General features: G+C 34.2%; 7 protein-coding genes and 2 long non-coding RNA genes across 14 annotated transcripts in view; 6 read left to right on the top strand and 3 right to left on the bottom strand.

The window, feature by feature from the left end:
- Positions 1-10871: 10871 nt before the first annotated feature.
- Positions 10872-12905, bottom strand: LOC149987514 (uncharacterized). Of its 2 annotated transcripts, none has more exons than XR_016498125.1 (4): positions 12351-12905; positions 11793-12154; positions 11615-11692; positions 10872-11371 (listed from the first exon to the last, which is right to left on the bottom strand). It is a non-coding gene; the product is annotated as an uncharacterized LOC149987514 (long non-coding RNA). The 2 variants fall into 2 exon arrangements; XR_016498126.1 differs by having other exon boundaries at positions 11162-11371; positions 11615-11697.
- A 221-nt stretch (positions 12906-13126) lies between these two features.
- LOC112294859 (uncharacterized) lies at positions 13127-15352 on the top strand. 3 transcript variants are annotated; one of them, XM_024545791.3, is made up of 3 exons: positions 13127-13326; positions 13543-13639; positions 13917-15352. In XM_024545791.3, the coding sequence occupies exon 3, from the start codon at positions 14019-14021 to the stop codon at positions 14523-14525; it is 507 nt and encodes a 168-aa protein (XP_024401559.1). In that variant the 5' UTR covers positions 13127-13326; positions 13543-13639; positions 13917-14018; the 3' UTR covers positions 14526-15352. The 3 variants fall into 3 exon arrangements, with proteins under 3 accessions (XP_024401559.1, XP_090100218.1, XP_024401560.1); XM_090244092.1 differs by having other exon boundaries at positions 13184-13326; positions 13479-13639; positions 13917-15319; XM_024545792.3 differs by lacking the exon at positions 13127-13326 and adding an exon at positions 13356-13433 and having other exon boundaries at positions 13917-15319.
- An 8560-nt stretch (positions 15353-23912) lies between these two features.
- Positions 23913-25145, bottom strand: LOC112294262 (pathogenesis-related protein R minor form). Its single transcript, XM_024544555.3, has 3 exons — positions 24992-25145; positions 24528-24799; positions 23913-24445 (listed from the first exon to the last, which is right to left on the bottom strand). The coding sequence occupies exons 1-3, from the start codon at positions 25056-25058 to the stop codon at positions 24086-24088; spliced, it is 699 nt and encodes a 232-aa protein (XP_024400323.1). The 5' UTR covers positions 25059-25145; the 3' UTR covers positions 23913-24085.
- Positions 25146-26990: 1845 nt separating this feature from the next.
- On the top strand, positions 26991-28719 carry LOC112294363 (glucan endo-1,3-beta-glucosidase). Its single transcript, XM_024544688.3, has one exon. The coding sequence runs from the start codon at positions 27383-27385 to the stop codon at positions 28529-28531; it is 1149 nt and encodes a 382-aa protein (XP_024400456.1). The 5' UTR covers positions 26991-27382; the 3' UTR covers positions 28532-28719.
- Positions 28720-32766: 4047 nt separating this feature from the next.
- Positions 32767-34253, top strand: LOC112294224 (glucan endo-1,3-beta-glucosidase). Its single transcript, XM_024544483.2, has one exon. It carries the CDS (start codon positions 32981-32983, stop codon positions 34016-34018), a length of 1038 nt encoding a protein of 345 aa, XP_024400251.1. The 5' UTR covers positions 32767-32980; the 3' UTR covers positions 34019-34253.
- Positions 34254-34390: 137 nt separating this feature from the next.
- On the top strand, positions 34391-36774 carry LOC149987513 (uncharacterized). 3 transcript variants are annotated; one of them, XR_016498123.1, is made up of 4 exons: positions 34391-35516; positions 35763-35900; positions 36040-36230; positions 36336-36774. It is a non-coding gene; the product is annotated as an uncharacterized LOC149987513 (long non-coding RNA). The 3 variants fall into 2 exon arrangements; XR_016498122.1 differs by having other exon boundaries at positions 34391-35900.
- LOC112294032 (uncharacterized) lies at positions 36752-37664 on the bottom strand. Its single transcript, XM_024544124.3, has one exon. It carries the CDS (start codon positions 37662-37664, stop codon positions 36864-36866), a length of 801 nt encoding a protein of 266 aa, XP_024399892.1. The 3' UTR covers positions 36752-36863.
- A 9633-nt stretch (positions 37665-47297) lies between these two features.
- LOC112294844 (kinesin-like protein KIN-12A) lies at positions 47298-55149 on the top strand. The gene is made up of 19 exons (XM_024545758.3): positions 47298-47709; positions 48182-48460; positions 48634-48777; positions 48933-49016; positions 49194-49313; positions 49415-49474; positions 49577-49630; positions 49793-49885; positions 49998-50093; positions 50252-50397; positions 50511-50660; positions 50795-50924; positions 51121-51842; positions 52011-52362; positions 52585-52683; positions 52856-53008; positions 53164-53609; positions 53839-54211; positions 54308-55149. Exons 1-19 carry the CDS (start codon positions 47542-47544, stop codon positions 54710-54712), a joined length of 4074 nt encoding a protein of 1357 aa, XP_024401526.1. The 5' UTR covers positions 47298-47541; the 3' UTR covers positions 54713-55149.
- A 14711-nt stretch (positions 55150-69860) lies between these two features.
- Positions 69861-71783, top strand: part of LOC112294812 (uncharacterized) — a 3256-nt gene continuing 1333 nt past the window's right edge. The window contains exons 1-3 of the mRNA XM_024545682.3: positions 69861-70008; positions 70108-70577; positions 71152-71758. Coding sequence (XP_024401450.1) covers positions 69871-70008; positions 70108-70577; positions 71152-71758 — 1215 coding nt within the window. The 5' untranslated portion in view covers positions 69861-69870. The remainder of the gene's footprint in view (positions 70009-70107; positions 70578-71151; positions 71759-71783) is intronic.

Here is a 71783-nt window from a genome sequence, read left to right as displayed (position 1 = left end):
GTAGAAGAAGTCTTAGATTCAAGGCGGTGCCAAAATAAATTAAAAGACATTCAAGTTGGCACGGATATGATATTAATGAATGTACATGGGAGCTAGTAAAGAATCTTGTAAATGTAGCAAAGATGGTAGAGGCTTTTCATCAATGACATCCATCAAAATCAAGATGAAAACCTTCTTTATAAAAAAAACTAGATCTAAGGAAGATATCATTCTACTTTCAATCTTTGTTTATAGCTTCTTTGTAGTTGTGACGTTGAAAAGATGAAGAACCAATTCCTAGTGGATTCGACTCAAGAGCCTTCGTTCGATGACTTGCCAGACAAGATATTATAATTATCACCACCTTCAAGACGATGCAATCAAGATGAAGATCTTCAAGAATGACATGTTCTTCTTTGAATAGATGGCGAGATATAATGCGTTTGGTATCATGACCTTGGAAGGGACTCCCGATGTTTGGTAATTTTATTAGAGGTAGGAACAACTCCTGATGGTGTTTCAAATATTTTATTTGAAGGAAGTTATGAAGGCCTCAACAATGATCAAATAACTAGGTGGTCTTCTTACCCTAGTATGGGACACTACCGATGGTTGACAGGCCCTATCAATCATCTTTGAAGAGATCAAAGATCAGAGTATGTGGCAAATACAATTCATCGCATCATAGATTTTCTCAACATATGATGACCACTTCTTGTAGAACTCGTCCCTAGAAGGGAAAATAATGTCACGAACATACGCATGTAAGCTAGTAATTACATGCATAAATAGGTAGAAATAAATAAAAATAGATTAATTCTATAGTATTTGCTATGATAGCTTCTTAGAAGCTTCATAGACGCTGCTTTGACCTTATAAGTATCTTTAATTGACTTTTTGGAGAAGAAACGTGGTCAACAAATTAGCCATATACCACACATATTGTTAGCTTGAAGATGAAGCTAATTATGTGGTCCACACATAGAAAAACTTGCCTTGTAAGTCAAGGCATATGTTCTACAAAGTCAACACATATTAGAGGTCCTATAGAACATTGCCATGTAGTCCCTAGTTAGATAGTATATATAGAAACAAGAGTGAAGTCTTCTTCACTCTTGTCAACTCTTTTCTTGCTTCTAGTCTAATTTCAAGGGTCTCTAGTTTTCTTGGCTTTTGACAATAGCCATTCCGGTTTCTTTCTTATTATACATATCAAGTTATTTCTATTTTTTCATCTTTCTTAGAGAAAAGTCTCACTTGTTCATTTATTTTTATCATATTCTTGTCCTTGACAGAAACATATAATGTTACTAATTGATTGGCTTGTTGCAACATATGGATCTTGTTGATTGCAATACAAATTGCATCATATTTTCTATATATGGATCAAAATTCTATCAAAAAAGCCTCCATATTATGCAATATTAGATCTTGTTATTCAAGAAAAAAAAAATAAAACAAAACAATACAAAACAAAAAAAAATAAACAAACAAATAAACAAACCTTGATATTGTTGAACTTAAAAGAAGTATATCAATGAATCTAACTTGCAATCTTGGAATTAGATAGCATTGAATTTGAAGTTGAACTATAAGTTCTACTTAATTGATAAATCCTCAAAATTTAAATCTTGTGCTATAAAACTTCTTAAATAATACAATTCTTATTTTTCTAACAATGGAAGTCTGTTCCACCTTAGGAGAAGGGATATGATTTGGTCTAGATGTTAAAGTAGCTCCAATCATTTTTCTATCTTTATTCTTTGTCATTCTTATTGTTGCTTATAGTGGTAAATTGAGTTGATGCATCACAAGCATTAATTTGTTCAATTGCTTTTATATTTGTGCCATTTTACTTTGTATTTTAAAAAAAATCTACTGTGATAACACTTAGAGAAAAAAAAATATCTAATATTTTTCAAGACAAATAGAAGAGAGGACTTGAAAATAAAGAAAATATTAAAGAAAATATCAATTTAAAAGAGGGTAATTTATAACTTCTAATACACTTATATCTTATCAAGAAAATAAAATAATCCACTCTTAATTAAAAAAGACAAAGCTATGATATTATAAGTATACTCTTATGAATTTGTCAATAACAAGAACTTGATGAAAGCAAATAACCAAGTGATATTTTTTTAAAAGAAATATAATAAAATAAATATAAAGAAACATGTATATTAATAAAATATTAGAATGGCTATTGCCAAAAGACAAAAAAACTAAAGACTCTTGAATCTAGACTTGAGCAAAAAAAGAATTGATAAGAGTTAAAAAGGCTTTATTTTTGTCCCTACATATATTATCTACCTAAGAGCTACATGGCAACATTCAATAGGACCTCAAACATGTGTTGACTTTGTAAGTCACATGTCTTAACGTGCAAGGTAAGTTTTTTATGTTTCTATGCAAACTCTACATAATTAGCTTGTTTCACAAGCTATCTACATATGTAATACATGGCTAACTTATTAATCAAGTTTCTAATTTAAAAGTCAACTATAAATATGTATAAAGTCAAAATAATATCTATAAAGATTTTAAGAAGCTTTTATAGAAGATATTATAAAATTAATATATTTTTATTTACTTTTATTTACTTCTACTTAATCATATTGATAAATACTAGAGTAAGTATATATGTCTGAGATAAGAAGTTTATTCCAAATAATAAGCAAATTTTGGCAAATAAATTCAATATTATCAAAATTCTTAATAATTGAATAAAAAAAGTCTTTATTACAATCTACTCGAACCTTGAATGTAGAATGGACGATTCTTCTTCCTTCAAGTAGTAATAAGGTAATTTCTAATGTGACAATCTTTTGCATCAATCAAAATTTAGTTGTAAAAGTATTATAGATAAATGTCTTATCAATTTTTGTAGGTTTGTTTGAAAAAAACATGCATCCATATTCTTTCATTATAGAGGCTACAATATCATCATATGCCTTTTTTTGTTGAAGATTTAATTATAAAATATACTATTTTAAATTTACTTCTAATTACATGGACCAATCTCAAGGATTTGTACAACAAGGCAAAGAATATCTTGTATGCAAGTTGAAGAAATCCTTCTATGGATTGAAACAATCACCAAGAGCATAGTACCAACGTATTGACATATTTTTTTTATCAATAAGGGATTTGTAAGGAATGAAGCTAATCATTTACTATATGTAATGTAATCTAAAGAGTATTTGTTGATTGTGATCCTTTATATTGATGATTTGATCATCTTAATTAATAATATGAAAAAGATAAATTGGATGAAGACCATATTAAAAAAAAACATAGATGAGTGATTTGAAAGAGCTCTACTATTCCTTAGGAGTAGAATTTATAAAAGATTGTAATAACAAGACTATTACAATGAGCAAAATCAAGTACATTGAAGAAGTATTGAAATGATTCAATGTAAAAGAATGTAAGTCCACTAGAACACTTTTAGAGGCCAATTTGAAATTGATGAAACTTACAAATGAAGAATATACACAAGTAAAAAATACAATATAAAGTATTTCATACAAATCAATAATAAATTTATTTATATATGTAATAGTAGCCATAAGAGTGGATCTTACATTTACTGTGAGTGTTGTAAGCTAACACATGTCTAAGGTAAGACCTTTATATTAAGCAATGATAAAAAAAGATATAGAGGTACTTAAAAGGTACAAAAGACTTCAAATTATGCTCTAGTCATAAGAACATTAATTTATAAGGTTATTATAATGCAAATTAGATTGAAGATATAAATGATAGAAGATCCACAATGGTATATATATATTCTTTATTGGAGTAGGAGCCATTTCATGGAATTGTAAGAGATAACCTACCTTTACAAGATCAACCATAGAGGCTGAGTATATGGCAGCAAGTGATTATGCAATAGAAGCATGTTGGATAAGACAACTTTCAAAAGACATTGAAATAAAAAAACTAAAAGAAACTTCAATAATATGTGATAATTAAGGTTGTCTTGTATTTTTCAAGAATCCAAAATACTATTCAAGATCCAAGCACATTGATATTCAACATCATTTCATATGAGAAAAAATTGAAGATGGAATAATAGATATGAAGTATTATGCTATAAAAGACATGTTTGTTGATGTGCTTACAAAAAAATTGGTAAAGGCTAGACACCATAAGTTGATAGAAGCATTAGATTTAAAATCCTTTTTATAATTAATAAAGTGACAATATTGAAGATCAACAAGATCTTGCATAGTTGCTACTGTATGGAATTAAATCATAATAAGTTGCTAATAGTCAAAAGATAACAAAAGTTTAAAACAAGTTACTATGGCAGTAGTTAGGTTAAGAAGAATTTAGGATTTAATTGGATATAACAAGGAAAGATGAATATAGTTATAGATGAAGATTTCAACTATAATTATAGAATGTTGGAAGTCAAAGTCATCTTATTCCACACTTCTCTTAGATGCAACCTTGGTAATGCTAAGTATTGGTGCTTCTAACTTCTCTTTCTTTAATAAATTCAAAGTTGATTTTTTTTTTCTTTAGAAATACTATCATATATCATAAGTATAATATTTCATCAATAAATATAATTGATTTGATATTTGGATATTTATTAATATTATTTTTAATTTATTTAATATAATTAAATTTTATTTAATTTACTCAATTTTATTTTTCAAGGCCAAAAAAAATAAATTTGATATTTTTACATGACTAATCAAATTTTTCTTTCTTTCTTTCTTTCTCTTTCTTTCTTTCTTTCTTTCTTTCTTTCTCTCTCTCTCTTTATATATATATATATATATAAATTTAATATGCTTATATTAAGTTAATATTCAATTGAATATTATTACATAAAGACTTAGATATGGTCTTAATATCTGCACCAAGGATGCAAAGTTTTTCATGTTTAAGCTTAACCTACATACCAAGGCTTCAACTCAATAGCTTAAGATAAATTAGTGTTTCATTGATTATATTTTTTCTTGTGATATATTTGAATAGTTTGATATAATAAAATCAATATTAGTCATTGAAGTAATTTTATTAATTTTTTTTGCATTGATTATAAATAAAATATTTAACATATATATATATATATATATATATATATATTTTTTTTTATATTTTATTTTTAAAATCCTTAAGCAAAGTTATAAAAAAAAACTTTAGATAGTTATAAAAGAGGCTTAAAATAAGAATTGATTGAAATAGTTATAGTATTCTATTATAAAAAATGATGCTTTCATAGTTATTGAAATTGTGATGAATTTTGGAAAAATTAAAATAAGTTTGGCTAGAGAATAAACTATAAGCATGATTAACTTTGGTACTATATTTGATTATTTTAACAATAATTTATAAAATATTATAGACCTCAATATATACCTTTGATAATAATACAATAAAATCAACTAAAATTTAATCATTTTTTACATATAATTTGATAAAAATATATATATTGAAAATTCTAATTATATTTTTTCTTTTTTAGTAAAAGATATTAATATTCAATCCTTTATCAAGTAAAATATTATAAAGGTTGTAATTTTCAATTCAAAAAAAAATAAGTTGTAAGTCTTTATTAATAATAATTGCTTTAGTTAAGATAATGTTATATTTTTAAGTAATTTGATGCAATAAGAATGTTTTTAATAAGAATTTAATACATGATTTGTAATTGCAAGTTTAGTATGTATTAATTATCATATAAAGTAGTAATTAAATGATTTAAAAATTAATTCCAACTTTCTAGATTTTAGTGTTAATAATATTTATACTGTTGATTAAATATTAGTAAATAAAAAACTTACAAAATTGTAGATGTTTTTTTAATCTTTATAAAATAATTCATTAAATGGTGAAAAAATAGACTAAAGGTAGATATGTTCTTCAACTTCTTATTTTTGATATTTATATCTTAGAATTATGGAGTTGTAATTTTATTCTTTTTTTTGTTAATCTTTTTTGGTCATTAGTTGTTTCTTTTTTAATTCCAAAAGTACTATATCTTTATAAATATTTTATTTAGGAGTAGTAATAAGCTCTACTATAATAAGTTTTATATTAAATTTCTACATCTTAGGAATTCAAACTAATATAATACCAAGTTTTATTGTATTCTTGGTCTCTAATATTATTAATAATTAAAAAATACCTTGATATGTATGATTTTTGTACCTAAAGTCTTTTTTTATTGTAGAAATAGAAAATAATTTTTTTCTTTATAATATGCTTAAAATAAAAATGATCGGTATTAAAAAAATACCTTTTTTAAAAAAAAAAAAAAAATCTTAAAATATGAATGCAAAAGTGGTCATAAATTTATTTATTTATTATTTTCATAATATTTCAAGTGATTTTAATACATTCAAATGTTAAAACAAGTATTTAGTACATCAAAATTCTTTTTGATATCTAAAACTTGTAGAATTTAGTCAAACCAAAAAAAAAAAAAAAATTATCTACCTATGATATAATATAGACTTCTATTTGCAATTAAAAAATATAGTTAGTTGTGGGCATGAAATAACTAAAGGTGCTAGAGGTTTCTTATTTAAAATATAATATTAATTAATTAGTGATATGATATAACAACCTTGGTTATTACTATTTTACAATCTAAAGATGTATAAATTATAAAACCTATTGTTTTTTCATCAAGGCCCATATAAATTCCAAGTTTGATTCTAAATTCTTATTTTTTTTTCTTTGATTTTTTCTTATATGTATGTATAAGAAACAACCAAAGATGCAAAATTGAAAAAAACTGGTTTTTAAAAGGGAGAACCTTTCTTTTAATGTTTGTCTAAAATTTGCTTCTATAAAAGAGTAATTGATGATGCAAATGGCCTTTTGTGCTACTTTGGTTGAAAGGATTTTTGGTACTTACCTTCCTATAATATACTTTTGATTTTGTTTAAGATATATCTATTTTTTCTTTTGGATACACCATTTGGGCGTGGTTTGTGAACATTGATTAGTTGCATAGGTAATTGCTAAATTATATGGATAAAAATTCTTTCTTACATACTAAGCATATAATTTAGATTTTAAATTATATAAAACTACTAAATTTTTAGTCTTGGATTTGTGGAAAATAAATCCATATTTTTTGGAAGTAGTCATCTATGAGCATCATGAAGTAGTTCAAGTCTCCTAAAGAAGTAATTGGAAGTACTCTACACATGTTTGAGTAGATTAGATCAAGACATTTGGTGGCCTCGTGAGTAGCATTTTTGGATGTATTCTTCTTTGATAGTTTTGCATGCATGCAAATAGGACAAATAATTTTTTAGCAAATTTTAACAAACCTCTAGCTAAAGTTTTTAGCAAATAGGACAAATAATTTTTTCTTATAGCTAGAGGTTTGTTGTTAAGATCAAATAAGTTTTTTATTGAGATTGACCCTAAGTAGCTAATTTGTCTCATTTTATAATACCAAAGATATGATAATTTAATTTTTTATTTATTTTTTAACAATAAAAATTCTAATTTATCTTGGAGACGGTTTAAACTTGGTTTTGTGATTTTACTTAAATAGGATAGGAGTAGTTGAAAAGATATTTGAAAAATTCTAATTTGTATAATTTATTTGAATTATCTCTGGTATTAGTTAATATTATCTCATATGATTTTTTATTAGATAAAACCACAAATTTTTGTTTTATAAGCAAGATCATGTTGTGAAAGTCTAAAAGTTGGCCAACAAAAAAAAAAAAAAAAAAAAAAAAAAAAATTGTAGATACTAAATACATTTTTGACATAATATATATATATATATATATATATATATATATTAAATTTCATTTGAGGATGTGTGAAAATCAAAAATCTAATGACATAGAATGACATGAAACTAACTTCCTACAAAAGTGATAGTCCTAATTTTTTAGAATAATTTTAGACAAAGATTTTAGACTAAGATTAAGTCACTAAATATTTGAACATCTCTTATGAAATATCTAGATGCTCTCAAGTCAAAGAATCAGCTTTTATCCTTAAAGAATTTCAAATACAACAATACTACTAAAGCTTAATTGATATCCTTATTACTTCATATGATGTTAGATTTAGATGGGTGAAAAATCTCACTATTATGTGTTAATATATGATGGTTTTTTTTAAATATATTTGCTCTATAACAACTTGCTATTGAGTTTGGCATATCTTGTGGTAATTGCATTGATATTAGTGTCATGAAAAAAATTATAATATACTTTATTTTCTACATCTCTAACTTGTTATTGTTTTTTAAGTTAAATTTTCTAATAATCCTCTTTGATTAGATTGTAAGGACATTCTAAGATTTTGATTTTTGTAGCCTCTTGTTTAGTATGTTTAGACTATTGGATGTAGAAGAGTATGCATTCTTGATCCACCAAAGTTCTTTTTTTAAAATCAATTTTAATTAATCGTAGATTGAATACACATCACGAAGGCTTTGTTGTTTTTTGATAAGGTACATAATTTTTCATTTGGTTCTTCCATTTGTACTATACTTGCTATTTCATTCAAAATAGGAAATGTCTTTTTATTTTGAAGCATTTGAAAGAAATTAGCAAAATAAGAGAGCAGACAATTTAGTATCTTTTGTACTATGATAATATTACTTTTTAGGTATCCTATATCTTTTAATTATCTAATAATGCTTTAAATTAAAAAAATAAAAGATGAAAAATCTTAATTTTTATGCATTCTAATAGAATTTTATTTGTTTAGTACTACCATTGTGTCTAAGACAATGTTTATTTGAAATACTCCTTGTAGATGTATCCATGTAAGTTTGAGATCTTCTATGTATTTAGTGCATAGCAATATCTTGTGAGTAACAAAAAAAACAAAGATAAGGCATTATCTTAGTGCTTCTTTTGAATTGCGGGACATATGTAGCTAATGTGAAGATCAAATTTTGTTGAGTTGGTTGCTTATTTATTTTTCAACTCCTTAAATAATGATGTTACCTCATGTATAGATAATATATATATATATATATATATATATATATATATTACATCCTATAGGTCATCTCTTTGTAGTATACTCTATATTAAAGTTTTTCATTCTTAGTAATCGAGGTTGTTTAAGAGATTTTTTTCTACTATCATGTAATAAAGTGTGTTTGCTATACTGAAGTAGTGTTATTTTACTAATTCTTACAAATGATATTTGTAAATATTTTGAATGAAGGATAGTGGAGTGAATGTAGAAGGAGTGAGAAGTTTGAAAAGTTTATGATTATGCAAGTAATAAAAATAAAATAAAATAAAATAAAAAATAGAGAGTATAAAAACAGATGGTGCATTAACTCAATTCAAAACCTTCTTTAATACTATGAAAATGTAATAGAATAAAGAAGTAATATAATAAAGAAGTTATACAATATACATAAAAGAATTATTTATAATATCAATGTAATCACACTACTTACTTTATTCATTAAATTTTTTTTTTTTGTAATACGACCATATGGTGAAAGATAAAAATATAGATTCTATAATAAAAGAGCCTAGTTAAAAGATATAGTAACAAAATATGGATAAAAGATAGAAAGATAATAAAAAAAAATAGTATTAATTTTTTCTTTTTATAAAAAATACTTTTATTAATTTAATATGACCATAAGTAAGTTAAAATAAAATAAATTAGAAAATTTTATAATTTAAGCATCTTTTAAAAGAAATTAAGAATAATTTATAGGAAAAATTTTCTTAAGAAATAAAGAATTGATACCAAGAATAGACTACTTGTGAACTAAGATCAAAACCAAATGCCAAGGCACAAAATCATGCACCTTTGGCAATTCTGGATTCTTTTATAGATTAGAGAGCAAGATTTAAAAAAGACTTTAAGAAGGTTTTTTTAGCATTAGTTTCAAGTGATTTGGAGACATATTGATTTTTTGAAAGCTTTTCAAAGTAAAAAATGTATTCAAAGGTTTTGGATTTTGAGAAGTAAAAAGAAGCTTACATATTTGAAGAATTTGTAGATATTGTAGCAAATTTATAGGTGAAATTTTGCAAGTTTTTTTTTGTGCTTGTCATATTTATTTTTTTTGCAGATTTGAAGTCAATCAAATGGTTAGATTAAAGGATATAAAAGTTTTATTGAATTGGAGTCTCAGATATTTGAATTTTAGAATTACTAAGGTTTTTTGAAATCTTAAGAAATCTGTTAGTTTGATTGATGTAAAACTTTTTGAGAGCATTATAGATTTAAGTATGTACAATTTTGCTAATTTAGAGAGCAATTGAATAATTAAAAAATAATTAATTTTTGCATAAAGATCAATATTCAAGTTGGAGAAGAAAAATAGCTCTTATTTAAGGATATTATGAATTCTTGCTTTTAATTGGTATATTTGATTTTTCTCAAATTTTGTAAGCTTGTTATTTGCTCAAAGTTTGAAATGTAAAAAAATTGAATTCAAATCAGTGATTCAACTATTTGCTATTAGAGTTTCAAATCAACTATGATATTTGGTTATGATTTATTTAGGATTTATTTAGCATTTATTTAGAATTTTATTAGAATTTGATTAAGATTTAATTAAATTTTATTTAAAGTTTGTTTAGGATTTCATTATGATTTTTTTAAGATTTGTTTAGAAACACATTTGAATTTGATTAAGATTTTTTTAGGATTTACTTAAAATTTCTATTTATAATATTTTAAAAATATTTACTCATATTTATTGTTTTTCTTTAAGGTTAATTTTTAAATTTTTTATATATTTTCTTAATTTATTTAAGACCTCTTTTAGATTTAATAAAGATTTTATTGTAATTTTTAAGGTTTAATTAGAGATAATTAAAGATCATATTAGGATTATTAGGATTTTACTGTTGCAATTTCCAATTCACCTTCTACAACCAAGTGTTTGATACATTTTCAAGCAAAAATTCATGTAATACAACAACAGTATTATTTATATTGTTTTACAACCATAGTTACCTAAATCTAATTTGGTGATTAGATTTAGGTCTTTATTTCTAATCTTGTAGGAACAAAGTCTAAAATAGTTCAACCAACAAATTTTGATGGTCACTGCTGAGTTTGAAAAGAAGCTCCACGCTCTTATCTGATTTCTTATTCTATTGAATGCTCTTATTTGTATCTATATACCATCTTCACAAGAATAAAGATCTTTTGGTAGTCCGTAGATCTTGAGCTTGTAGAGTTGCCTGTGTAAAACAATCTACCATCCTCTTTCACTTCTTTAATCCTTTCTCAAATTTCATCTCCTTCACTATGCTAAGGTGAAGGAATATTTCTACGAGGCTCCACCGAATTGCGCTGGCCATCAACAATGGTGAGGAATGTCGTCTAATCTTACCTTGACAGTGAGGTATTATCCAGCTCCAAAGCTTTCTCACAATCTTGTTCGACACCTTCCCATTCGCTGTCACAAAATCAGACATACACCAATCAGTAAAGGATCCCAGAGCTACCCATGATTCTCTCCGCATCTCCTACACTATACCTCTATTTCAAACAAATTCAAGAACATGCTTTCAGAGCCATTATCTTTATATCAGTAATACATGAATGGAAAACATACGAGAAAAGACACAATTCTGAATGAAAGAATTGAACACAGAATTAACATATCAGGGGGAAAACATTCATGACAAAAAAATTGTACCTTGCATTCGCCATGGGAGACTCCACAATTGGTTCAAAGCACCGATACCTTAGAACGTAGAGTGATAGCCCGCCCATTCTACACTTCCAACTCAAACAAATCACATCAAAGAAGAAATTTAACGAGTAAAGAACATGGTTACATGACTCAATATCAACTGCCAGAAGAGGATGAGTACCTCAGATGAAGGATCCATCTGCTGCGGCGATTTGGTCCTTCTCAAGTGCACTTTGTCCTGGTCCTTCAAGACTCTCTTTTCAGCGGACTAGCTACTTCGTTCCCATGTCTCCTTCACTCACCAGATTAAGACCTTAAGAGGGTGTTTTGGCACTGAGATTACAGTGAGTACAAGCAGTGCAATTCGTTCACTGAATCCAATGCTGCAGAGAGCAAGCGACACAAGCCAGAGTCCGAGGAACAGAAGCGCAACAGCAATCTCCGGTTCGTCGTCTCCATTTTATGCTTTCAGAAACCGACTCAGACGGTGGTACTTCATCACCACCTTCGCTTGAAAGCCAATTTCCTTCGTGATTTTTCACCCTACATAAAAATAATAAAAACACAGGGTTATTCCCTTAGCTGGTACAAGATGGCAAATAGGAAACCTCGTGTCCCATCCTTTCTGTTAGAACTAATCGCATGCAACCGACATAAGCCTCGATGCAATGAGATGCTGAAGCAGGTTTGAATTCAATTCCTATTATTGATAGAGCAGAAATTGAAAGGCGAACGTTACCAGCTGATTGATATTTTAACAAAGTTTATTTCGGGCAAGGAAGATGATTTCCAACTGAGCTCAAAACGATTCGGTGACCGTGAGGTTGCATAGAACCACAGGTCTGGGGTGATTAGCATCTCCAAAAAGAATTCAACAAACAAATGGCAAACACACTGATTAGCAGCAGTTTCTCATGATTCCAAATTGCAGCTTCATCTTCTCAACTGTCACTCAATGTTACCCTAATCACAAACTACAATGTGCCCGCATTCGCCAACATGCCCTCGAATAAACCAATGTCAGACAAAAAGGTTAAAGTCGTCCGGAGATTCAAAACCTGCAGAAAGTAATGCAACGCAAGCGCTTTGAATTCTCAGAGCCTCTAATTAACATCATAATGTAACAATGTGCGACTATACTACAGAGAACTCTACCGGATCTGCATACAACTACAAGAAAGCAAACTAAAGTCATGTGCAAAACGGATTCTTCGAACAGCAACCTCTCTGATAAGATCGCACCTCAAGTCTTGAGTCAGTTTTGATGCCATGGCCTCACACTTCGTGTAAACCCCTCAATCTATGGACTAATGTGAGGCAGGTTGTGCGACAAGATATCATTGCAAAATTTGGAGAAATGGGGCGGCAGTGTGATTGGTGAAAAGTTAAAAAAATTGTCCCATGAATTTACACCAGGGTAGAAAATCAAAATTAAAAAATTCGAAAAACGGGTAATGAAAAGACATGCTTCTTTGCGCAACAGAAGATTTCGTAAAGTCATCTTGTGCTCATTTTTTCGTAAAGCTGCTATTAAGACCCAAGAGCTTATCCATAGTACAAACCCACTTTCTTAAAAGGCATTCCCAACTTATTGTCATAGTATCTGAAACCCTATGCTTAGTCTGGAATACTCATGAATTCTGAGCTCTGACTTTTAAGTTTGATTTGTTGCTTGTTTGGTTTGTCGTGATTCGTCCCATGTGCGGCAGGAAAAGGTATAAACTTATCCTTTTTACTCGCACGCAAACCTTGGCTGCATTAGTTTGGGTCTTGTTGGTTCTGAGAAGGGCCTCTACCGGACATTTTGAATGTTTTGCAATTGGTTAGTTGGACACCTTATCAATTGCATCTCCTTTCTGTTTCGCAGAGAGCTGAATTGAGACCATTCTGAATTGAGAATTGAAGTGAATTGAAACCATTCTGTTTCGCAGAGAACAGTGGAGAGTTCGAAATGCTTAGAGCATTGGACAGAAAATGGTGATTCTCGAAGGAGGTGCTTCTCTTGTGGCTTTCAATCAACGCCGCCGGGTTCGTGCAACCAATTCTATGCAATTTCTAGGAGCTCTTGCATCCATTTGTCTCATAGCTGGGTTTTAGGACGGGAAATTGATGTGATACAAATAGTCTGGTCTTTTGTTAGTCACTGAATCTCCAGCTTGTCATATCGGGATAGTTTCCTACATTCTGTATTCCAAACCTTCTTTCCTCTTGTTCTCACTTATAAACGTGAAACTTGTGAGAGCGTCGTGATTTCAATCACCTTAATATCCTGCTCAAATTTGTACTGTGGTTTTAAAACTACCAGGATGAAGATTCGACTCTCCGCAACTGCAATTCGAAGGGTTGATTATTAGGGTTGTTGGTTACCTTCCTTACTCACTTAGGGTTGTAGCTCTTCATCGAAATCATGTCGATTCCGCAAGCAATCATGACTCAGGTTTATGATTTCGCCTCTAACTCCTCTCCTTTTCTGACGTCTACGAAACTTTCACAAGGCGTTCATAAATCAGGGTCGTGCTGCGGATACTCCCGACCTGGTAGAGCCGTGGCGGCCCACGAGGGATTCAATCTTATGGGAGGTGCATGGCTCCGGCCCTCCAGAACTATGAAAGTGAAATCCGAGGAGAATGTGCGGCTTGAACCACGGGTGATCCCCGACCCTCCATGTATCGTATGCAAAGGCTCGGGCAAGGTCAAGTGCAACCGATGCACTGGACGAGGGCGCCTCAACTTCCAGAAGCTCGCCATGTTGCCCAAGGGAGAGTGGCCGCAGTGGTGCTGGGACTGCAGAGGGTGTGGAATGAGCTACTGCCGACGGTGTCTCGGCACCGGAGAGAAACGAGGCGTTATTGGATTTCACTTCCCAGATGACGACGAATCCTCAAAAGGCATCTCAGACGGTACCCAAAACTGACGCGCTGAGTAGTCACTTATCAGTTATTTGCTCACGAGGATTTTACCGCAGGAGAAACGACTGGCCTCACCCAAATCTCGGCCATGGTGGACTTCCAGGAACTACTGTATCTCAACGAATTCAGGTCATGTAACTTGAGGTCATGTAACTTGAGGTCATGTAACTTGAGGTCATGTTTGTTGCATTCTCGAATTCTATGCTCATCAGTGTCCCTAGAGTTTCCCTTAGTATTGCCCAAGCTAGGGTTTCAAGATCAGCTTGGCTTTCGTAGCAGATGGCTTCTCACAGACGGAAGCTATTTCAAGCACGACGTAGCAGCTGTGTGATATCAAAGTCTAGCTCTTGTAGCCATTGTGTAGGACCCATTTGCCATCGATCACGAGGGATTCAACTCCTGAGCTTGTGTCATTTCGTTCTGCACTGATACGCTTTTACAACAGAGAAGACTTGCTTCCTCTTTTGTGATCTCTCCGGGGTTTTGGTGTGCAGTTTTCTCGTTCCTTGGTGTGGAGATCTCATTGCTTCAATCCCTTCCGTCTTGCAGTCTCGACTCATAGCAAGCCCCAGTTTTCCGAAGCCTCACCTAATGTAGGCATTGTGTTATATTTTTGTGTATTAGCAATAAGATTGGAAATTTAGAAGCTAGATTTATAGTTGGTTGGAACATAAGCTGTAAACATTGGTCAAAATTTTGATAGACTTTGAAGAAGCAATGAAGACTATCTTGTGTAAAAGGGTAGGAAAAGCCCTACATATTATAGATTTAAATCTACAATGATTGATTAGATATATAATGATGTCAATAAAACTTAAGGATTGGGACAATAGGGATTTGACTTTGAATAAGCTTTAGTTTTTAGACACAAATAGAAAGTAGGGTCTAAAAAATAGAATAGAATTGGCAAATATTAGACCTAAATAATCAAATTCCTTCATCATGACATTCCAAGTCTTTTTTGTAAGAAAATTTAATATTGAACCATTTGTTAAAGTATGGTGAAACAATGAGAAAAGTTATTAGATATAAATTAGATAGACAACCAAAGAACATAATATTATGCTTAAATGCTAGAATAATACTTAGATAGTTAACAATATACTAAAAAGTAAGAGTAATATGAAAATAGGGTGGCATATATAAATTTCTTTATGTACTATCATAGAACATGAAAAAATATTTGACTAAATAAGAGTATTTTGATGTATTCTAGACTTCAAAGTCCTTTAAATATTGTTCTTTCATCAAAATAGAAAGACTTAAGCAACAATGTTCTATTTTTTCCTTTGATTAAATCAATATATTTTGATAAATTTTATTTTAATTTGATAAAAAATAAAAAAATAAAAACTTATTAGATATATTGTATTATATAAGGAGGATTATTAAATAGATCCATTGTTTTACTAAATCAATCTATCTTATCTTAACCATCATTAGAAAAATAGATCATCTCTAGAAAACATTATTATAATCTGTCATGGACATACATTGGAAGATTCTTCGAATATTCTTCTAGAATATTCTCTAAAGATTCTCTAAAGATTCCTTTAGAAGGTTCTAGAAGATTCTTAGAATATTCCCTAAAGATTCCCTTAGAAGGTTCTAGAATATTCTGATAGATTCTAGAAAGTTGCTCGAGAAGTTTCCTAATTAATAGAAGTTGTTGGAGAAGCGTCCTAGTTAGCGGAAGTAGCTCGAGAAGCTTCCTATTCAATAGTATATATAGGAGTCGAGGCTGAAGGGTTCTTCAGTCTCGACAACACATCTCTTGGAGTTCTAGCTCACCTTTCTGGTGTTGTTCTTATACTCATCTGTTTAATCTAGTTCTGCCACTTCTTCTTGAACTTCTTGTTAGATTTCAAGTCTGTATTTTGTGTCCGTGACAGTTTGTCGAGACTACATTTTCACTGGTATTAGAGCTAGTTCTTTCTTGTTAGAGAGTGGATTACCCCTCTTCTTGAAGGTGTGCTAGTGTTTTAGAGGTTGCGGATTACCCTCCTCTAAACTGATATCTCTTCTTTCTCAATATTGGAGCCTTATTCTTCTTGGAGAGAGTGGATTACCCCTCATCTTGGAGTCTTAAGGCGTTTTAGAGGTTGCGGAGTACTCTCCTCTGAACCAATATTGTCCTCTTGTCAAAACTCTTTTTTCTTCTTTCTGAAGGTTAGCCGAAGGTTAAGACGTTAAAATGGCTGAAAGTTTGGAATCCAAACTAGACGCCATCATAAATGCTCTTGCCTCGTTGTCACATAGGACAACAGAGATCGAAGGAGTCATGGTAGGACTCCATAACAATGGAGCATCTGGGATAGCGCCATCTAAAGCATATCAGCCTCAAACTTCTGCGCCAGAAGAAGCAGTTCTACTTCCATTTCAACAAGATCGAGTAGTCCTACAACGAAAGGAGCCTCGAGTTAGTCTTCCGGATAAGTTTGATAGAACTCGTTCCAAGTTTCGAGGTTTTGTCAACCAAATCAGGTTGATAACAATTTTACAGCCCGAACGTTATCCGACGGAGGAAGCGCGTGTTGGGCTTGTTGGAACCTTGCTTACAGCACAAGCTCTGTCTTGGTTTACTCCCTTGTTCGAGAAGCGATCGCCAATCCTGAGCAACTTTGAAACGTTCTTGGAGGCGTTTGCAGAAGCATTTGGCGAGCATGATAAAGTTCGATGGGCTACAACAAAGATCCGATCGCTACGACAAGGAACACGCTCTGCATTAGTCTATGCCTCGGATTTCAGACAATTGGCAAGTGACATTAATTGAGGTGAAGAGGCATTGGTGAGTCAGTTTTATTAGGGCTTGAAGGATGATGTGAAGGACTTGCTGTTATCTCTTCCTGATCCTCAAACGCTCAACGAAGCTATTAGCCAAGCTGTAAAGTGTGACAACCGCCTATTCCAGCGTCGCCACGACCAACGTCCAAGACACCAAATGACTTGTTACGACGTGACTATGTCTGCAAATAGCTTAAACTCACATTCGGAGGCAACAGACATGCAAATCGACACGGCGCGTGTCCGATCTCTTACTCCAACAGAGAAGAAACGGCGTATGGAGGAAGGGTTATGTTTGTATTGTGGACAAGAAGGTCACAAGGTTGGAAATTGCCCCAAGAAGCAAAATTGGCACCCTGTCAAGACTAGAAGTGCGATGATTCCGGAAAACGACGACGCCCAGCCACAGTAGGAACCGTGCGGCTGGACAATCTAATATCACGACAACAATCAAGTTCCTCCTTCTCTGTCCAACCTGCCCGTTGTTTTACAATTCCTTTGTTTTTAGGCCCTCAAAAACAAAAAACTTTAGCTTTATTGGATTCGGGGGCATCTACTTGTTTTTTAGATGAAGAGTTTGCTAAACGCCACAAGATCCGTTTAGTACAGAAGTCCAAACCTGTTCACGTAGAGGTGATAGATGGACGACCCTTATTGTCAGGCAACGTTACCCACGAATCAGAACCTATAGAAGTGGTGTTTAACGACCATAGTAGTCATGTTATTTTTAATATTATTAGAACCCCATCAAGCCCTGTTATCCTTGGTCTTTCTTGGTTAGAAGATCATAATCCGTCCATTGATTGGAGGCTACGAAGGATAATATTTCCTGAAAAAAATAATAATAAACCTATTGGTAGAACCTACATGAAGAAATCCATGTTTATTGGAGCGAGAGCGTTCCTAAGATCGTCCAAGGAAGGCGCACCATTTGTCATTTATGCAGCTCCAACTAGCGGCGAGAATATCTCAACATCGAATATACCAGAGTAATATAGGGATTTTGAAGACGTGTTTCAGAAGAAGAACGCCGATATACTGCCGGAACATCGACCATATGATTGCGCCATAAACTTAGAGGAAGGAGCGCAACCACCTTTTGGTCCAATATACAACCTATCGCAGACGGAGTTGGCAGAATTGCGGAAGTACATCGATGAGAATCTAGCCAAGAATTTTATTCGACATTCAAAGTCGCTAGCTGGAGCACCAATCCTATTCGTGAAGAAAAAGGATGGCTCACTGCGGATGTGCGTGGACTACCGAGGACTCAACAAGGTGACCAAGAAAAATCGCTATCCCTTACATTTGATCTCCGGCCTCTTAGATCAACTTGGACGTGCAAGGATTTTTACAAAGATTGATTTAAGAGGAGCCTACAACCTTGTGCGAATCAAAGAAGGAGATGAATGGAAGACAGCCTTTCATACAAGGTATGGCCATTTTGAGTACAATGTCATGCCTTTTGGTCTTACCAATGCTCCAGCGGTCTTTCAGCATATGATGAACGACATCTTTCGGGAGTACCTCGATGACTTTGTTGTCATCTATCTAGATGATATTTTGATATTTTCCAAGAATGAAGAAGAACATGAGAAGCACGTTTGTTTGGTTCTTGAAAAACTACGCGAATGAGGACTCTACGCCAAGTTGGAGAAGTGTCAATTTCACCAGAATGAGATGGAATTTTTGGGCTTCATTGCGACTACAGAGGGCTTGAAGATGGATCCAAAAAAGGTAGAAGCAATTATATCTTGGGAAGTTCCGAAGACGGTTAGAGATGTTCAGTGTTTTCTTGGATTTGCTAACTTCTATCGGATCTTCATCAAGAATTATTCTCAAGTTGCTGCACCACTCACGCGTCTAACAAGCAAAGACAAGCTCGAATGGGGATCACAAGCAGCAAAAGCATTTCAAGATCTCAAGACGGCATTCACTACGGCTCCAATCTTGGTACACCCTGACTTTGCAAAGGCTTTCTATTTAGAGACCGATGCTTCAGATTTTTCTTTGGGAGCTGTGCTTTCACAGATGGGCATAGACAAGAAGCTTCATCCAGTTGCGTTCTATTCACGGAAGTTCTCTGCTGCTGAGATCAACTACGAGATCCACGACAAAGAGCTGCTTGCTATAGTGGATGCCTTCCAAGAGTGGCGTCACTTCCTCGAAGGAGCTGCACATCCAGTGACTGTTTATACGGACCACAATAATTTGGAGTACTTCATGACAGCTCGAATTTTGAATCGTCGTCAAGCTCGATGGAATATGTCTCTATCACGATTTGACTTTATTATCACCTACCGCCCTGGAAAACAGCAAGGATTATCTGACGCATTATCGAGGAGATCGTATCTTGCGCCAAAGGCTGGAGAAGCAGCGTTTGGTCAACAATGTACAACATTGTTGAAACCAAAAAAATTCAGGATTTTTGCTACTGTTGCAACTATCGATGACGGCTTCCTCAGCGAGGTACGTACTACGACCATTGAGGATTCTATAGCTCTTGACATCAAACAACATGTCGATAATGACAAGTTTAAGGTGGAGGGAGATCTTCTGTATTTTGAGGAGCGGTTGTATATCCCGAAAGGACCAACTCGACTCCGAGTACTTCAATCTCGCCACGACTTTTCAGCTGCGGGACATTTTGGATTCAACAAGACTTTGGAGCTCATTTCACGAGATTTTTGGTGGCCCCAAATGTGGAAGGATGTGAAGGAATTTGTCCTTTCTTGTGATGTTTGTTCAAGATCCAAGATCCCTCGACATCGTCCGTATGGATTTCTCCAGCCATTGCCTATTCCGCACCGACCATGGTCTTCAGTTTCTATGGACTTCATTACGGACCTACCGCCATCGAATTCATTTGACAGCATCTTTGTTGTGGTGGATCGATTTACAAAGATGGCGCATTTCGTGCCTTGCAAGAAAACATCGTCAAGTAAAGACACCGCAAGACTCTTTCTTGATAACATATATCGTTATCATGGCCTACCAGATGATATCGTGTCGGATCGAGGTACTCAGTTTGTATCCAAGTTTTGGAGGTCCCTCTTTGAGATATTGAAGGTGGATATTAAGCTCTCTTCGGCTTTTCATCCTCAAACTGACGGTCAAACGGAGCGGGTGAATCAAGTTTTGGAGCAATATTTACGATGCAGCATCAACTATCAACAAGATGATTGGACTGCATATCTACCGCTTGCTGAGTTCGCATACAACAACACTCTTCATGCGTCAACTCAACAAACACCATTCTTCTCCAACTACGGATACCACCCCAAGCTCGATTTATTGAGTTCTTCAGCAAATAACAACCCAATAGCTGAAGGATTTGTGAAGCAACTATCGGAGCTTCAAGCGACGTTGAAGCTTCAATTGCAATCTGCCCAAGAGAGTTACAAGGCATCTGCAGATAAATATCGAAATGAGGCGCCTACTTTTAGAGTTGGAAGTAAAGTATGGCTTCTTCGACGAAATATCAAGACCAAGCGGCCATGTGACAAATTGGACTATCAGAGATTAGGGCCATTTGTTATCGAGAAGCAGATCAATCCGGTGGTATATCGTCTGGAGTTACCAGCTACTATGAAGGTACATCCAGTCTTTCACGTGTCTTTGTTGGAACCTTATCGAGAGTCAGCTTTTCCCCAAAGAGTACAAAGTCCGCCACCAAGTATCGAAATTGAAAACCATGAGGAATACGAGGTGGAAAAGGTACTAGATTCACGGCGTAATAGGAGAAAATTGGAGTATTTAGTGCATTGGAGTGGATACGACATCAATGAACGAACGTGGGAGCGTGCCGAAAATCTTGCCAATGCACCAAAAAAGGTACAAGAATTTCATCAACGATATCCTCATAAACCTAAGCCGATTCAACGATAGCTTCTTGCTGAAGCTTGCTCATCAAGTAGCATAAAAAGGGGGGAGGGCACCTCCAAAACCCATAGTTCGATAGTGTAGAACTTTGTTAGCAACTATAGTTTGCTCTCATCATTTTAGCCTTTGGACATGGATAGTCAAGATACTACACTTGTTATGTCATTTCAAGCGACTAGCTCACGAAGACGACCGCGAGATGAAGAACCGCCTGCACCACGACGACATCGGAGGATACCGAGCAACAGATCGCTAGTAATTGTATTTGAGGTCGAGCCTGCCTACGACGGTCAGCCAGAAGGTGTGTTTGGAGGACAGTTTCACAATGAAGACACAGAAGTCCACGCTTGGTTAGAGGTTGAAGGTGTTGGTCACTACCGTTGGCTCCAAGGGCCGATGAATCATTTGCCTCGCGAACAACAATTGGAATTCATAGCGGATGTGATGCGACAGATTTTCATTTTCTTGCGTTGGTATTGACTGATAACAACATTGCTTCTCGGAGACCTCGAAGTTAGAAGAGGAGGTGATGTCATGGACATACATTGGAAGATTCTTCGAATATTCTTCTAGAATATTCTCTAAAGATTCTCTAAAGATTCCTTTAGAAGGTTCTAGAAGATTCTTAGAATATTCCCTAAAGATTCCCTTAGAAGGTTCTAGAATATTCTGATAGATTCTAGAAAGTTGCTCGAGAAGTTTCCTAATTAATAGAAGTTGTTGGAGAAGCGTCCTAGTTAGCGGAAGTAGCTCGAGAAGCTTCCTATTCAATAGTATATATAGGAGTCGAGGCTGAAGGGTTCTTCAGTCTCGACAACACATCTCTTGGAGTTCTAGCTCACCTTTCTCGTGTTGTTCTTATACTCATCTGTTTAATCTAGTTCTGCCACTTCTTCTTGAACTTCTTGTTAGATTTCAAGTCTGTATTTTGTGTCCGTGACACAATCATAGCTCTCATCTCAACCTCCCTTGTTCCTAGTGCTTCTTCTATTCCCAACTCTCATTCTAACCCCCCTTGTTTCTAACTTTCATCTCAATTCTTCATGTTCCCAGCCCCTTACTTCCTTTGTTCCTAGCTCTCATCTTGATCCCTTGTTCTCTTTATTTCTAATCCTCATCCCAACTTCCTTTTTTCTTAACCACAACGGTATAATTTCTCTATAATGCACTCTATTTTACAAAAGATATCGTTTATAATGCACGCAACAAGTTTATATGAAGGTAGTCAACTACCAACATCTTTTGCAAGCTCACTTATGGTCAGTCCGATGTCCTCTCTAATGTGTACCAAGATTATGTGAATACTTTTACACTTCTTAATTTTTTTCATCATTTCCATCTAATCTCCACAAGTGTCTCAGACCCTCTTTTCTATGACTTGCACAACTTGCAACAATAATAATTTAGCTACATTAGTTAATGTGGTGGCATGGATCACATGAATAAGTTGTATAATTTGAAAAACAATAGTGATTATTGTCACTCTTCAATTCAATACAACCAAGAAGAACAAGTTGTAAATCCTTGATATTATGAATATTGAGCTCTACAAATAATCTTATTTTTGTTATAGAATAGTTGCAATTTACAGTGAGTGTAGAAAATATTGAGATTAACTAGATTTTGGATGAAAAAAACCATTGAAATGGAATTCTTTACATTCAATTGGATTGTGAAGCTCTTAAGAGATAATTATAGGCTTAATCTTATTCATATGATCCATGCCACCACATTTCTTTTTCTAATTTATTTGCTATTTCTTTGGCTTTGGAAATTTTGACATTTAATGTTTATTTTTAACTCCTACAAGCAAGCTTAAATTCTTTCTTAAAATGATCATATCCATTATAACTATTCTTGGCAACAAGTTATTGTTCACACTCCAACTCAAGTCTCTCTTTTTTAAGCACCATCTACAAATCCATTGAAAAATATACAATAAATATAGATTCCAATTCCATCTTAAGTTTTATCATCCTTTTCTAGTATGACTTCTCATCTCTTCAAAATATTACTAAGAATTTAATCAAAGATTCATCTAATTGTAGTCTCAATAATGATTATTGTTAGCAATAAATATAGGCATTTATATCCTACTTAGAATTGTGAACTTGTGTGTTGGACCTTGAACATCTCTACATTATAAGTATCTAATATTTTAGCTTTGATTTCCTATGCCTTCACTGTTGAGGTTGTTGTCTTTGAAGCAACTTGCAATGTTATACTACGCTCGCTTTAAATTGCGATATAGATTATTAATAATTTGGAGATTTGTTATTCTAAGTGATCTTATATTTTTTGTTGCTTATGAAGTGTTTCTTCAACAATAATAAGAGTAACTTCTTTCTCTTTCACTAATTCATGGCTCATCTTTTGTGATTCATACATAGCCAAAGTCACAATTTCCTTCTCAAATAACAATTTTTCTTGCACTCACAATCAATTTAACAATTTACATATCACATTGTAGACTAGACATTGGAGCAATTTTAACTCAAGTCGCCATATCAACAATTTTGTAAAACTTGTCTTCAATTAGAATATACCTCAAATTGTTTAATCACATTGTTTGTTAATTAGTAAAGGTGATTGGGGCTGAGAGCAAAAGCTAAGAAAAGCTAAGAATGGAGGAGGTTGTGACAAGAATTAGGAACAAGAGGTTGGGATGAAAGCTAGGAACAAAAGGAACAAAAGGTTAGGAATGAGGAGGAACAAGATCAGGGCCATGATTGTAATGATGGTTTTTGGAAATGATCCATTTTTCTAATAATGGTTACAATAAGATAGGTCGATGTAGTAAAATAGTGGGTCTATTTAACATTCTCCTATGTAAGTTAAAAGTCTAGACAATTAAATTAAAATTCGACTATATAATAATTATATTCGGCTGATACGACGCTCAATCAACAATTTCTCGGATGACTTCTTCGGACTCCGGGACAGATCCGTAGGGACAGAACACTACTTCGTAGTTGCTTCCGGTGTTGCAGCCGAATACAGTGCCTGCGTCGTCTTTGGAGTACGAGTACGAAGTTGGGCAGCGGTTCTTGAATGCGCGTGTGCCATCGGTAGGATTCAGCCCAGGTCCGTCGACATTCTTGCATCCATTTCCTGGTGGCCCCGTAAGCCTGTTGCGTCCATTGCAAAAGCCGATCAGATCGTTGATAGCGCAAATTATAGTTCCGCAGTGAGTTCCTGATGGTGATCCTCCACCAGCAATTTGGGTAGGCGCCATTCTCATTGGCAAATTGTATGCATCCTGCGAAACAACTCAATTAGCGAATAATGAAAAGAGTTTGAGGGTTCATCAAAGACAGCACAGATACAGTGATGTTACGTACCACATTGCTGATGTCGTAGTAATCCATGCCTCCGGCGCCAATGGTGAACTCAGCCAAATTAGCTTGAGGCTTGGCGTTGTTGCCCTCATTCGGATTCGCACTGCCGCCTGGGAAGCCCCAGATAACACCGGCGGGCCAGTTGCCACCAACGTTGATTTGTTGTCTGCCACCGCGGCCTCCAAGCGCATAACAGTTCACTTGTGCTCCGCCGCAGCAGGTGGCACATGCTGTAATGGTTTGCCCACACTGGTTGATAATGTCGATCCTCGCTCCTGTACACGTACTCATCCCCAATCATTACACAACTTCCCAAATGCACAAACCGTCAGAGACAAGCACAAGGCATATACTAAGATCATAGCAACCACAATAGACGATCCATCATTCCGCTCAAATTTGTGGAATTGCTAGACTATGGGGGCATAAAATCGAAATAAATGCATGTTTGATTTCCCTGGGCTTACCATTGACGGAGCTGAGGGCCAAACTTGCTGCAACGGCAGCAACCACCAACACCATCAGTTTCGACATCACGTAATTGCCTCAACCAAGGCAAAGACACTCAAGAACAGGCCAAGGTCTTAGAAACGGTGACTAAAAGGTTGAAGGTGAATGGCGTCGATGAGTGTGATATTGGAAGAAAATTCGCTTTCTTTTTATGGGCTTGGTGGAACCTTGGCCATGGAGCTTGTGAATCAGCTTTGGATGGAATTTTAAGAAGAAACGTGGATCGATTACGTCATTGTCTGTAAATGTACTAGTATCAAAATCAGGGCTTGATTCTTTTGACTATATGTACATCCGTCAACTATAACGTTGTTGTGGAGCTTACTCCAACATGCTGACAGCATTGTCAACAACCATAGTGATAACACCAAATTTGCAGAATCTTCAAGGGGTCCACATTTCCACCTCTTGAAGAATCTGCTGGAAACACTCCTATAGTTTTACGACATTCTAACAACATAGAACACAATAGCTCTATCAGGCTGATAGAACGATTTTGAGGCTCAAACCAAAACTCCAAATCTACAGCGTACGGTTTATACTTGAAGCATATGTCATGCAGTTCCTCTAGAGGCACTAGTACACTGTCAAAAGCCACAGCATGTGGATAACACTTCAAGCATATGCCCTGGAGTTCCTTTGGAGACACCTGTACACTGTCTACACTGCTCGATATCATCTGTAACGCTGTAGACGTGCCGCATATCCCTACGAGATAAGAGACGAGTCGAAATATCCTCCCCCAGTCGTCAAATATTTTTAATGCGCACAAGTTATCTTAGAGCCTCCTCATCTCAAAGACCTCATCGTCAAAGATCTGTTTCACTCAATAATTCACTTACATCCAGTCGAGAACCTTCGTTACAATAGTAAATCTGCCCGTGCTGCAGAATGCCACGTCACATTCAATCCGCGCTAACCCCTTGTTTTACCCAGACACCAAATGATCAAGCCGAAATGTTGATTCACACCCTCAAGAGTTGAATTCCCAGTGCTAACAGATTTTTCTTGTTGGACGTGGACATGTGGTAAAGAATTCCATTCCATCACAGTCGACCCACCAGCTTGCCCATTCTTTACTCCAAATTTTTCAGTTCTGAGCACAATTAAAAACCACGGAGTAGCAAAAAGGGACTTTTGTCGGAGAAATTGCACGAGGAACTAATGCATGATATTGTCCACAATCCATCGTGACCTGGACACAGGTCAGGCATAAAGAATGCAAGTCATAGCGGACAAGCATGGGCGTGGAGTATATGTGCAGCGCCAGGGTACCTTGATGCCATCAGCGTGACTTGACTGTGGGAAGCGGGGAATCAACATCGACAGGTCCATGTCAGGTTGAATGTCAAGCGTGTTGTTTGTTCGGTTCCGACGTTGTGGTCTATTCGAGGGGATGAATCTGGCGTCGCCAGACTCGATGGCTTAAGCTGATGACTACTACGTCCATCTCGGAATTCCGCACTCACCCATATCTGCTCTAGTGCACGAGCACCGATGGCCGCAACTAAGAGATGACTAATTGTGAGTAAGTCAACATAAATGCAATATACAACCTTATATTTGCTATATTTCTTATATCGAATTAATAATTTTTTAGCCGGAAACACGTCAATTGTTTTTTAATAAAATTTTAATCATAGTCTAGTTTTGTTAAAAAGCTAGTTTAGATATTCACAGAACAACAAAAAATCGATATTTTCTTTTTGTACAGAAATTCTTTCTCAATGAATAACTTTACAACTCATTTTCCGATCACACATTTTCGTTCTTCATTTGTGAGTAATAACAGAAGAAGTGACATTGTTTGTATCAAGCTTTTAACCAAAGTTGTCATTGCTGAACATTTATGAGGAAAAGACAAGAACATTAAAACGAATTTGCTTCACAATCGAATGGAGAAATTCGGGGCCAAACTGATGAATAATAAAGCGAAGGAAGAAACTCGCTACCGCTTGGGTTGTAGTAATAATTCGGATACAAAACTGGAGACTCGCATTTCAACGAAGTCGTACATCGGCATGTGAAAGGTGGAGCCATGAGGAGATAAAGATTTGAAGGCTTTTGTGAGGGTACATGTTAGCCATGTAAAAAGCAACAAGGCATGAAGAACCGAGAACCAAGGCACGCTGCTGCACCCACCAACCATCTGCACCTGTAACCCTGACGCAGTTTCAGGGAGTGACGGCATCCGATCATCATCTTACGACTTTGTGACGCCGAGGTCGCTGCAAAGTGGTGTCGACTAGACAATCCAGCTGCAGTAGAAGGTTGCAGAGTCGGTGTATATAAGATCCGTGTTGCGATGGACTCTGTGGTTCGACATCGATGCGCGGGATCTAGATTAGATGGCTCCAATGAAGAGTTTACTATTTGTGACCGTGCTGGTCGCGACTGTGTCTGTGGTAGCTGCGGCTCGACGATGTGGGGGTGATGCTGTCGGAGTAGTTGGAGCAGGAGCCACGATTGGCATCTGCTATGGGCGCGTTGCCAACAACCTCCCCTCCCCACGCGAAGTTGTGGATCTACTGGGAAGCCGAGGCGTGACCGATGTGAAGATCTACGACGCAACAACCGACATTGTCCATGCCTTCGCAAACTCAGGCATCACTCTTTCGGTTGCTATTTCAAACCGAGGAGTTACTACCATGGCCAACAGCCAGGACGCTGCAAACGATTGGGTCCAGAGATACGTCCGCCCCCACTCCCACATCGGCTCTATCGGGGTCGGTAACGAATATCTAAGCGACCATGGGAACGACGCATCAAAGCTCGTACCGGCCATGCGCAACGTCCAACGCGCGCTGGAATCCGTCGGCCTGGGTCACATCAAAGTCTCCACGCCGTATGCATTCGGATTGATCTCCAGGTCCTATCCACCATCGGCGGGGGAATTCGCCGACAATGTCAAATCCGTGACGCGCGAAGTACTGGAATTCGTGCAAGAGAAGAATTCCGTGTTCATGGTCAACATCTACCCCTTCTTCTCGTACAAGAACAACCCCCACGAAATCAGTCTGGACTACGCGTTGTTCAACCCCAATGCGCCGACAGTCTGGGACTCCGGGAGACAGTACCGCAATCTCTTCGACGCCCAAGTGGACGCTGTCTACGCTGCAATGGATCGACTGGGATACGGGGACACGAAGCTGATGATCACGGAGTCGGGCTGGCCATCGAACGGGGGCGCAACCGGTGCCAACAACGACAACGCGAGGACATACAACAACAATCTGGTGAAGCATGTGTTGCGGAATGGCACGCCCAGGCGACCGAACGACAGAATCAAGACGTTCATTTTCGCGCTATTTAACGAGAATGAGAAGCACGGGGAACCCGAGGAGAGAAACTTCGGGCTGTACTACCCCGATCGGAGGCCTGTATACCACATCGATCTGTCGGTGAGCTCCTCCTCGGCAGCCGATCGCAACGTCACTGTGTCGGTGACGGGTGACCGACCAGCGGACGCCAACTTTCGGTCGCAAGCAGTTGAGTGATCGTTTTCAGTACTAGAAAAATCTGTTTGGATGAGCACTGACAAGAACATGGAAATGCTTCTTGAGTTTTTCGTATATTTCATACTTTTGAGGATTTTTTTTTTTTTTTTTTTAATGCTATGTAAACTCCACTTATGTTATTATGTAAACTCCACTTATGATAATATGTTATTTCTTTCCAAAACAAATCGTGAATTTTTGTTGATAATTTATCGTTTTCAAAACCTCTTCTATGAACAAAATACATCACTTCAGACTTAAGATAATACTAAGATATATTTGAATATATTTTATATCGAAAAAATAAACCAAATTTAGCTTTTTAAATTTTTGTAGGAAGACATATAATGTTAATTGATTTTCTTTTTCTTTTTGTTCTTTTTTACTTGACATATACAAGTGCCATGGCAAAAATAGAACAGACAAAAAACACATTTAAATTTACAGTTATTTTATCTTTTAATAAAAAAAGAAATATGTTGCTTTTTTATGAATAAAAATTTAATGAATTAATTACTAATTTGTTTATTTGTCTATCTATAACAATTTATGGCCTCTATGTATAAGAGATAACACAAATAAACACCTTCATAAGTAAAAAAATGTTGATAGTACTTAAATTCTTTATTTTTTTTAACAATTCTTGATGTTAAATTAAAAAAAGGATAAATTTTAAGAACATTAGTAAGTTATTTCTAAATTTTAGAACAAAAGAAATTTTGAATCAGAATCTTAACAAAATTATCACCTTAAATATTATGTATAATATATTAGTTTTTAGGATACTATCTAAAAATTTATCATATTTTCTCTTATTACCTATTTTCTACACATGAATTTACTTGCATGTAAAATTATCACTTTCAAAATATTTTGTGGCATTAACATCAGGTATCTATACCTTGTTATTAAATACAAAATATTACTTAGCTACAAATAAAACTCTAAAAGAAAATAATTTTGTATAAATAAAATTTTAACAAAGTCTATTTTCATTATTTTAGTATATTTATGGTTGTTTAAAGTATTAAATTAAATCTTAAATCTTAAAAATAAATTAAATATCAGAAATATTTTGAAATGCCTCTTGATGTAGTATCAGTTCTTTTTTTCTAATAAAAACCTAACATTGACAAAGAGAACAAAATAAATCACCTTATGTTTAAAATAATAAAAGTATATAAAAAATAAAAAATAAAAAAAGTATTCATAATAAGACATGTAAGGAACAATTTGTATACACAAATGAAAGACATGCATACATAAATTCTTATTATTATTATTATTATTAATTTTTTTCTTTAAAATTCAACACTTTATATTTTCTTTATTAAAGGAAACAGCTAAATGGACATCTTCCTTTTGTTGCATGGACACCAATCCATGCCATGTACCCTTGAGTACACACATAAATATCATTTTTATATCATTATTTTCTATTTGAAAGTTTAAAATATTTCACAAACAAAACAAAATATAGTGAATTTGCAAAATACATGCATAAGAAGAAGACTTGTTGGTAGCTTGGTTTCTCTTCCTTTCTCAAATATCCAACAAGAACCTTTTGTAGTCAAATTGGTACAGAATAAAAAATATAGAAATACAAATATAAATAAATAAATTAGGTGGAGAAATTGAGCATTGTAAGCACAAATGTACAAAACTATTGCAATAGTAAGGCCATCATATATAAAATAATGAAAAAACAATGATATTATTGTGTACATTGGAGGGTGTGGCAGGAGAGGAGGGAGGGGTGTCTAGTATAAGGAAGGTTTCAACCTAAATATTCTTCTTTCAAATTGTGTTCTAAACCATTATAAGATGCTTTTAATTAGTGAACATAATTGTTCTTTCAAATTTTTTTCATTGATATTACTATAAGATGCTTTTAGTTGTATTTAATTACATAGTTGAATCAAGAAGTCAAAGCAGTTGGAATTTATTTTATATGGTATTTTAAATGTAAATTTATATTATTTAGGAATATAATTCTACTTTAGCAAAGCTCTCTAATATCTCAATGAAATTTAAATGGAACTATTTTTTAAAATAAAATAAAAAATAACTATATCATGTCTATTTTAAAATTTTATATAAAGAGATTTGTAATTGTAAATTATTAATAGTTATAAAAGGGTATAATATAAGGTTTCTAGACGTGCAAATTACATTCACTATCACCATTTAGTATAAAATAATATCATTATTACATAGTTGTGAAAAAAAACATATAATATTCAACAGCTCTTACATGTATATAATCCTCTTTATCAACAATCAAATGTTAAAAATACCTGAAGTTTTAATTATTTTTATATAAAGCACATTAATTTATATATATATATATATATATATACATACCAACATATAAATTATTTAAATCTATGCACAATATTATGTAGCGTATAAAATAGTATGTAATAAACTTAATTCTAAATTTAAAACATCTACATGTACAAACCATTATAAGATACATGTAAAAATCTAATGTATTTATAATTTTTTATTCTTAATTAAAATATAAATAAAGAAAAATAAGATTTTGCACAAAGCTCATATTGAATTAAATCAAGATATTATATAATAAATAAATATTATATTGAAGAAAAATCATCTGCTTGGTTTTATGCAATAATAAAATAGTCATCATGTTATCAAATCTTATTCAATTTATAGATTTATTTTATAGATTAGGTTCTTTAGTTTTATTCTTTATTATATGAGTGATTTCTAATAAAAATCATTCAATAAATAGAATTTAAATTTTGTTTTGAAATCACATATAAATTAATAAAAATAAAATTTATTAAATTCTAATAAATTCTCTAAATGAAATAAAGTTAATAAATGAAGAAAATTTATTTATATATATAGACATATTATAGAATATTTTCTAATAACATATACTCATATAAATATGAAACATGTCAATATTAAAGTAAGATCTTAATATAAAATAAGAGTGTGTTATATTATTAAAGAAGTTTAGACTATTTATTCAACATTTACCAAAGCATCAACCAATGAAACCTCAACATCAAATTCTCTTAATTTCTTCTATTCATAGAGAAATATTTTAAACTTATATATGAATAAACTAGGCAAAGGGCAAAAGAAGCATGAACTTGGAGTGTGGGGATAGGATGACACAAAGTCAATACCCTTCCTTTAAGTCTTATCTTGAAATGTGAGAAAGTGTATGCAAATTTGACCACTTGTGAGTGCAATTTGAACAAAGATGGCATTGTGTCTTTAGATACTACAACCATGGCATACAGTCTTTTTTACTTTTTAAGTTTCACTGGTCATGAGTATAATCCCATCACTTTATGACACCATATATACTTGGAATTATACTGCAGAAGAGTGTAGAATAATGAAAAGGGAAGAAAGGTTGAATGGATATGAGAGGTTTATATTATTATTTATGTCAAATATGAAGCTTTGATGCTTTGACTTCACGTTCACCTCATGGAAATGAAACAATAATAAATAAATAAATAAACAAACAAAAAAATAAATAAAACTTTATCTTTTTTTTTTAATCAAGTTTAAAAAGAACGAAACAAAATTTAAAAAGAAGAGTTGTTAAACTGAATTGCAGATTCCATCAGTGATATTTTAAATGCCACTCCTCTTCGTTCGTTGATCTAATCTTCATTGCCAATCTGCACAGCCCCATTGCTTTAAAATATATGAAGTATAGAACACATTACTATTTTACCGGATTTTGGGCTCACATGTTATTAAATAGATTAAAAAAAAAGAAAAAGTATATAGATAAATCATTAAACAAAAATATTTACGTGTAGACACAACCTCAACACTGTAAAGGAATATGCGTTAAGTTGTTCCTCACTTTCACTAGTTTTATCTTTGTTATGTTATAGAAACTCATAGGAATCGAAGGATTTCCATCTCAATGATGTTGAAAAACCAGGTTAGTAAGGTTGCAGTCTAGTCTTCTACGATTACAACAATGTGAAATACGAATGTGAAGGAAATCTATTATCAAGAGCGAAGAAAATTGTGTAAGGAAACATGAGATTTTGTGTTGTGTCTTTCAACATGGAGCTACACGTGCGCATCTTCGGAGAAAACCCACCTCCACGTCCTCCCACTGCCGAGAATCCAGCTTTTCTCCGACACATTTTCATGCACATGGAAATCGCGTGAAAGACCATTTTTGTTTGTTTTCGAAGACGTTCCGGCACCGCGATGTTGCGCAGTAGGGACGTGGCGATGACGAGGCGGACGAAGACCTCGGCTATGATAACGTAGAGCCTAGAATCGTGTGCGGCAATGGACCGATTAGCGGCGCGTGGTGAGACTCATCGATCGTCGATCTTCTATATTTCACTGTCAGGTGAGAGTTCTTTGCATATTTTTGTCTGATTTTGGGAGTTGCTGTGTGTCTGGGAATAGAGACGAAGTGTTGTAGTTGCGATGGGCTCCGTTGAAGTAGGATCAGACGTTCCGGATCTGCATTACGGTGGTGGTAAAGGCAGTGAAAAACACAGGGATCGCTGCCCCACCACTGTCGGCATCTGCTACGGGCGAGTCGCGGACAATCTCCCCTCGCCTCCCGAAGTCGTCTCCCTCCTCCGAAGTCGAGGTGTGACTGATGTAAAGATCTATGACGCGGCGGGCGATATTCTCCGCGCATTTGAAAACTCGGGTATCATTTTGTCGGTCGCCGTTCCGAATGAAGAAGTCGCTGGCATCGCCGACAGCCAGGTAATGGCCAACAGCTGGGTCGAGAAAAACATCCGGCCGTACCCACAAACCAAGATCGGGTCGCTGGGAGTAGGGAACGAGTTTCTCAGCGACGGCAGAAACGATGCGTCTAAGCTAGTGCCAGCTATGAACAACATACAGCAAGCGCTGGAATCTGCAGGACTGAACCACATTAAGGTGTCCACTCCACTGGCTTTCCAGCTGAGCGTCTCCTATCCACCTTCAGCTGGACAATTCGCGGACAAGGACCTATCCGTGGTGAGTGGCATTCTGGACTTCGTGCGAAGGAAGAACTCCGTCTTCATGATGAATATCTATCCATTCTTCGCCTATCGGTTTGATTCCGTCAACATAGATATTAATTATGCGCTCTTCAATCCCAACGCGCCCACGATCAACGATTCTGGGAGAGCGTATCGAAACCTCTTCGACGCTCAGGTGGACTCTGTCTATGCTGCAATGAGTCGCCTGGGGTATGCAAACACGCCGCTGATGATAACAGAGACGGGATGGGCTTCTGACGGTGGCGGAGTTGGTGCAAGTCTGCTGAACGCAAAAACTTACAATAACAACCTCGTCCAGCATGTTCTCCGCAACGGCACCCCTGTGCGGCCGAATGTGAAGATTCAAACCTTCATATTTGCTCTATTCAACGAAAATCAGAAGCAAGGGTATCCGATTGAGAAGAACTTTGGACTGTATTACCCAGATAAGAGACCCGTTTACGACATTAGGCTGCAGGCGTAGCGCCTCTTGCCAAAACTTGCAGCGACTCTGAACTCGTCGTTGAAACTAGACTAGCATCTGCGTGGTAATTTCATTTGTGACATGTTGTAGATGATTTGCTTAGTTGCGTGTACAATAAGGCTGCAGAGCTATCTATATAGCATGAACCTGCGATCATGATTTCAGAGTTCAATTCAAAACTGGATTTCCTGGATTTAAGTACTCAAATTAAGTGAGATTTTTTTATTTATGATCATTCTCTGCAAAGCCATGGACAATTGCATGATTTTCGCTATCCAAATGTTTGATTATTGAGTACCGTCTCTTCTCGACGAAGACCGTGCTTGTCACCAGATCAAAATGAAAGAGCAATTTGATTATTACCTCCTGAGCCGAACACCCTGAATGAGATGGACAATACATCAGCACTCGTATTAAACTTCCAACTTCATCAAACTCAATTTTTATACATGAGATTATCAGCAACTTTTGTGATGAGAAGAAACGCTGTCCCCCAAAAGATACTTGCGTGGCAATGCCCTTTCGTTCTTTGTTTCAACTAAGGGTTTGCCGAGCAGCCAGTTAGGTTTCTTTTTGACATTAAATTAATCACGAACTTAACTCGGCTAGTCTAAGTTACAAATAATCAATACTGAACTTGGAAGTTCACTTGCTTATAATGTGAGCAATTTTGCTGCACTCGACACGAAGAGGCAACAATGTTAAGTGCCTGGGGAAGAACTGCCAAATCCCTCCCAAAGAGCATGACAACAAGAGTAGAGCCAATCCTACACAGAGCTACAAAATGGTTACTGCTGAATTGCGTGAAGACACTGGAAAAATTGGAGAATACCACGGCATGTCGATTTGGGACTCAATGTGGTTTGCTCGCAGATGATCATTGAAGCTACAAGATAGATTCTCAAGGAAGAAATGATAGTCAAGAGAGCAGTTTGTTTGTAGGTAATGAAGCAAAAATTGTACCCATTTTGGAACCAATTGTCATAAAGCCCAGCACGTTGTCTCTAGAAGGCTGGCAGGAAAGCTGCTTACATGCCATCCTCCCACAGGAGAGGTGCTTACATACCAGCATTCCACATGTACGAAGGGTATCATCGAGATGCAGGAGCAAAACTCTGAGGCGTATTACTTTTAACGCAAACGACCAGGCTTTACAGAGCGGTGGCAGATGAATTCTCATTGCCGAAATTTAGTTTCAAATGAAATGATTTTATTTCAATTGATTGATAGTTCAGATGAAAAAGTTTCAAAAACAACGAGGAAGATTACAACAATGTCATCCGTAACAGACGCGGCCAGTGGGATGACCCTCGACATCGAAGGCAACCTGTAGACCTGCAACCAGGGGCAGGGAAACAATGGGGTATACATCCACCATTTTGACCTGGAGAGACGAATTAGATACCGACAACTAGTCCGGCGTGCCGTTCAACAACCCCAACGACTTTATTGTAAAAAGAGACGACTCGGTCTGTTTTACAGATACCGCGTATGGTCGGTAAGCCTAACCTACTCATCAAAATTTAAACGAACCCTATCATTAATTTGTGTACCTGCACGACAGCAAAGGACATGTGTCTTAGCTATTTGGCTGCCCCTATGCTTTGTCAATGTATACCAATTAGTAAAACAAACAAATTTCTAAGCAGACGAGGTCAAAAACAATGACCTCTGAAGCATTAGTACAAACGATGTAAGAACAATGTGTTAATTAGGGTTTGATGTTGGAGAACGTCAATGCCAGGATGAAGGGGTTCAGATCCAAACAACTAATGTTATACCAGAGTTATCGGGTCGATCCAGGGTCTGGCATCGTTGACGCCGTGGCGGATGGTTTCACTCTGAAGAACGGCCTTGTGTTCTCTGAAGTCGAGAACGTAGTGTAAGCCACTGAAGGAAGCAACAAATTATTAATTTCTTCCGCAAATGGAATTTGAAATTCGAGTGTACAGTGTAGCTTCGAGCAGCTACTGCTTTGAAGCAGGCACAATTTCCACGGGCTCCTGGTCTGGAGGGTGCAGAAATGACAAAAGAGACGAGATAAAACTACACATCTACGTTTTGACGGTGTACTCCGACGGCTCATTAAGGTCCTGCCGCATATAAGCAACAGGAGTGTACGATGCAAAGGCGCATCTGTTGGGGATGCCGACTGATGTCAAGGTCGACACTTACAGAAAAGTTTATGTCGGCTCCAACTGTAGGGTTCAAGGTAAACAATGACCCTACAAAGCCACTAAACTACTAATATAAGTTCCCAGTTTGTACATAGAAATGAAATATAACCATAACCTGATTGATTTTTGAGTGCGCGCAGCAACAGCATTCGATCACAAGGGCAAAGCATTAGACTCATCCAACCGTCAAGCGTCACCAACGAGAGATTCGGTGGCGAATTCCTCAACAAGCTCTTCATTCTGAAAGGCACAGGTATCTACAGCATCGAGCTCAAGATAATTCAACCTAAACTTAAAAAGTGACTATGACATTACTCTACAATTAATCTACACCGATTTACCATCTGCTCACGCAGACATGCTTCTGATGTAGCTTAAGGCAGGCTGTGGTCACCGGAATCCACTACGCAACCGGACATAGAAGGTTACGGAGGCACTGAAAACCACCAACTCGGATGGATTCGCAATCAGTATTGCTCCAAGTTTTGCTAGCTGATCGGTGCTCACATCGACTTCTGAAAGACCATTTTGCAAAATGGCTGATATACACACTGCATCAAGCAATATTAATTTTCTCCATTTTTACTCCTCACTGATCATTGATTGTTACAAATCAAGCAGGGCGTCGACGATGACCTGTCTCGAAGATCCTGAACAATTCAAGCAGCTTACGTAACCCTAATCAAGACCACCATGAACATAAACATGCCAAAAACGACAAACAGGATGAGCCAAGTCAAACAGCTTGTTTTCCAGCTCTGGCTCGAAAGAGCGCCCATGCGAACATTTGCCCTGTTCGTAGAAGCAAGGCTATACTCAACAGCATCCTCGGTGCTTTCCAGCACCTTGTCAGTTTCATGAAGCGCCTGATCCATCATCAGGCTACTCTCCTTGAGTTGTGCCGAAAGCATCACCATCTCATCCGTTAGCCCCTCTTGAAGCTCCCGATGCCGCTGCATCAAGGACTGCAAGGAAGCGTCCACCCTCGCCGGAGGCCGAGACGATTCCCTTGCTCCCAAATTACCCAACTCATCCCCTCGAAGCCGTCTCCGCATACCAGACACACTCATCTCAGGCCCTTGACTAGCATCCGAATCTCGAATCGCCTCATCAATCTGAGGTAGGTGCACAAAGTCCCTCAATTGATCCCTCAGTGTCTCCATGCTCCCTTTCCAAATGCTCTCACCATCAACTACTTGTGCTTGAACTTGAGCTACCGCTTGATCTCGATCATTATCCGCAAACTTACAATCTCGTATCTTCTGAGCTACAAGCTCAATTTGTTCCGCATACTCGCGAGCTCTGGACGCAGGAATGGTGGCCAGTTCCTGACGCGCCGGATCTCCGATAAGCTCCGCAAGCAAGGTGCGCATCGTGGCCACATAGTGCACCAGCTTGGCCTCGTTCGCCTGGTTCACTTGCGCACGCAGCAGACGCTTCAGATTCACCTCCGCCTTGCTCAAACCCATCGCAATTTCACCAATTGCACTCCAAGGAACCCTAGACGCACCAATGGCTTCCCCTCCACTCTGCTCACTCTCAAACCCTAATCATCCACACCGAGAAACAACTCGAACTCATACAAAATCGGTGAGGGAAGAATGAACTGCGATGATAGCCGTGGCGCATCACTTCGACGCAATTACTCCTGTCGATCGTGGAGTGAGGAGACCTCGATTAGCATCCCTTCGATGGAGTTGCGCAGCTTAGGTGAAAATATCACTCCAACATGCGTCGAATTGTTTGTCGATTTCCTTCCTCCGTGCATGGAATGATGTTGGATTTCCTCCTACAGGCAGATGAACAAACCGAGACAATTGAGTAGGGTTTTCTGTTAAGGTGAACAGCGATACGATACAATTACGAGAAAAATCGTTGAGCTGGAGAGACGATCGCCGCGACGGCGAATCTAAACTTTGGCAGAAGGCAGCGCGCGACAAGTGTTGGAGAGTGGGTGCCATCAGCGGCGGAAGGCAACGGTCTCTAAAACCGTGGGAACATCCTTGTTGTGGCTGAGAGTCAACCTCCAGAGGAAAAAAAGTTTAAACATGCACATTATTGAACTACTTTCGAAAATAAACAATAATTATTTTCAAAGTTTTAAACTTGAATAACTGTAGCACATCTCGGAACAACAATTCAAAACATACAGCTATTTGAAGTAACTTATCATAAAATATCATTGCATATTAAAGATGTAATTTTCACTTTACATTTTATATTTTCTTATATCTAAAATATTTGGTAATATAATGATTATAATTTTTAATTGGTAAAGTGTTAAAGAAGTTATAATTATGTTAAATAAATAAAATAAAATAATAAAAAACAAACCATGTTCTCTCTCCCTTGCTTTCACATACATATATCTATCTATCTATATATATGTATGTATGTATACATGCATACTTATTATTATAAAAAAATAAAAAAATAAAAAAACGTCTTTTTATACATACTCTTTGGAAACGTGTTTTTTGTAATGATAAGACAGTCACACATACGTGCAAAAAAATGCACCCAAAGCAAAAAGATGAACAAAAATTGTTCCAAAGACAAAACCAGATAGATTTTACAATAATTATTTTTGTCCCTTATAGCAAAAAAAAAAGTTGCTAGTAATAGTGACATAAACAACCTTTATCATTGTTCAATGTCCAATTCAAAATTGATACTGAAAGATGTGTTAATTGGAAGATATTTTGTAGAGTTCAAAACAAAGATTTTAGTTGTCAATGGTATAAGTTTCTGCTGTTGTATTATAAACCTTAAAAATAAATAAATAAATAAAACCAACTTTAAGTATGAAAGTTATTTTTATAACTCAAGTATAGTCATTGAATGTTTGAATCAATTTTGAAATCATTGTAAAGTTTTGAAATCTAATATAATAATTATTAATGTTTTAGTTCTATTTATTATTTATAAAAACACAGCACATGTTTAACATAAGTATTACATTAGATTCAAACTTTTTATGTGTAAATATATCATGCCACAATATTTGAAAGCATAACTTTCATTTGTATAATATTTTATTCTTTGATTTAATAAAGATATTCATTTTTATTTTTAAAAAAAATTGAAAGCAAAATCAGAAACCAAGTACACAAAAATAATAATAATCACATGGATATTCTGTTAGACAATATATTATTGTGGCAAGATTTTGTTTTGGATTCACCTAAAGTCTCTCTTTACAATCAAATTGGGAAAGATTTATAGAAATTCACTTGACAAAGTTGCATTTAATTCTTTCAAGCTAAACTTTTATTCTTAAACTTAATTTTTTTTTCCCATAACTTTCAATTAATATGTGCTGAATTTTTATAAGAAATAAGATCATACTTTTAACTGCTACCAATACTTTTGAATTGTAAATTCTTTATTCATCTTGAAATGTCTTACAAAAACCAAGGCAATATTTAGAACACCATTTTATAGGCACCCAGAGACTAATTCTATGATATCATATCTCAAAAAACCTACATTCAACTAGTTTGAAAGTTTTTGTATAGCTTAATAGCAATAAATTCTACACTTATAGAGTTCCTTACTTTGAGGTATAATATTTTAATTACTTTAGTTCTATTTTATTTTATTTTAAAATATTTTTTATATTAATAGGGTGTACTTGATGTATTAATAAAGTATAAAAGTCACAACAAACTACTTAACTCTTTATATCTAAAGGTGGAGTTAAATGTACTACAAATGTTGAGCAATTTTTAAGGCAAGCTTGTCTACATTGTTATGTATGATTATTCCATGTTGGAGTATTTTAGAGTTTTAATTGATAACTAAATCACGTCTAGAACAAAGAGTGCCATTAACCATCCAATAACTATTCCATCTCTTAAGAAAGAATGGTTCTAGTTGCAAATGCTTTGCTTGTTGAATTTTGACAAATTTCCAAAAGATTTGTCTACATTCAATAAGAATTTGCTAAACTATGCTTCTACTGTGGAATATACTCCATACTTTATTTTAAAAGAAAAACTTGAAGAATTAGATTTAGATAGTTTATAAATAAAAAATTCTTATTATCAAATGGATCTTCCAAAAATATTTAAATTTAGATAAAACAAGTTCTATAAATATTACTTGTTATCAAATGAAGGCTTTGCAAGGATCCTAATTCCAAGAATTGAATTTTAATTTGTCCAAAAGAGATCTAGCCTACCTCTCAATACGACATGCTTGATGACAATCTCAAGATTGATAGAAAATAGATTTGGACTTTCAAAATTGATCCACATTATAATGACCATCAATATGAGCATTAATTTTATCCCTCCAAGTTTTGATTTCAACATGTTTGTGCCAAATAAGCCAAATAAATATATTTTCTTTACAAAAATAAAGATTAGATTAAGTATTTTTTTTAATTAAACAAAAACTTTAGATCCAAGAATGAATCCTATTTTTCTGCCACAAGATAGATAGTAGCACTATTAGTTTGTAATAACTTTTTGTCAATTTTATTAGAGTATTTCATGATTTCTTCACTGGTAATATAAAAATAAAATAAAGAATTAGAAGTTAAGTCATTGACTATACCATAGAAGAAATCAATTCCAAAAGGTTTTTTATTTTTTATTTTTTTAAAATTGATTTAGTGTTTAAAAAAATTCTATTAATTTTTAAGAAGTCTTTCATGAGATTGATGTTGTCTACTAAGGCTTGCTAAAGTAACAATTCTATGTCAAAGTATAAGCTTCTTGATTGAATGTCTAAACAAAACAACTTTATATCTAAAGAACAAAGTAAGACAAACCACTTATTTCCTTTTATTCCATCCTCTTTTGATGGAAATTAGAATATTACTTTAGAAATAATATTAGATCTCATTTTGTGAAAATATATCTATTTATTGGATTTTAAAAGGACGTTGCTATATTGAAGTATATTTTAAAACGAGATTGAAAAACAAATTTGAAAAAGGTTCCAAATAGCACCATTAAGTAGAAAATGTGACAAGTGGTGATATTGGCTATTTGAAGAAATTATATTCTAATAAAGACTATTTAAGTACGTAATTGAACCTTAATGGGATTATAAATAAATATCAATGAAAGAAAATTGAGGATTTCTTTTAAAAAAAAATGGTTCCACATATTATGAAATATAGACTAAGAATTGAGCCAATAAAACTTATATATATGCAATCAAATTGTTACAATTTTATTCCAAGTTTTAGACCCAACATTCTATTTGTGATATGGAATGAATGACCATACTAAACTTTTTGTCTAATTTATAAAAGCCATAAGTTTAACATTCATAATGTAATATCTAAAATATTATTAGATTTTTGCTTGGTTTTGGTAAAGAGTTAGTAATACCTATTTGCACAAGAGAGCTTTGGTAGAAGCTTTTTGATTGATAATGCTAAGACCATCTTCTATATGAGCTTTGGAATAAACAACCTAAATTAGTTTGGATTGTGTTAAAGAATTATATTAATTCACGAGTAATTCTTAATTATTGATTTAATTTTATAAATAGCCTTTTAAAAGTCTATCTATATGACTACAAAGAAATACAAGGAAGAAAGTAAAATCTTACATATAATGATGGCTCAATATGTAATGTTGATTTTGGCGGAATACCAATGTTCTAATTTTTTTTATCATTCTATTGACCAAAAATTGTTGGATCTTATGTTTGATCTAAATAATACCAAAAGAGGTCTCAATAAGTTTCTTAATATAAGTATTAAATACCTATATCTATTTAAATTGGTTTAGCTAAGAAAATAAATTAATTTTTTTGAATTACTAATAAGTTGTAAATTTGAATTAGTTTATTTGAAGACCTCACTTTAGGCTAAATTTCTTAATAAATTTAATTAATTAAAAAATATAAAATTTCATCTATAAATCATAATTTTAAAGTTATTAGAATATTGACTAATGACTTATTAATAGGGACTCCATGGAAGAGAGATATTTGATATATGTTGTTCTTAGATAGTATTTTGAATAGAAACATTAAGAATTTTATCAACTAAGATGAAAAGATACAGTGCCAAAAGGCAACCTTGTGTTACACCTCTTTTTATAAGAAAATAGTTTGTAAAAGTTTTAATAATACTTACAACTATACTTATACTAAGAAAATTAATTTTAATCAAATAAAGAAAGAAGTCGTCAAAAATAAGAAAAATAAAATTTTAAAAGAAAAATAAAATAGTAAAAATAATTTTACGTTGTTTGGAAATTAGCCTAATTTATAGTCTTTTGGATAACTAAAATATTATCTAATATAAATATCAATAAGAGAAAAGAAATTTGATTATGGTTAGTAACTTCCTTAAAAATTCTTTAGAGTTGTCTTTGAATAAATTTAGTATAGATTTTATAAGAGATTTTTAATAATACTATGGACCTCTAGCTACCTAATTTTGTTTTGTTATTTTTTTTGAGCAAGGAGATAACATGTTCTCTAATAATGTAAGATAGAAAATGGTAGTAACTAAAGTATGATTAATTATAGAAATATAATCATTACCATTGATATGTTAGAATGTTTAGAAGACTTTAATATCTACTCTTTTTGATTTTGGTGTCTTTTTTTTATGTGTTATTAATAACTTCTTCTAATTCATACTTACTAAAAAGTTAAAATAAGTCCTTATTCATATGCTTTGTGATTTTGAAAAGAATATCAATAAGCATGGCAAATGCAATATCCTTAGATTTTTAGAGATTTTTTACATTTATTTTGTAAGAATTGGAATAAATTTGAAATAAAAAAATTTCAAATCTTAAAGGTCTTTTAAAATTTTATCTTCAAAATTTTAGAGTTTAGTGATAATGGATTTAGGAATATAATTTTTGAACATTGTATAAAATACTTTATCAAAACTATCACTATGTTGTTTCCATCTATTCTAAGGTTGTATTGATATTTGTTCTTATGTATAGTCTGTAATTTAGTTGAAGAAGACTTGTAAATTTTTAAACTAAGCTTGAAGGCTAATTTCTTGTCGATTGGCTTAAAGAACAATTTACACTTCTTATATTTGTTCTTATAATTTGATACATTGCTTAAATCTTAGAAATGCTTATTTTTATAAAAAGATCTTATAGAATCTTTAAATTATTTGTATTTAATGAATAAAAGCTTATGTGCTATTATAGTGAGACCAAAACTTCTTATTATGTTGCAAAACCTCAAGATCATTCGAAATAATATATATTTTAAATTTAGATGATCTAAATTTTAAATTTTGAAGTATAAGAGTAAACTCAAGAAAAAAATAATCAGAAATAGTTATGTCTCTTATTATCTAATATTCTTGAATTTGGTATTCCTTAAGAAAAAAAAAAAAAAAAAAAAAAAAATCAAATTAAATTTGTCTAACCTTACTAAAATCTATATTCTTTCTCCATGATAAATAATTTAATAACCTACTTCATTTGAAAGAGTCCAATAAGAAAAAGCAAGCTTGGAAGTAATTCTAAAAATTATTTTTGTTTATTTATAGTAATCTATTATAAAATTATGATTTTTTTATGCTCTATATCTTTGATAAATATCATGGAAATAATAGGAACTAAATTATCAACCAAGTGCTTCCAAAGTTGACATCTATCGTCTTAATTATTGGAAGCATAAATATTGTCATATTATGTGAAATCTACTTGAAAATGTACTAGATACTCAGTTGTGGAAAAAAAAATAGTACTTACAACAAAATGATCCTAAAAACTTTAATAGAATCCTACACAAACTTTAATCAAATTATAAAAATGCTAATCAATCTTTAATTAAATCCAAAAAAAGTCTCAAGAACTTACAAGAGAAATATAAAGAAATTATATATTAACCTTAATAAAATACATATAATAAATAAAATCTTTAAAAAATATTTTAAAATATTAAAATAGAATCTTAATTGAATCTTAATCAAATCCTAATACAATCCTCAATAAATTCTAATAAAATCTTAAATCAAATCCTAATTAAATTCTAATCAAACTCTAATCAAATCCTAAATTCCAATCCTAAATCTAATCTTAGACCAAATCTTAATAAAATCCTAAATCCTAATGAAATCCTAATCAAACTTAAACCTTAGATCAAATCCTAATAAAATCCTAAATTCTAAACAAGTCCTAAACAAATCCTAATCAAATATTAATAAAACTATAGATAAATCCTAAATTCTAATCAAATATTAAAAAAATATTAAAAAAATCCTAAACTATAACCATATTCTAAATCAAATCCTAAAAAAATCTTAATCAAAGATTAGATCTTAATCAATCTTTGATTGAATCCTAAATCTTTAACAAATTCTTAATAGAACCTGCAATGGATTGAAAATTTAATAACTAATGCTCGAATTGTTGATTTTGACTCAAAATTTATAATCTTTGCAACAACTAAGTTAAAAACAAGCACAAAAAATTTGAAGAAGATTACATATATTATAATATACATATAGATAATCTCTAAATTCCACTCAAGTGTCAAATCGCCTTCTTTTTTAACCTTGATGTAGATATTCTTGAACCACAATCTCTTAATTTCACCACTCAATTCATTCCAAACTTTGCACAATTGTTGGAAGTCAAACTAACTACCTTTAAAAAAAATTGTATTTCAATCCAATTAGCAAATTGATAGATATCTTAAAAATCCTCACTAGTCCTTTAAATCCCAATTTTTGAGACTATAATCCACAAAACTTTTATATCCTTTAATCTAATCAATTGATTAACCTAAAATTTCTTATATGCATTCACAACAAGCAAAACAATAAATTGCCATACTTTTTCTTATAAATATGCTATAAAACTCATAAAATCCTCAAATTTGTAAACTTATTTTTATTTTTAATTAGGTTCTTCTGTAATAAAATACTTTCTTTCTTTTTACACCTAATGGTTGTATTACTACACAATAATGTTCACAATGTCAATATTATTATCTAAGATACTTGACAATGTGATCCATAATACAATATAATCATGACATTATTTACATTACTAATTTCACATTTAATTTTGAAAAATATTAAAATGCAAACACTTAATCAAATTGGTACATGAGGGTCAATCAAGCTTTAAATAAGAGCTAGATGCAATCTTCAACAATATATTAAACTTAATGGAAACTAGATGAGAATAACATTTAGATTAAATGGATCAAGATTTGTTGGTTCTAAATTCAAGATTTTGTCATTCTTCAAAATCCTACTAATGTTATTCTTCAAGATAACTTTTCTATAATATTTTCTAGTCACGATTTAATTATATATATATATATATATATATACATAAACCTTTTAAGGGACTAAAAAAATATAAATTTGATTTTATAATTTATTAATATTAATAAAATCCTATTAGAAAAATCAAAATTTCTCTTAATCTATTATTAATTTTAAAAAATAAATTCTTATTTAAAAAAAATTAATCTCAACCAAAAATTTGAAAAGAAGTTAAAGGAGTGAAAAAAAAAACTTTGAAGTTAAAAAAAAGGTGAAATTAAAATTAAAGATGCAGAATTGTTAAAATAAAAATAAAAAAATAAAATCCTACATCAAGTCAATGAAAATGTATATCTTTCTAAGCTTTAAATGAAAAAATTTGAAAAAGAAACATTTTCAAGACATTAGTTTAAAAATTAGACAAAAAGATATAAAAAAATAACAAAAATGATGGAAATTTTATCAAAAAAAAATAAAAAAATATAACAGACTTGTAGAAGAAATATATCTGAAAGTAGTAAAAACCTTAATGCTAAAGGAAAAGGAGATACAAAAAGAATAAAGAAAACAAACAAACAGAAATTGAAAACAAATTGAAAATACAAAGAATCAAATTCAAATTATTAATTAATCTAAATTCTCGTTAATAGATTCTTATTAGTATTTTTTTAGTACACAATTATTACACATCATTCCCTTAAGAGAATATTTGATAATGGTTGTTTATCTCATTTTTTTAAGTTAAAAATAATACAAAATAAAAATAGTATTTTTAAGTGGCAACACTCTAATTAATTTAGTGCTATATTGTAGTGTTTATCTTAATAACTAATATTAAATATATCCCTTTTATAAAAAAATTGTTTGATAAATAATTGATTGAATTTTAGTACAAACATTAAGATTTTAAAATATACTAAAGAGTTTTTTAATCGATATAAGTTATGTACATATAATAACTACGAATTAATTATATATTTTATAATCCTGTAAATGCATGTGGTAAATACTACTTTTAACACTTACAATAATCCAAATAAAAAAATAAAAAAATCATTTTTGTGTCTAAGGTTTTTACTCTATAAATAGTAATACTAGTATGATTTTTGATCTACAATTTAGCAATCAGTTTTTTAAAATAAAAATTAAACATAATTATTTCTTCTTAAAATGAATACATTTAGCATGTATATTTATATATATTTTTATAATTAAATAATTATTTTATTTGACATGAAAAAAAATTTGACATATAATTTTAATTTCATAAAAAGAAATTATGATCTTATTTTCATTTTTACACCTCTTGACACATTACAACATTTATTCAGTAGTTGCGATACGTGAATGACTCAATGTGTGCGATCACATGGTCATCACATTTAGATTTGATCAATTTGTTTTTCCGTACACATGACATGATTGATCCCTGTAGAGTTTTGTTAAAACGGATTTGCACGTAATGGTGCATTCAATATCGTTGCATGAAACGCTCTGTAATTGGAAGTAAGATGGATGAAAAATCACTCGTCTTGCTCTTTGGATGAACTACCAGGTCTTCGTCCGTTAACTGAGCGGGACTCATTCCCGCGCCGTGGGGAACGGTTTTGGCCGGAAACCGAGGAATCAGTCCAAGTGGTCATTGGAGCCGTTTAAAATTCAAAAAACACGCTCGCCCCTTCCAAGGCAGACAGTAACGGCTCTCTAGTGTGTGCCCCGGTCACACTCTGCGCTGCAGATTTTCAGCCAATTCCGGCTCCCCTCTCGCCCATTCTCACTCACTCTTTTGTTCTCCAGGCATTCATTACGATGCTACAACCTTGTAGCCAATTAATGCTCTCCCTCGCTACTTGTAGCTTCAGTGTCCGCAATTTCGGGCGGCAATTCTTAAGGTTATGCAGTTTGTGAGACTGTTCTTGTTTGCTCGCGTCGTGCTGTGTTTCTCGGTAGGTGATTTTCGTGAAGAGGCTGAGGGGTTGCGGAGTATGGGGCAAGAGAAGAGATATTGGTGCGGGTTTATCGCGTGAGAGAGGGGATTAGAGGAGAGGCGTCGGTGTTTTAATCAGGAAGTAGAAGAGCAGTGATACAGGAGGAGAGGGAGAGGAAGTGAGAGAGGAGGCGACATGAAGGGGATTTTGAGCCGGGCGAGAAGCAGTCCTCGAGGGGGCGGGGATGCGTTGGTGAAAGAGAAGGAACCCTTCAATGTGGGGCCGTACAGGTCGAAGAGTGCGAGCCCTGGGCGAAAGCCTCGTAACAATAGCGAGAACGTTCCTCCAGATAGCAACGCCCATGTAAGTCTTGTTGATGCGGCTCTCATTAGTAAGGTCTTTGTTTCGGGCGCATTCGTGCGGCCACTGTTTAAAAATGTACTGAAGGTCTTTGGTAGTGGCTCAGTCTTTCATCGATACGTTGTGATCGCTGATTGTTCATGGAATCGCAGTTTAGTATTTCGCTTTCCTCAGTTCAATTGAGAAATTTATGCTGAACGGAATTCTACTCGCGATCTTGGGACCTAGATATATTTTCACATATTTTCAGTTCTATTGTACGGATTTGCGAGTAATTTGGTTAGTCTGTAGGGCATCCACCCTAATTTTATTGAGTTATTCAACTACGTAGGGTATGTCTCTTTCGAATCCCGGAAAATATCCTAGAAGAGCCAAATAGAGGTACTTAATGAGTGAGTGTACCTGCGACGAGTTGACGCACTAAAGTCAGTGCCTTGTGTAAGGGCTGACTTGAATAACAACGTATAAATTTCAGGCAGCTGAGGGGATGTCGCCGGTCCAATGCAAGGCTGGGATGTCGAAGGCGTCGAAAAGCTCTAAGGAAATGTTTGCTTGCAACAACAACAGCCCAGCTCTTCCACCAAAACCTCCCAGGCCTTCCCCTGCTCGAAACGGTTGTGGTCCCACCCAATTTAACGATAAGAGCCACGGCCATGATCAGGGTGGCAATATCAAACGAAAAATTAATTGGGACATGCACACAGACAACGCCACCGCGGCCTCCGAAACATCCTCAGCTGACACGGGTGTCAAGGTGCGTGCTGGATTTGAGAAGTCACCGTCTTCTAGTCATGGTTGTGAGCGCCGGATGTAGGATATACGCCAGAGGCTTCTTCGACATTTTGTGATTTGAAGCTTACGCCACCGTGCGGATTTAACAGTTTTCTGTGCCACTTTGATTCTCTCTCACACGGTGGGAGAGTACAGGTAATTGTTAGAGTGAGGCCTTTGAACAAGAAGGAAGAGGCAGAGGAGGCTGAGCAAGTCGTGCACCGATTATCGGCCACTGGTGTTTCGCTGGCCGATCAGCTGTTCACATATGATGCAGTGGCTGGAGAGGATGCGTCGCAAGTAATTTTCTGTTTCCCTCACTAGTAATTCACTGCATGTCATCCACAAGATGCGGAACTCAATAATTGTGGCATGAGGACGATTTTTTGCAGAATTATCGCATTCTCTGGGGTAACTTCATGTCTGACTGACTTAACACTGAAATGCTCTTGCAGGAAGCTGTCTTCCATATGGTGGGTCTACCTATGGTGGAGAATTGTCTCGCAGGCTTTAACAGCTCTATCTTTGCGTATGGGCAGGTATCGTGTTCCTTCAGAATTCATCTATCCTTGAACCGCATGTTACGGGGAGTTGGCTAAATCCTCAACGTCGCGTATGCAATGACTCTTCGTCACAATGAGTTTTGTTCAAATTACTGAATGCTTTAGATACTGGAGACGTTCGAGTCCTAATCCGCTGGATGCTGCCGTTGACAGACGGGCAGTGGAAAAACACACACTATGTGGGGCGTGATGTCAGAATCAGAAGACTTCCCTTCGGAAGGCCGAGGCCTTACTCCTCGAGTTTTTGAGAAACTATTCGCTCGTATTGATGAAGTGTGTAAACTACTTCCTTTCAAGTCAGAGGCTTTGCATGCATTTGACGATTGGATTGACTATCCATGTGGTGGTTCTAATCGTACATTGTGAATTTTCAGGAAGAGAGGATAAATGCCGACAAACAGCTTGTGTATCAGTGTCGATGCTCCTTCTTGGAGGTAATGGGTTCCACACATGGAGGCAATCGGGGTGTAATGCACTTTAAAGGAACATGTTGAAAAAGATCCCGAATATGACTATCGTTGTGTTCATCTTTGCAGATCTACAATGAACAGATAACTGATCTGTTGGAACCTTCTTTGAAGAATCTCATGGTATCCTCTATTCCATTTTGTCAATGTTGACGGAAACCACAGTTTTAAGTAATTCACAATTGAAATTGGAAGTAATGAATTTTCGTATCGGGTCGCCTGCAGGGGAAAGGAATCCTCACTATAATCGTAACTCTACGTTGGTGGGTTCATGTATAAGTACAGATTAGAGAAGACACAAAATCAGGTGTTTATGTCGATAATCTCAGTGAAGAATTTGTCTCATCAGTTCAAGACGTGACTCGCATTCTTATCAAGGTACAGTTCTCTTTCAGTGACTTCTCCTGCTGAAGGAACTGCCGTAGTGTTTTGGATTCTAAGGATATCAGGTTTCGACCAAATGAGTGACATGGGTACTTCGTATGAACAGGGCCTGGCGAACCGGAGGGTAGGTGCAACAACAATGAACAGTGAAAGTTCGCGATCTCATTCTGTCTTCACCTGCGTGATAGAATCTCGATCTAAGGTGTCTGTTCCACGCTCTATAGCCTGGACATCTGGATTTCATTTCACTTATTGATTTCATTTCGCTCTACGTACCACACGGCGTAGTTATATGAGCCGATTGCTACAATGCCATTGTCGCAGCAATTAACTGGTGACGAACACACTGTTGATCTGCAGAGTGAGGGCGAGGGCATAAGCAGCGTTAGGAGCAGTAAATTAAATCTTGTAGATTTGGCAGGGTCAGAGAGACAGAAACAGACAGGTTCTGCCGGCGAGCGACTGAAAGAGGCCGGAAACATTAACAAGTCTCTTTCGCAGCTAGGGTAGCTCTCCTCACTTAACATTTCCGACATTGAATTCTGAGATCGTATTTGTCCTGAACTGTGCACTACTATGTTGCTAGGTCCAACACTAACTGATTCAACTGGTTTTGCAGTAATGTGATAAACATTCTGGCCGAAGTTGCACAGTCTGGAAAACATCGTCACATACCATACCGAGATTCTCGTTTGACATTTCTGTTGCAAGAGTCTCTAGGTGGGAACGCGAAACTGGCTATGATTTGTGCTGTATCTCCAGCAAGCAGGTATGCCCACATCAAAGCCTCTTTGCCTCGTTCGCTTGAAGGATTTTGTGGTATCGTTTTCTTCGTTCTCACTCCCGTTGTTAGTGCTTGGACTCGACTAACTAGACCTTCAAACGCTGACTTCCACGTTGCAGCTGCAAAAATGAGACTCTGGGTACACTAAGATTCGCTCAGAGAGCGAAGGTCATCCGGAACAAGGCAGTTATCAATGAAGAGAAAGCCAACGATGTCAATCTTCTACGCGAGCAAATCCGGCAGCTTAAGGTTTCTCTTGGTCCTAGCTGCCATAGTTTCTAAATACTGCAGTCTGTCGTCGGTTTTGTTTCTGGAAAAAGAACTGACAACTATGCGTCGCAATGAACTCTGGATATTATCAACAGTGGTGCTCTGGCTCGAGCGTGAGGTCTCAACCTGTGACGTGGACTTGATATCCTGACCCCATGGATTTTCCTGAGTGCAGGATGAGTTGACAAGGATGAAATCAAATAGTGGTGCGGAAGCTGCTGATGGGAGTGGGTATTCCACTGGCTGGAACGCCCGCAGAAGTTACAACCTTCTGAGGCTCAGCTTGGGTCACCCAATGAAAGCCCCACTGCTTCTGAACGATGACAATGATGATGATGATATGGAACTAGACGATGACATGGAAACTACTTTAAACGCGATGGCAGTTCGTCTCTCCCAAGGAACTGGCGTATCCCAGTCCACAGACATGGAACTTGGGTCTCCCAAATTGCGGGATTCTTGTAAGGTGAAGAGTTCCGGCAGTGAGGAGGGGAATGACCAGAATATCAGGACCCTTGCGTTAGGCAAAGCGGTGGAGGATACACCTAGCATTGAATCCCCAACCACTGGCGTTGTTAATAACGCCAACGGCAATCTTCTAGCGCTGGACGTTCCCGACGCACCTTCCAGTAAGTCATCTGATCTTAACATGCCACTAGAAAGTAATTCTCCAAAGGGAATTAAGAAAGCATCAGGAAATGGGATGAAGTTTGGTCTTATTCCCCTCGCTGAGAACGAAGATGTCGTAGATTTTGGTGCTGAAGCTATTCCAGATGTCAAAACCGTTCTTCGCAACTCCATGTCCATGCCTTCTCCGTCACCAAGAGATCGCCTGGCTGCGAGTCTCCAAAAAGGCCTCCAAATTCTTGATCTTCATCAGAAGAGCTCTTTGCGAAGGTAAGAGAGTAATGCCGTTTTTAGAAGCAAAAGTTCATGCATTTCTTCTATTTAGCGTAATCCGCATGTAGAAAGCTAGTCCTTGTTATATTTCCATTAAACTGAAAAGGTTTTGGGCTTGCGCAACATGTTCTGAATCTCTAACCATTCGGAACTTCTGTACTGCAGGTCTACAAATATCCGATTCTCCTTTCAAAGTGACCCGAAAAGTCTCCGGGAACCAGAGAAGGAGCCAGTAGGGATGGCCAGTATTTGCTCCAAATGCCAGCTGCGCTCTTCTATGGCAGGTGTGAGATCCTCCTTCCAAATCCCGAATCCGAACAAGAAACCCCTGTCTCTGGAGGCGGGAGTTCAAGTATCTCCTCCTAAGGCGCTCTCAAAGAGCGCCGAGTTGGCTGCCTTTCTCGAGATTGGTTGTAAGACTATGTTGCCAGATTCTCCTGACAGCTCTCTTGAGATGTCAGGCGACAGTAAGTCGGAGAACAAGGTCCTTACTCCTCGTAAACCTGAGTATGCACAGGTACGCGAACATTCCTCTTGAATAACTTAGCACACTTACGTAATCTGAATTCAGTGTTTCTTCGATATTTCACACGCTCTTCTAGGCTTTCTTGGTGTCCCCACTTTTCATGCATGCAAGGTCGTATGGGAAGGACATCCCTCTGCGGACCATTCTTGAATCAAAATTTTTGAGTGCTGCAATCAGTTCTCACTGAACTCCTGGGTCCAACTATGAATGCAGGCGATCGAGGCTTTGCTCGCCGGCTCGATTAGGAGGGAAAGAGAAGCTGAAGAGGTTTTGACTCAGCAAGCTTCCGAGATAGAACAGCTCAATCGTCTGGTACAGCTCTGAACTCATCTCTATGCTTGTGCGGGTACTGCTGCGTACATTTCATGATGATTTGTGTTCTATCTCAACATATTACTTCGCGTCCCACGTTCAGATACTCGTTTTTATTTGATGGTTTATTCGCCTCTTGTTACCTGGCAAGTAATGTCTAACTGTACTGTAGGTACGTCATTATAAGCACGAAAGGGAATGCAATGCAGTTATCCAGCAAAGCCGAGAAGAGAAAATCGTTCGGTTGGAAGCCCTCATGGCCGGTGTACTTCCTCGTGAAACCTTTCTAAGCGAAGAATGGGCAGCGCTTCTTCATGAACATAAGGTAATTACTGTCAAATTGCTGACCTGCAGTCGCGTATATCCACTGCCTCGAAGCCTAGAACAAGAGTGTTGTGGCCGTGATCGTATTTCTTGTGACTGCTTGAATGCCTTACGCGTACAATGTGCTTACAGCAGGTCTGTGTGCTTGTGTGTCAGACCTTGCAAGAGAAATTCGATAAGCATCCCGAGGTTACTCATTCCAAAATGGAGCTTGAGAGGCTACTGGATGAACTGGGTCGTTACAAGACCTTCTTTGACCTCGGAGAAAGAGAAGTCCTTTTGCAGGAGAATATGGACTTGCGAAACCACCTTCAGACTTACCTTGAGTGTGACACGCCAGGACCTGCAAAGCAACGGCGGCTCTCTTTGACTTCGAAGGCCATCCGTGAATCGGCAGCGGGTCTTAGCCTTCGAACTACAGTTTCTCATTGTCCTTTGGAATCGGGTGATGCCCCTGAGACCGATCAGTTGGCGATCGAGCGTAGATTGTGGCAGGAGAGAGAGCTCGAATGGCTCACGCTGATGGAGGAGATGCAATCTGAGTCTGAAAAATATAGGCTACTTGCAGAGAAGAGGAAGGTCGAACTGGATGGCGAGAAGAGGTGTGTTTTCATAGATCTTGAATACGTAGTTTCTATGATGAATTTTCATCGAATCCGAAAGCATGGTTGATGGTTGACTCCTGCTTTCTTTTCGTTTGTTTTGTTTTGTTGACTGGAGCTTCTGCATTGCGACCACGTGAATCCTGTAGAAGTCTGACAACTGTAGAATATAATGAGGTATTTGCAATATTTGGTTGTAATTAGTTGTGTCATTGTTTTGAGGGGCCAGGTGTGCCAAAGAGGTACAAGAAGCTCTTCAAATGGCAATGGAAGGGCACGCACGGCAGTTAGAGCAGTATGCTGAGCTTCAAGAGAAGCACATCTCTTTGCTAGGGAAGAACCGGAAGATACGCGAAGGCTTGGTAGACCTAAAGAAGTTAGCTAAGAAAGCTGGAGTCACTACCACGGACACAAGGTGGTTTGAGTGTCAAGCTGAGCAACTCGTAGCTATGCGGATAGACCATGAGCTTGAACGCGATGCTGCTAAAGAGGAGGCCGCGGCGTTGCAAGCGCAGCTTCAAGATACTGTCGAAGCGGTAGCGGCTGCTGGGGAGCTGTTGGTGAGGCTTAAGGAAGCCGAGGAAGCTGTGTGCATGGCCCAGGTACGACTTCGTCTACCATAATGATATCAGGCTAGTCATAACCACTTCTCTGGCTCTTGTTCATTGTTCTGATCAGTGGGTTTATGTTCTGTCCAGGATGCGGCAGCTATGGCCGGTCAAGAAGCGAATAGGATTCATAGGGAAATGGAGAAGCTGAAGAGGAAGCATGAGGCTGAACTAGCTGCAGTGCAACAAAGCTTGCTGGAGACTCGTATGCAGAAGCCACAGCTGTGTCCCATGTGCGTCATGGCTGAGAGGGTGAAGTTTGAGTTTACGGAGGTTGAGCCTGAAACAACTGCCCGAACCGAGTCGAAGTCCAATATGCTATCTTTCAGGTCATTATCTACTCCTGGACTTGGTCCTCGGAGTAGCTGGAACAGTGGGCCAGACGGGAGTTGTGCCAAGGATGATGAAGAGGAAAGCATTGCTGGAGAACTGGAGGACAGGGGCCTTCTTCTGGAAAATCTAGATTTCGATGAGTTTGTCGACGAGCCTCTCTAAACCCACTCTGTAACTATAATAACTCAACTTACACTTATACGAACAAATCTATAGAATACCTCGGTTTTAGAATCATCTCAGATGTACGATTGTTTAGGATAAAAGGTTAGTATAACAGAATCACAAAGGGTAGCTCGTTTGCCCAAATTACATCTCTTTAGTATGGCCCCTCATCATCTCATGAGGTCCGTCAGTGTGTGGGGTTGTTTCTATTCCATCCATCGAACCCTCCCTAGTCAGCAGCTGCAGCCCAGTTGACTGTAATTTAACTGATCCTTTTTCTAGATTTTACTCTACTTTAGATTTCATTTTTGAAAGAATACCGCTCACTTAACCAATCTTTCAAAGAAACCGTTGAGTGTCAATAGCTGCAGCACAATAGTTTTGTATTCTGAATTTTCGGTATATAATCTTCTGGAGCTACTAGTTTCAATTAATCTTTGTGGCAGACTTGAATATATTTTCCTCCAAATTTTTTGACTTCTTCCGTATCCATGGTTAGAAGTGAAATATTGCATTCAGCATTGAATACAACCACAGTTCAATGATTAGAACTCATTCAATTGCTTTATCTATTGGTTGAAATTACAATTCATGTGGTATTCTTCCCTGTCAAAACCATTACTGACTTGCATTTATCGATGGAATTTGATGAATGATAGAGAAATTAATCTATTCTGAGACACTCCATTTGGTTTGGATCTTAGATTTAAGGTTACTGATAACTCCTCCATTCAAATAATTTAAACTAAGCTCAGACATTAATGCTCCAATTTATCAATTTTGATTAGATAAAGGCTAGTAGCTAATTTCATCATTCTAGTATACATCACTTAATTCTTTATGATTTGGTAGTTTGTGATTCATCTTAAAGTATCTTTATAACAAGTAAATCTTCATTTTGTAATTCAAAAAAGATTCTATGGTAAATATTCCTATTAAAATAAAATAAAATAAAACCAATATAAGTTGAGAGAATTTAAGTCATTCAATGGACATACTTAATTAACTAAATAAGAAGTATTAGGTAGAAGATAAATGTATGTAGATTTGATAATATCTTGTAGTAAACTTTTTAGAAGCTTTGTAGATGTAAATTTGACTTTACATATGTTTACAAATCATAGATAAGCTAGGAACTTGGCCAACAAGTTAGCCATGTATTGCACATATTGGTGGCTTATAGTACAAGTTGACTATGTAGAACACATGTAGGAAACTTGTCTTGTAAGTTAGACACATGACTAGCAAGTTTGACACATGTCAAAGGTCTTAAAGAATGTCGCCATTAAGCTTCTAATTAGATAGAATGTATAGAAGTAAGAATAAAGTCTTCTTCACTTTTATCAATGCCTTTCTTATTTTTAATCTTGTTTCCAAAATCTTGAGTCTTCTTGTCTTTGGCAATAGCCATTTTAGTTTAATACTATACTATTTTTTGAGTAAATATCTATTCTTTTGAATGGTACAGGAATATATTGATGTTTTTATTATTTGTGATTCATATCCTTGATAATTTTGTAAAAAATGTATGTATATTATTTTTGTATAAATAACTAATCAAAAAAGAATCTTTTATCAAGATAATAAAATAAAATAAAATGTAATTTAAAAGAATTAAGCAAAAAAATATTAAAAAATATATATAATATTATATATATTTAATTAATTGATATGATATAAAAGATCATAATATATGTATAGAAATAAAAATAGATTATAAAATTAAAATCTAAGATTTTTTATGTACTTTAATTATATTTGAGATAATATCCGAGACAAGAATTTGATGAAAGCAAATAAATAAGTGAGACTTTTTCAAAGAAATATGATAGAATAAAAATAGGAAAATATATATATTAAAAAAGAAATTAAAATTGGTTTGTCAAAAGACAAAGAAACTAGAGACTCTTGAAACTAGAGACTCTTGAAACTAGACTAGAAGCAAGAAAAGAATTGACAAGAATGAAAAAGGCTTCACTCTTGCTTCTATATATACTATTTATCTAAAAGCTATATGGTGACATTCTATAAGACATCCAAAATATATTGTTTTTACACAACATGTATCTTAACTTATAAGACAAGTTTTTTACATAAGTGCCATATATTTAACATGATCCATAAGCTACTAATATAGATAGCATGTGATAACTTGTTGATGAAGTTTCTAACCTATCAATCAACTACAAATACATGTAAAGTTAATATAATATCTATGATGCTTTTAGGAAGCTTCTCTAGAAGACATTATGAAATTATTCTACTTTTACTTACTTCTACCTATTCATATTACTTAGATAACAATTACAATAAATATATGTTTATGACATTATCTCTTCTTCTAGGGACAAGTTCCATGAGGAGCAATAATCACATATTGAAAAAATCTAAGATGAGGTGATATATATTTGCCATGTATATTAATCTTTATTCTTTTCAAAGATAATTGATAGGTCATCTCAACTGTCGGTAATGTTCCATTCCAAGGTGGAAAGATCACCATGTTATTTAATTATTGTTGAGACCTTTGTAACTTCTTTCAAACAAAACATTTGCAATACCATCAAAAGTCGTTTCTATCACCAATAAAATTACCAAATATTAAGACTCTTCTCAAGTCATGATACCAAACACATTATAACTTACCATCTATTCAAAGAAAAACATGTTTTTCTTGAAGGTCTTCATTTCTTTTATGTCATCTTCAAGGTTGTGATAATTGTAATGTTTCATCTAGTATGTCAACAAATGATGGTTCTTGAGTTGAATCTATTGACTGCTGATTATCCATCTCTTTAATCCTATAATTATATAGAAACTACAAACAAGGATAGAAGATAAAATACAATATCTTCCAAATTATGTTTCATTTATAGCAAAGATTTACTATTTTTAACTTGATTTTAATAGATGTCATTGATGAAAAGCTTTAACTTTCTTTATTATATTTATAAGATTTTTTGCTACCTCCCATATGTATTTATTAATATTATATTTGAACCAATGAATAAGATATTTCAACCTAAGTTAGCATTGCTTCAAGTCTAAGACTTCTTCGACCTCAAATTCTTCATTATTATCTACTTTTATAGGAAGTGGTGGTATTTGTCTTCTTTCCAAGATATTCACTATTTTATATGGTTTCAAAAGAGATACTTGAAATTTGAGATGGATTTTTATAGACTCCAATAGATGTAATCAATAAGCAATTGGATTGACTTCTTCACAAATAAAAAATGGTCCAAAACTATGGTAATCCAACTTATCACAAGGGCAAATAGTTTTAATATTATGACAAAGTAACCATACCTTATTACCAACATAGAAATAAGGTTGTTCCTTGTGATGGGCATCTGCATTGCTCTTTTGTTGTTCTTGAATCTCTGTTAGTCATGCCTTCATGGTTGTGTGTAACTCAAATAAATTATTTATCAAATCTTTTGCTTTAGGATTATCATCTTTTAAAAATTCAAAAGCATCAAGTTGTGGATGATAATTTTAATTAGCAAAGAAAGGTATTTGTTATATGGAAGAATATATTGTATTATTATGAATAAACTTTACCAATGACAAAAGAATTGTCCAATCATCTTATTCGTAGTTGATTATATGCTTAAAATATTCTTCCAAAATTTGATTTATATGCTCTATTTGTCCATCGATTTGAGGATGGAAAGCCAAAGATAGTTTTATGTCCATCTTTAAAATCTTGAAAAGCATTTTTTCAAATCTTAATACAAACTGAGTTCTCGTATATGATATAATATCCTCAGGCAATCCATGATAGTGATAGATGTTATCAAGAAAAAACTTGGTTGTTTCTTCACTTGTGATAGATTTTATACGTGATACAAAATATGCTATCTTTGTGAAATAATCTACTATCACAAACATAGAGTCATAAGAACTTGAGATTAGAAGTTCTGTGCTAAAATCCATAGAAACAAAAGACCATGGTTGTTTTGAAATAGATAATGGTTGAAAAAGTCTATAAGATCAATGACAAGGAGTTTTTGATCTTGAACAAACATCACAAGATTGTATAAAATCTTTGACTATCTTTTATATTTGGAATTATTAAAAATCCTTAAATATTAGTTCTAAAGTCTTATTGTACCCAAAATATCCTATTGCTATAAAGTCATGATAAGCTTGAAGAACAAATAATCAAGCTTCATCTTAGAACATATAAGCACCCCTCAAAATATTGTAGATTGTTCTTAAATTCAAACTTAGAAGTATCATGAAACTTTAAAGTATTTTTCTTAATATAACAAATAAGAGGATTAGAAGACATACTTGATTGAACTTGATTAATAAAAATTGAATCAACAATTAGTGTTAATTTCATTGCTTGAAAATGAAGTTAGTTTGGCTTCAAGAAAATTATTTGTTATTGATCAAAAGCAGAATTTTTTTTCTTTTGATATAAGATAAGATTATTTTAGAAGTGCATATGATAAACCTTATTGTTTTTTTGGTCGATAAGTGATTTTAAATTTGAATTTTGATAAGGACATGTTCTATCGAGCTTAGCAACAATTCAAAATGTATATTGATATAAAACATTAAAGATTTTTATGATCAATATATATAATAATTGGATTAGCAACACCTTCTAGATAATGGCACCATTCTTGAAACGAATCCACGATTGTAAAAAGTTCTTTGTCGTAGATCTTGTAGTTGATTTTGATTACTGAAAAAAATTTGGAATAAAAATCTATTGAGTGGACTTTATCATCTATTCCCATTTATCACAATATGGCATTTAAAGCAAAGTTTGATGCATCTATTTCTATAAAAAAATAGCTTAGAAAAGTCGACTTGTTACAAAATTGGTGCAGAAATAAAGATTATTTTTAAAGCTTCAATGGTGCTTCCGCTTCTTGATTCTATTAAAGCTTATCTTTATAAGTCAAAAGTATAAGTAGAGCTACAATTTGAGAGAAGTCTTTGATGAAGATCCAATAGTAGTTGGCAAATTCCAAAAAACATTGAACATCTCTTACCATTTTTGAGATCTTCTAATCCATAATAGTTTGAATTTTCTTAGGATCTATAATAAGTCTATTATTTGAAATGATATATTCTAAGAAATCGACTTGAGTAGTATAAAATATATTATATTACCTAAATAATAATTAAAATTAATATATATCCTTGATAGATGGTCATTTATAAATTTCAAAAATTATCAAGTATCTTACAAAATATAAGAGTGGAGGTCAAATGCTATATATATGTTATGGACATATACATATAAACCAATAATTATCCATATGATTAGTTTAAAGTAGATAAAAGTAGATTAATTCCATAATATCTTCTATAGAAGCTTCTTAAAAGCTTCATAGACATTGCTTTGAGTTTATAAGTATCTATAATTGACTTTTTAGATTAAAAATGTGGTCAACAAGTTGGCCATGTGTTACATATGTTGGTAGCTTGAAGAACAAGCTAATTAAGTAGCTGACGTATAGAACACTTGCCTTGTAAGCTAAGACATGTGTCTTACAAAGTCAACATATATTAGAGGTCCTATAGGATATTGCCATATAGTTCTTAGTTAGATAGTATATATAGAAGTAAGAGTGAAGCCTTCTTCACTCTTATCAATTTCTTTCTTACTTCTAATCTAGATTTAAGAGTCTCTACTTTCCTTTTCTTTTGGCAATAGCCATTTCAATTTCTTTTTAATATATATATTATTTTATTACTATTTTGTCACTTTTCTTTTGATACAAATTTTCTAGATTTATGCATCTTATTCTAGTTCATGTCCTCCATAAATTGACAAGAGTATACTTACAATATTAGAGCTTTATCTTGTCTTGATTAAGAGTGGACTATTCCTTTCTCATGATAAGACATAAGCATATTAGAAGTTATAGTTTATTCTCTTTTAAACTAATATTTTTCTAAGTATCTTCTTTGTTCTCAAGTCCTTTCTTTTGCTTATCTTGAGTAATATTAGACATTTATTTTTTAAGTATTATCATAGCAGAGCTTGTTGAAATGAAGAGTGCAATAGCTTAAATAGAAGTTCAATTGAGGGAGTTAATGCTTACAATGAATTAATACAGTTTACCACCGCAAGAAATAACAAGAATGGCAAGAAGTGAAGATATAGATATGATTGAAGCTGCTTCAACATCTACACTCAATCATGTCATTTCTCCTAAGGTGGAACATCTTTCGGTACTAGAGAACTAAGAGTTGTTCTACTTGAGAATTTTGTTGGCACAAGATCCAAGTTTCAAGGATTTACCAATCAAATACAACTTGTGATTGAACTTCAATCCAAAAGCTATCCAACTCTAGGATCACAAGTTAGATTCATTGGTACACTTCTTTCAGTTTCAGCATTATAGTGGTTTTCATCTTTTCTTGAAAGATGAGATCTAATACTAGATAATTTAGAGGCTTTTTTAGCGGAGTTTTGATCTATATATGGAAAACATGATGCAACTTGTGTTGCAACTAATAAGATCTATATTTTAAGATAAGATAATCTATCCGTAATATTTTATTGGAGATTAGCCAATTCCTTTATGGATTAGATATGAGGTAAAGAAATTAATGCACAATTTACTTAATCTTCAAACACTGAGTCAAATAATTGATTTTGCTATGAAGTAAGATATTTGACTTTTTGAATTTTGATCTAAGAGTTGAATAAGTAGGTCGTAACATTACTATAATTTAATAGCATACACTAATACCTTGTCAATACATACATTCAAAAATAAAGAATATGTAATTTGATGCAATATGTTTTAAGTGTCTTACTAAACAAGAAAAGACTCATCTCCATTAAGAAGTTTTATACTTATATTATGGAGAATTTAAGCACTCTACTCAATATTATCCAAAGAAGTGATACAATTACAAAATGAGGAGTACAAATGTCAAAGAAGATAATATATTAAAAAACGAATTTATCTAGCTACAATAGAGACCATTGTTGTAATGTAATACAACTATATAGTGAAATTATAATCAAAATTAAATTTCTTATTAATATCTAATTATCTTACTTCAACATTAATTTAAGGTATTTAAACATGACTTTTACAAAAATCTCTTAGATTATTTTTTTATCTTAATAGTTAGTAGCTTGAAGGTTGATTGGTACTTTTACCTTCTAGCCTGTAGAGACTCTTTTACTACTTTAAAAATACCATAAATTGATAAAATAGATTAAAAAATTTAAATAATTAGTATGATTGATACTAATATTAAGTTGAAGATAGAGTTGGACTAAAAAATCCTTTGGATAAGTTAGACTAATACCCAATGGTCGATTGTTTGTGAGACAGGGTCAAAATCAGACCTCTAGCCACTAAAATGACTACCTAGGATAAAATAAGGTTTCATTTGAAGCTCGGAGTTAATAATTTGAAAGCTAGATTGGAGCTTGTTTCAAAAACATATGACTAATTTTGATAGGATTTGTTAAAACTTAGAAATTATTATTGAAAGTTAGGATTTGTATTAGAAACTTGAGATTTATGTAATGAAACAAGGCCTAGCACTCTTGGCTAGTTCATAAAATTGGTATCACATCTATATTTCAAATTTTGATGATGCTTGGTTAATTAGGTTTTATAAGTATATATAAAATTTTGTAATAATCAAACAATGAAATTGGAAGATATTTAGGTTTTGATACAAGAACATATTTGAAGTTGGTAATTTGAGATTGAATAGGGTTTCTATGATATCTAGAGATCTATTAGTTGAATCAAGGTGAAATTTGGCATGGTATTGGAAGACTTGAAGATCAAGATATACACCAACTTTGACTTAAATTTAATAGTTGGAGAAGGAGAAATCATTGCTAGAACTTTTGCATCTCCTTTTAAGTTGATAGCCAAGTGACATTAGTGCAATTTTTGGAGGTTTTCTTACAGTGTATGAATTGGATTGGGCTGAAATTTCTTGAGTGTATAGAAGAGTTACATTGACAATTGCAAGCAAAATTTCATATCAAGTAGATAGTCAGATTAGAAGTTACAACTTGTCAAAGTTCATTGATAAGAGTTAGGACTTACAAGAAAAATCTAAATTGCTTAAATATAAAAGTAATAAGGTACTTGAGATTTATATATGATTGAGGCTACTAAGAAGAGTGTTTTTAATACTTTTGAATTAAAATTTAGATTATATTCTTTTCATATGGATGAAATCTATTAGTTTTTCTTGCATACTTGTGAAACACAACCTCACCTTCAACAGCTAGGTGCCTAATGCATTTCCAAAGAAAGCAACACGTAATACAACACCATTGTCATGATGTAATATGATTATATAGTGAAATTATAATCAAAATTAAATTTCTAATTAATATCTTATTATCTTAGTTCAATTGTAATTTGAAATATCTAAACATGGCTTTTATAAAAGCCTCTTAGGTTATTTTCTTATCTTAATAGTTAATAAGTTGAAAGTTAGTTAGTAATTTTACCTTCTAGGTTGTAGAGATTCTTCTACTATCTTAGAAAGATCATAAATTAATAGAATTAGGTTAGAAGAGATAAAAAATTAATATAATTGATACTAGGATTAAATTGAAAGTAGGGTTGGACTAAAAAATCCTTAGGATAGGTTAGATTGATACTTGAGGATCGGCTGTTTGTGAAATAGGGTCAAAATCAGACCTCTAGCCACAAAAATGATGGCCTAGGGCAAAATAAGAATTCATTCAAAGATCAAAGGATAAGATTTAAGAGTTATCTTGAAGTTCTTTCCAAAGGCATAAGCATTGTTTTTGGAGGATTTTTAGAGACTTAGCAATTATTATTCAAAGTCAGGGTTTGTATTGGTGATTTGGATTTTATATAATATAATTAGGGCTAATAATTTTGGCTAGTTTGTGCAATTAGTATAGCATCTATGATTAAAAAATTGATACTGTTTGGATTATTGGATGTGCTAAGTTTATACAAAATTTTGTGATAATCAAATGACGTGGTTTAGAGATATTTGGTTTTTAGCACAAAAGAATTTTGGAAGTTGGCAGTTTGAGGTTAGATAGGATTTCTATGATATCTAGAGATCTATTAATTGAATCAAGGTGAAATTTGGCATAGTGTTGAAGGATTTAAAGATTAAGCTGCACACCAATTTTGGATCAAAGTTAATAGTTGAAAAGAGAGAAATCACTGCTGGAATTTTTGCTTTACTTTTCAAGTTGGCGGCCAAGTGACATTAGTACACTTTTTGGAGGTTTTCTCACAATTTATAAGTTGGATTGGACTAAAAATTCTTGAGCATATAGAAGACTTACATTGACAATTTTATGCAAAATTTTACATTAAATGGACAGTCGGATTGAATGTTACAGCTTGTTAAAGCTCATTGATTAGGATTGGGACTTATAAGAAAAATCTAAATTGCTTAAATATGAAAGTAATAAGATAATTGAGATTTATGTATGGTTAAGTCTATTAAGAAGAGTGTTTTTAGTACTTTTGAATTGAAATTTAGAATATGTTCTTCTTGTAGGGATGAAACCTATTAGGGTTTATTGGATTTTTGTGAAATACAACCTCACCTTCCACAGTTAGGTACCCGGTGTATTCTCGAGCAAGACAAACACATAATACGACACAATGTGGCTGAAAACATATACAATATCTAATGAAGGTCCTATTGTCTCCCTAGAACCCTCTCCTTATTTTATATTAAATATTATTTTTGAACCTAAACATTACAAAGCCTCTACCTTATTAGATTTAGAAGCCTCAACGTATTTCTTAGATTAAGAATTTGCTAAAAGACTTACCATATCTTTAATAAAGAAAACTTAACTTATTCATGTAGAAGTCATAGATGGTCATCCATTATCTTCTGGAGATGTTACTCATGAAGTCCTTCCTATAGAAGTAATAACTAATGATCATAATAGTTTTGTAGTATTTAGTATTATTAAATCTTTGTCCAATCCAATCATTTTAGATTTATTGTGGTTATAAAAATACAATCCTTAAGTAAATTGAATTTCTTATATTCTTGACTTTTTTAAAAGTGTAACTAACAATGTAGTTAATCAAGTAAAAAATCACAAGTCTAGTACAATTAAACCTATGTTTGTAGGTGCAAAAGCTTTCTTACATGCTGCAAAAGAAGGATCACCTTGTATCATTTATGCCACACTCATTTCTAATGGTCTAAAGACTTCAAGTGGCATTCTAAGCCAATATTAAGAATTTGAAGATGAATTTGAAAAAAAAAAAAAAAAAAAATGTGGATACTCTTCCGGAACATTATTCCTATGATTGCTCAATTGACCTTTAAGAAAGAGCACAACCACTATTTGGACCAATCTATAATTTATAATAAAATGAATTGACTCAACTTAAGGAGTATATTAAAGAGAATCTATCCAAAAATTTCATATACCATTCCAAATTTCTAGTAAGAGCCCTAATTCTATTTGTAAAGAAAAAAAATTGATCATCATAGATGTGTATTGATTATTGAGGACTCAATAAGATCACCATCAAAAATAGGTACCCACTACCTTTAATATATGGACTTCTTGATCAGTTGAATCAAGCTAAGATTTATACAAAAATAGATCTATAAGGAGTATATAATCTATTATACATAAAAAAAAGTGATGAATAAAAGATTGCATTTTGAACTAAGTATAGATATTTTGAATATAATGTCATGCCTTTTGAACTTACAAATGTACTAGCACCTTTTCAATATCTTATGAATAATGTTTTTTGAGAGTTTTTAGATGATTTTATTATCTGTTATGTACTCAACATCTTAATCTATTCTAAGAACACATAAGAATATGAACTTCATATTCAACATGTGTTACAAAAATTAAAAGATGCCGAATTCTATGCTAAGATAGAAAAGTGTCTATTCTACATTACTCAAGTTAACTTCTTAGATTATATCATTTCAAATGATGGATTTATGATGGATCCTAAGAAAGTGCAAACTATTATGGATTGAAAAATTCCAAGGATGGTTCGAGACGTTTAATATTTTTTGAGATTTGGCAACTACTATCCGATCTTCACCAAGGACTTCTTTTGAATTATAGCTCTACTTATACGTTTGACTTATAAAGACAAACTTCAATGGAATGAAGAAGCAAAAGTAACATTTAGAGCTTTAAAGATAGCCTTTGTTTTTGCACCAATCTTATATTGTGTTGACTTTTCTAAGGCATTCTTTATGGAAATAAATGCATCAAACTTTGCTTTAGGTGACGTATTATCACAAATGGAAATAGATGATAAACTTCACTTAGTAGCTTTTCATTCCAAGAAATTTACAATATACAAGAGTAGCTATAAGATCCACGATAAAGAGCTTCTTGCAATTGTGGATTCTTTTTAAGAATGTCATTATTATCTAGAATGTACTTCTAAAGTATATAAAAATTATAAGAACCTCAAGTATTTCATATCAGCTTATATTTTTTAAGCCTATCATAATTTTTCAGCAACATGACATTTTCGATACAACAAGACTTTGGAGATAATATCCAGAGATTTTTAGTAGCTACAAATATGAAAGGTTGTAAAAGACTTTGTTCAATCATATGACATTTTTTCAAGGTCAAAAACTCCTTATCGTTGATCTTATGGAATTCTTCAGCCATTATCTATTCTAAAATAACCATGGTCTTCTATTTCTATGGATTTTATTATAGATCTTCGAGTCTCAAGTTTGTGTGATTCTGTATTTGTGATAGTAGATCATTTTAGTAGAATGGCACATTTTATACTATGCACAAAATCTATAATAAGTGAAGAAACTACCAAGCTTTTCTTTGACAATATTTATTGATATCGTGGATTGCTGAAAGATATTATATTAGATAGGAAGACTCAATTTGTATCAAGATTTTGAAAAACTCTTTTCAAGATTCTAAAGGTGGATATAAAAATTTCTTGGGCTTTTTATCCTCAAATTGATAGATAGGCAGAGTGCATAAACTAAGTTTTGAAACAACTCTTAAAGTGTACCATCAATTATCAATAAAGTAATTGAAGAACCTTCTTACTGTGGGCAAAGTTTGCTTATAAAAATACGATGTATTCTTCTACACAACAAACACATTTCTTTGCCAATTATGATTATCATCTACAACTTGATACTTTTGACTTTTCAAAAGTTGATAATCCTCTGGCAAAAGATTTAGAAAATTATTTGTCTGAGCTATATGTAATAATAAAGGTACAATTAAAGCTCAAGTACAATAAAAGATCAATGTGGATGCCTATCAAAAGGAACAAAAATAATTCAATGTATGTGATAAGGTATGGTTACTTTGTAATATGAAGATTATTCATCCTTATGATAAGTTGGACTACCACAGGCTTGAACTTTTTCTTATTTGTGGACAAATCAATCTAGTTGCTTATTGATTAAATCTTTTGGAGTCAATGAAGATCCATCGTGTCTTATATGTATCTCTTCTTGAACCATAGAAGACTATGAATATACTAAGAAGAAGACAAGTCCCACTTCCTTCTATAGAAGTCGACAATAATTAAGAGTTTAAAGTGGAAGAAGTTCTAAACTCAAAGTGGTGCTGAAATAAATTAGAATATCTTGTCCATTAGTACGGATGTGATATTAGTAAATACACATAGGAGCCAATAAAGAATCTTGCAAATGCAGCAAAGATGGTGGAGGCTTTTCATCAACAACATTCATCAAAATGAAAATGAAGAATAATTTGGCTCAAGAACCTTCATTTGTTGACTTGCCGAACAAGACATTGTGATTGTTACAACCTTCAAGATGATGCAATCGAGATAAAGATCCTCAAAAATAACATATATTTCCTTGAATAGATAGCGAGATACAATATGTTTGGTATCACAACCTTAGAAAGGACTGTCGATGTTTGGTGATTTTATTAGAGGTAGGAATAATTTTTAATAGTATTCCAAATATTTTATTTAAAAGAAGTTATAAAGGCTTCAACAACAATCAAATAACTCGGTGGTCTTCCCTCCCTAATATAAGACAATATCAATGGTTGAAAGGCCCTATTAACCATCTTTGAAGAGAATAAAGTTTAGAATATGTGATAAATACTATTTGCTACATCTTCGATTTTCTCAACATATGATGATTGCTCCTTATGGAACTTACCCTAGAAAAGAAGGTAATGTCACAGACATAGACATGTAAATCAATAATTACTTATATAATTGAATAAAAGTAGATAAAAGTAGGTTAATTCTATAATATCTTCTACAGAAGCTTCTTAAAAGCTTCATAGACATTGCTTTGACTTTATAGGTACTTATAATTGACTTTTTAGGTTAAAAATGTAGTCAATAAGTTCGCCATGTGCTACATATTGGTAGCTTGAAGAATAAGCTAACTATGTGGTCCATACATAGAACACTGGCTTTGTAAGCTAAAACATGTGTTCTGCAAAGTCAACACATATTAGAAGTCATATAGAATATTGTCACATAGTTCTTAATTAGATAGTATATATAAAGGTAAGAGTAAAGTCCTCTTCACTCTTATCAATTCCTTTCTTGCTTCTAATCTAGATTTAAGAGTCTCTACTTTCTTTGTCTTTTAGCAATAGCTATTTCAATTTCTTTTTAATATATATACTACTTTATTACTATATTGTCACTTTTCTTTTGACACAAATTTTTTAGATTTATGCATCTTCTTTTAGTTCATGTCCTTAACAATATATCACAGATATATATTTATTGTAATTATTATCTAAGTAATATGAATAAATAGAAGTAGATAAAAATAAATTAATCTCATAAGATCTAATAAGAAAGCTTCTTAAAAGCTTCATAGATGCTACTTTGACTTTATATGTATTTGTAATTGATTGATAGGTTAGAAACTTGGTCAACAAGTTAACTACATGCCACATATATTGGTAGCTTGCAAAACAAGCTAACTATGTGGCACCCATATAGAAAACTTGCCTTGTAAGTTAAAATATGTGTTATGCAAAGCCAACACATTTTGGAGGCTCCATAGAATGTCACCACATAGCTCTTATGTAAAGAGAAAAATATAGAATCAAGAGTGAAGTCTTCTTCACTCGTCAATTTTTTTTTTTTATTATTATTTCTAGTTTAGTTTCATTAAGTCTTTAGATTTTGTCTTTTGACAATAGCCATTGTAGTTTCTTTTTAATATACATACTTCTTTATTTCTATTTTTTCATACTTTTTTGAAAAAATCTCACTTATTTATATGCTTTCATCAAATTCTTGTCCTTGACAATGTATTATTTTATTAAAAATAATCCAATCAATATTTTATATCTACTTTTATAACTTCAATAAATTATTTTTAGTAATACTATTAATCCTATCAATGACATGAAAATACTTTAATTCATAGTGATAAGAACATATTTCAAGACTATTTGAGAATAATATAACAACATTATTACTAATCAAAAAAAATGCCTAAATAAAAATTTGATAGAATAATTTAATTTAGGTTAACAAACTATGGTACAACTTGTTGGAAGGAAACTTTAATATGATTTCTAAACCCAAATGAATAGTTAAGAGGTCTATTCTCAGGTATCAAAATATATGAAATACAATAAATAACAAAAGGTAAACCACCATTCTTTCAACAAACATACAAACAAGGAAACCTCCAAATCCAAGGAGGCGTTGTGTGATTACAGTCCATGGATGTGGCGAAGCAGTCGCCTCTCGAGATCTGGCACCTGAAGCATAAATTTCGTACCGAAAGATCCAAAGGCAGACGGATCGGTGGAGTAAACGACACATGAAACTTTGTGGAAACCGTGCTGGCTACCTGGGCCATTGATGCTGGAGCAAATCGACAAAATTATCAGCTGATAATATCAGCTTTTAAAGAGACACTTGGTTTGAGATGAAAGATCCACACCCTCAAATCAAAGATTGTCAATGTAGTCACAATTATTTTTGCAACCCCTAGCATTGATCTAGAGTGGGCGTAAAGAAGTCTACGGATAAGCTTGCGTCACCCATATAGAGATCTTCGAACCGTCACACAGGGCTGCCTGTGACGACGTCAAGCGTTTCGAACGACGTAAGCTGTTGACACAAACAGGGTCTCTCTGCCTACATGAAGACGCCTTCAACAGCAAACGTCGTCATTCTTTCACAAAGGATTCCATGCGTCTCCAGGATTTCGAAGCTGCAGTTTCGAGTTTATCGACTATGAACCGCTTTGCACTCTGGCGAACCTTTCTTTTAGTGTGCCTTGTGGCAGCAGTCACGGCAACAAAGGGCCCTAGTCAACAAGATCGTGATGTGCGCACTTTGAATCTTATGCACCTTTCTTGAATGATTTATGTTGTGAAGCGTATCTGTTTAGCTGAGTTTTTATTGAATGGTGAATTGTCATATCAGTGGCCGAGCCATGGGGGTCCCGGAATCATCAACTGGCGAAACGCCTTTCGGGAGCGGAAGATCGACCCTGACTCCGTACAGTCTTACGATCTCAAATGGGAATTCATCACGGGGGGGGACGTCACGGCCACTCCCTCCGTCTCCCGAGGGCTGGTCTACTTCCCGAGCTGGAACGGTAAACTGTTCGCGGTGAGAGCTAGGACGGGAAAGCTCGTGTGGGAGCAGAACTTAACTCAGCTCACGGCAGGAATTCCGGACATTGAAGGGAAGAACTTCGTGACAAAACTCTTCGGATATCCGATTCTGTCGCGCTCGACACCAGTTATTGTTGGAAATCTTTTGATTGTGGGGCTATCTAGCCCCGGCGCCGTGATTGCAGTCAAGAGATCGACCGGTCATCATGTGTGGAGCACTGTGTTAGATTCCCACCCATATGCTCTTATCACCATGAGTGGGACCGTCTTTGAGGGGTAAGTATTTGTATTCCTCAACACTGTGACCCAGTTTCCATATCAGTCTTCGAATCGGTCTAAATTGTCTGATTATTGTCACTGAAAATTACGCACTGAAAGCATTCTACCAAGCCATAAAAATTTATCCTTTATTGCACGTTTTTCCTCTAGACTATATCTAGAAGGTGCAACATCTAGCTTTGTGGGATTGAGTTCAAGTGGGGTCACACTAATGACTGCTCTCGGCTCCAATGGCACTTAAGCGCCAAGAAAAAATCGTTTGGAATCGTACTTCTGAAGCAATCGAATCCGAGTTGGAGACGCAACTGAGAACCTAATCACACAAGTTGAATTTGAGAATAACCACACAAATGTGACTGAGGCAAACCTGCACTAGATGGTAAATCCCAGCTAGCAATGGATTACAAGCTTCAATTATGCCATCACATTAGATGTGCTATATGGTTAAGATCGGCAACTTAGACTGGCTTCGAAATCAAATCCTTTCAAAGCAGGAGATGGGAGGGACAACACAAATCTGAAGGAAAAGATAAAACGTTCTAATGAGTTGAAATTACTGGTTTGAAAGCAGGGCCTATTACATCGGAACAAGCTCGTTGGAAGAGGTTCGACAGGAGGGCTGCTGCACGTTCCAAGGGAGATTTTTCAAACTAGATCTTGCCACCGGAAAGATTCTGTGGAGTGTGCGCATGCAGCCAGACAACGGTGGCAAACCGGGCTTGTACTCTGGCAACGCAATTTGGGCGAGCGGCCCACCGATCGATACCACCCGGAGATTGGTCTACATCGCTACCGGAAACTCGTACTCCGCACCGCCGGATGTCGAAGAGTGCCGGACCCAAAACCCTGCCAACGTGACGAACCCCACCCTAGAGGATCCCTGTGTGGCAGAGGGTGATTACGTAACCTCCATTGTGGCAATCAACATAGACACAGGGAAAGTTTCTTGGGCACGGAACCTTGGCGGATCCGATGTGTTTGTGTTGGCTTGCCTCGCTAACCCTACCGGAGGAAACTGTCCCGAAAGTCCTGGTCCAGATTACGATTTCGGCGAATCACCCATGCTACTGACAATCAAGCCGAAAGGTGGCGAGAGTCGCGACGTTGCCATTGTGGGGCAGAAGAGTGGGTTTGTATGGGCTCTTGATCGCTCGACTGGCGATCTCGTCTGGGTTACGGTATGGCAGTTCAACCTCATCTTCT

This window comes from Physcomitrium patens, chromosome 17 (genome assembly GCF_059467195.1).
Source record: "Physcomitrium patens ecotype Gransden chromosome 17, ASM5946719v1, whole genome shotgun sequence".
NCBI classification, from domain to species: Eukaryota; Viridiplantae; Streptophyta; class Bryopsida; order Funariales; family Funariaceae; genus Physcomitrium; species Physcomitrium patens.
Note: the sequence above shows the minus strand (reverse complement) of the source record. Positions and strands in the feature narration are given on the sequence as shown.

Bases quoted from the DNA above. Each gene is read 5' to 3' on its own strand.
- LOC112294859 (XM_024545791.3), top strand. From the start codon at position 14,019: ATGTCGATTCCGCAAGCAATCATGACTCAGGTTTATGATTTCGCCTCT.
- LOC112294844 (XM_024545758.3), top strand. From the start codon at position 47,542: ATGAAGGGGATTTTGAGCCGGGCGAGAAGCAGTCCTCGAGGGGGCGGG. The intron at 48,461-48,633 runs GTGCGTGCTGGA...GGGAGAGTACAG, and splicing joins CAGCTGACACGGGTGTCAAG to GTAATTGTTAGAGTGAGGCC. The intron at 52,684-52,855 runs GTACAGCTCTGA...ACTGTACTGTAG, and splicing joins TAGAACAGCTCAATCGTCTG to GTACGTCATTATAAGCACGA.
- LOC112294032 (XM_024544124.3), bottom strand. From the start codon at position 37,664: ATGGGTTTGAGCAAGGCGGAGGTGAATCTGAAGCGTCTGCTGCGTGCG.
- LOC112294262 (XM_024544555.3), bottom strand. From the start codon at position 25,058: ATGTCGAAACTGATGGTGTTGGTGGTTGCTGCCGTTGCAGCAAGTTTG. The intron at 24,800-24,991 runs GTAAGCCCAGGG...GTACGTGTACAG, and splicing joins GGCCCTCAGCTCCGTCAATG to GAGCGAGGATCGACATTATC. The intron at 24,446-24,527 runs GTACGTAACATC...GTTGTTTCGCAG, and splicing joins ACTACGACATCAGCAATGTG to GATGCATACAATTTGCCAAT.
- LOC112294363 (XM_024544688.3), top strand. From the start codon at position 27,383: ATGGCTCCAATGAAGAGTTTACTATTTGTGACCGTGCTGGTCGCGACT.
- LOC112294224 (XM_024544483.2), top strand. From the start codon at position 32,981: ATGGGCTCCGTTGAAGTAGGATCAGACGTTCCGGATCTGCATTACGGT.